Consider the following 72089-nt stretch of genomic DNA (forward strand, 5'->3'; position numbering starts at 1 on the left):
GTTGTGGAAAACATCCAGGAAGCAGTCGCAGCAGACACTCCCAGTTTATCCACGGTCGTGCAGCCTCAAGATTCTCCTTTATGCTTCTTGGGTAAGAGACAAAGGTGTTTTTATTGTCCACATACTAAAAACTCCAAAAAGAATTCAGTTCGTTGCGATAAATGCTTGAAATTTATATGCAAACAACATAGTGTAAAGGCAGTTATGTGTATAAATTGTCAGAATTGATGTATTTTTTACTGACTCCTATAGAAAACAATTATGAATTTTTTAATTTTATGTTTGAATAATAAAAAAATGAGTTTGCCATTATAATTTTACCATACTGACGTGTTTTTGCTATTGGGTCATATTGACCCACAAATTGTTTATGAGGGGTACAATCTCAATTTGTGCAGAAGGGTTAAGATGGTGTCAGTCGCTATGATGAAGCGGTTTGAAGCGTACTCTTCCACTTCATAGAACCAAATCGAACCCTATTTATAACATATCCGCTAAAACCAAGAGAGGCCTGAATCGACGAGGGATTATTCGCATAGAGTTGAGACTTTAAACATACCCGCAGGAAAAAATCTAACGGTATGACATCACCGGTCCAAAACATGAATGTGGATCGATGATTCCACCGGCCCACAAATCAAATTTCAATGAAATGGCAACTGTTGAATATCTTCACGTTGTTCTTTGTCCCAGATGCCCCAATTTTGTTTGTTTATCAGAATCAGATCATCGCTCAATAGAATTTGGATCGAAAACATCGGAACTTCTTGGAACTTCTCACGAGTCCATAGAGCGAAGCAATGTCGCTTGAAAATGTCGAACGGCTTCAATTCTTGCACAAGCTGCATTTTATACGCTTTCAATTTCTCGAATTATACGCGCCAAGTCAAGTCGTTCCATACATCAGTCCGAGTTGCTGCGAACGGCGGCGAATGTACTCTCGGCCACGGCCTTCCTGTACACTCCCAGCTACGGCTTCTATATTTTCTTCACTACGTGCTAGACCGTGGTCTATTCGGTCGAATATTATCCAAGGGTCTCAAGATGGAATCATTTAACACTCATTCCAATTTAAAACCTCAAACTAGATTGGAAACCGAGGAAATGGGACGTGTGTGAAACAAGGAAGAGAATATGAAGGAAACTCTTACATATCTAAATCAAAAGCAAGCCATATAGTTCTATTAATATCTTATCTACTTAAACATTCAATTTGTAAATAAGATCACAATAGGCCTCAAGATCTTTAGTATGTAAATAAGTAAGATAAAATTAAAAACTCTTTAAAAAAAAATCATCATCAGCATCATCTCTTTGGAGACTAAAGAGTACATGGATAGTTTAGTTTATCAAACCACTAGACATTAAAGTTTTCACAATAAAAAAAATTGGTTTCAATAATAAAAACATTTACTTTAAGAGCGAATTACTTTCAAAAATGTTAATTTCAAGTGGCTATTGTTGCTGTGTCGCATAGCGAAGAAATATTTAAGTGAGTGCGACTATTAACACATGGTAAGAGGCAAAACCCACAATCTAAAAGAAAAGAAACAAAAATTAAAAATAAATAATTAAAAGTAAACAAGTAAGGAAGGGCTAAGTTCGGGTGTAACTGAACATTTTATACTCTCGCAATTTATTTATTTAACTTTATTTATATTATATAATACATAATTTGACCCACATATTCGTCATATATATTGTATAAAGTACATTGAAAGTTGGAAACCATAATATTAGGTTAGACGCACCGAGGTCCTCGTGTTCGATATATGGGGCCTTAAAAACCTATGGGCCGATTTCGGCGATTTTTAGAATGGGGCTGCCACACTATAAACATAGTAATTGTGCAAAGTTCTGCACCGATATCTTCACTAGTGCTTACTTTATATATTGTAAAGTAGACGATTCAGATCGACTTCAGAGTTTTGGTATATGGGAAGTAGGCGTGGTTGTGATCCGATTTGGTCTATTTTAACAACATATCATTGGTATGTAAGGAAACTATTACAAACCAAGTTTCATTGAAATCGGTCGAGTAGTTCCTGAGATATGGTTTTTGACCCATAAGTGGGCGACGCCACGCCCATTTTCCATTTTGTAAAAAAATCTGAGTGCAGCTTCCATCTACCATTTCTTATGTGAAATTTAGTGTTTCTGACGTTTTTCTTTAGTGAGTTAACTCACTTTTAGTAATTTTCAACCTAACCTTTGTATGGGAGGTGGGCGTGGTTATTATCCGATTTCTTTCATTTTTGGACTGTATTAGAAAGTGGCTAAAAAAAAGGACTGCAGTTTGGTTTATATAGCTCTATTGGTTTGCGAGATATGTATAAAAAACTTAGTAGGGGGCGGGGCCACGCCCACTTCCCCAAAAAATTACATCCAAATATGCCCCTTCATAGTGCGATCCTTCACACCAAATTTTATGTGAACAAAACTATAATACTCTCTTTAGCAACATTTGTTGCGAGAGTATAAAAAGATAAATTTTAAACACGCAACAATAGGAAAGCAAACTGGTGACAAAGCGACAACCGAACACCGAACGCGTCGAGTCTTTAATGATTTGTGACTTTGCATAAATATTTGAGCTCGAACGCTTGTTTTCATTTTGAAATTTTAATTGTCGATTATTTGGCAAAACTGCAGATCAATTTTACAAGACTCATGATTTTTGGTGACTCCTCTCTTTTTTTATGATTATTTTTCATACCACAACAAAGGTTTCATGGTCAGTTGTTGGGTTGATTGTGAAAGCGCCGAACGACAAGCGCTGCGCTGGCCCACTTTTCGCCAAAACACACAGATTTCGTTTAAAACGCAGCGTGGGTAGTACTAAATACAATAACAACAACAGAAAATACATAATTACAAATTTATGTTAATCGCTTAGTCGATGCTTCTGCTGATTTGGGAATCGGTAGGGCACCATTAGCTGGTTGGGCGAGCGCGTCATACGGCGCCGCTTGTTGTGACCATAAAGATGATTAACTTTCTTCGTTTCGAAGATACGTTTGTATGTTTACACAAATTGGTATGTGACCTTGCCAATGGCGGCAACAAGCCAACTGCAAATGATGAGGCTACAACAATTACAACAACGCTTAAACGACCAGTAAAGCAACGACTATTAACCATGACCGTGAAATTCACTCTTGTACCGTGCATATGTGTGTGTGTACTTGTGCAGCGAAGTCTGCGCTTAAATCTCAATTTGATTAGCCGGAAGTGAGTACTCAAGCGTGGCTCATGTACTTGTTACCCAAAGCAAATACAGAAATATACAAATAAGTATGACTAAATGTATACACTTAAGTCGGATTTTCACATTTAGACGCTAATGAAATTCAACCAATAACGTTTATTGACACCAACGAGAGTGTTCGGTGGCAAATAGCAACCATCAAAGCTTATTAATAACAAATATAAACTCATATTTACAAAATTACGAATGTTTGGTTCATTAAGTACGTGACTACCTAACGGTGTGATGTGTGTTCGAAACCCAACTCGATTTGATTACTAATATTAAATGAAGTAGTCATTATAAAGACCGTTGCTTTACAGTCAGCGTTACACCTAGTCAGACAATACCATCAATGAAACCAACAATCTTTCGAAGACTGCTTGAAACTTCTTGAATCCTCAGAAAAAGTTGGGCCAGATATCTTTCACGATCTAAATTTTATAATAGTGTTAGTAGTGAAGCAATGCCTGGCAGCAAACAATGTAATCAGGTAGCAAATCACAACAAATATTAGTTTAGTAGTGTCAATGACTGCAAAATAAAACATTTTTCTTGATAACTGATTTAAAAGCGCTTACTGTTCAATAATTTAGCATTTAAATATATTTATTGATTTAATAATATTTCCAATTAGCATAATTTTGCCGGTTATTTCTTTTGGTTTTCTACTACAAATATAATCCATTAGTGTTGTCTGAGATACTAAATATAAAATATTATCTATAAGAGACCATCATGTTAAATATAATTATTCTAGTAGTAAAATGAGCTAGTGCTTAATTATATTTCACTGCAGCCGTCACGTCAACGGTATATACATGGAACGAAATATTGCCTCTCACATTTGAACATTTCGAAATGTTTTAGCGCAAAGTGTTAGAAGTAAAGGAGTACACAGTTATATACATAGGGCCTAATCATTGAATCCGCAGCGAATTCGATTTCGATACGATAAAGATTTTCGATACGATAAAGATTTTCGATCGAAAATGTTCATGCAATCATTGATTCCGTCGATAAACTGCTTTACCACAAAGTGAGAACGTAAAACTGTTCTATCGAAATTTATCAACAAATGCGACAAATTTGATAAAGTGTCTGTATTTTTAGCTTTGTTCAAAAGAATTAAAACTGAACTTTAAATATTATGAAATTTCTTCCAAAAAATATTTAATCCGCATGAGGCTCTTTGAGAAAATGCTTTCGCTATCTCGATGGGGCAACTTTATTTCGCTTTTAAACATCTTTAATTTATTTTTGTTAGTTTGTTTTCTCTCTTGTCTCTAAAATAACCATTTAAAATATAATATAATCCGTCATCAATAATTGTTTATATAAAAACTTCCAAATGGTTTACTTCTTTTATATTTCCACAACTCTTTCATCAACGGATAGATTTCATCAAATTTTTGGATTTTGCGGATTCAATGATTTCGTAATTAGCGACATCTATTAGCCGCAATAATTATTTTTTCGAGTCGGTATGTCAGTTGAATGTGATCTTAAATTTTATTTTCGATCCGGTTTCAATGATTCCGACGTAAAATTTTTCGAACAAAACGGATTCAATGATTAGGCCCATAATATTAAAAAGATTTCGGGTTTTACCAAAGATTTCGATTCTGGTTGTTCTTCGATTTAAAATGGTGGACGAGATGAACTCATCGTTTTCTTAACATCATTTTGAAGATACCTGGATACCTAGAACTGGAACTCTGTTAGTTAGTAAGTTAGTGGAATGTTATGTATTCAACAACAATTAGGGGTCATAGAACTAGATCACTTCCAAACTGTTGGCAATGAATCAGTATGAACGAGGGCTTAAAATCCGTATTTTCTAAAATTTTAAAGGTTCATGATTCCTGAAATATTTTTTTGTACTCGACTCAACTGAACACCAGTTCAGTCTTTCTTATTCAGTCTTTCTTATCAAAACATCAAAGAGGTCCTTGTCCGAATCCATTTCATTTACATAGACTCGACTGTGGAGAGATCAGATGACAAAAGTCTATAGTTAGGTAAAATAAGTCGAGTGCAGATTTGGAAATTAATAAAAAACAATCTTATAAAAATACATCGATAATATTTTTCGAAATCGTTTTTGGTAGATTGATCCTTCTACATTGTGTTTCTTATAAAACTGAGATATCATGAGGCAATCTCTAATATCGTGCAACTAAGGATGAAAGTCCATTAAAGAATGATACTCGTAAATCAAGTATTCTTGCAAATATACCTATAGTACTGGGGATCATATATTCGCTTGACCTTTTTAGCAATGAAACAAATAACGCTAAGATTTATATATTTTCCAATAACACCACTAAATATGGTATACCAGCAATGTACTTTCGATTCTAGTTTTGAGGCCATTGATCTACAAATTCCTAGCTTTTAGCATTCTTATATACAGATTTATTACCATTACAAGACAATTTACTTGTTGTTTTCAGAGCCTCTCCAATAGATTTGCTGTTTGTGTTTTTCTTCTTTCTTTTTTTCTTTCTGCTAGTTAAACAATTTTTTGCTTATTAAACTATTAAATCACTTAAGTTCCATCAACATGTAGCCCCAATGATTTCTTATAAAAAAGAAACACAACAACAATACATACAATATATCCACGTATTCACCATAATTGTGCATTTAAACGCCATCACACGCAGTTACATTTAAATTTAAGACACTAACATGCCAACAACAACAACACACTCGTGACATACGGTGAATTATGCGCAATTTGGATTCCGATGGTCAATGTCAGGTGGGTGGTCGGTTTATTTGCTTCAACGCCCAAGACTTAGACATTGTAAGCAATTTCAATGTGTTTTCGTTGTTGTAGTTTGTAGCACATTTGTATGTTGTTTTTGTTCGAATATGTATACGTAAATCGTTTCATGCTATTGTTGTGTAGTGAATATACACTTTTGAGTGTTACCTGCGTAACTGCCAAGTAATTGCGTAGCAAATAAGCGAATTGGAGCAAAACATTTATTTAATTTTTTTCTTTTCTATTTTGTCATGGTGGATTGACCAAAAAAGCTATGTCATATACTTATGTACACATATACATATATAATAAGTGTCAACTAAATTTCGGTTCATGGGTCGAAAATTTAGAAATTTTGCTCTTATATTCACTCATTATCTCGTATTACCTTTATATGTTCGTAAATTCAGAAGAGAGAAGAGCGCTGAAGAAAATATTCTACCATCTCTTAACTTCTAAGAAAAGATCTTAGGGATAAAGATGACTAAACGAATATAAACACGTAGAGAAGGCACACGTAGCAGGATGAATCCATCCCTATAAATCTTGCATAAAATCTCACCCCAAAATACCACAAGAGCGTTTTTAAAAAACATTTCATCAAAATTTTTTTTTTGGTCTCCAAGAGAGCAATGATTTCACAGCCACTCAAAAAAAATCGTTGTTATGGCCTGGGGATCTCACTATGTGTAGCTTATGTTTTTGGGGTTGCTGAATCCGATAATGGGGTTAATTAGATCAGGGTATTGACAGAACCCCAAAAGAACAATATTGCGAACAGCGTTTTTAAAAATTCAACGGTTTCGTTTGGAACTCGCTACGCGCAAGGTCCCGGATTACGAATCCGGTGTCGGGTTTTCAAAATTTAAAATGGCGTATCAAATATAGCGGACGCTTTTATTGAAAAACTCGTTGGAACTGATTGAAAGCCGCTACTCGGGGGTTTTCGGAGTCGCTTCTTGTGATTCTTGTGTTAAAATCTAGATTTTCGGCTACTTTTATTATTTTGAAATGTCGGTCGGATAATGACTCATGCAGGCGGCCATCAAATATTTAACACCTATAAGATATTTAATAGTTGTTGTTGTGATTTCTAGGCATATAATATAAAAATTGGAACTATATTGTTTGAGTATATTGCTCTAACGGTAAAAAAACCTTTAAAATATGTTCGAGGTTTTACTTCACTTATTATTTTTCTTATGCGTAAACAAGTGGTCAAGGATCTCAAAATATTCTTAAGTTAAATGTTGTCGGTCAATTGAGCATTTAACGGGTTGTTTCAGGAAAAGTCAAGCTGGTTTCGAATTAATAAATATCTATCAGTTTAAAAAATATACTAGAAGTTAATGTGACTTAAGACCAAAATGTGAAATCTCACTCTGATTTCATTAATACGGTTTAAGGTTAGTCAGCTCGTGGTTATATGATATCTGTAATCCAAGCGAAAGCTAAAAGTGGTACCAGTAGATGTTTAATGATACCAATCGCAATTTCTTTTAATCAATACATCTATTGCAAGTCTCAAATTTAACAATTTTTTTTATTTTCAAGTATTTATGTATTTATTTACATATATTTCGAAACTTATTTCGTACAACTCCTACAATACGTTATATATGTAACTGTATAAGTAGATATATGTATTTATGTAATTAGGAATATATTAACTTAGTTAATTGGTATTTTATTCGTAGCGTTTTTTTTATTGTGAAATTGCTTTTCGTAAAAGTTGAAATGTATGGCGCATATGCTTTAGCATAGATAAATTTGTATGTATATATATTTTATATTTTTTTGTTCATAAAAAATCCGGACAAAGCATTTCTTAAAACTCAATCCAAACATCGTTTGCTTTCCATCATTTGTAGCTATAAAAAAGACAATTACAAATACATTTTACAATAAGAAATATTTTATAAAAATTATTTTATATTATGCGGATATGAATACATATATATGTTATATATAAATATAGTTAATGTACGTTATTTTATCAAAAGATGTATACGAGAAAAACGAATTAAAAATATTACGTACAAATAGTTCATATTTACGCCAATCACTGCTACAATTTAATTTTATTTTTTTACGATAACACATTTTTATAACTTTTTTCTTATCAAAATATAGTTTTATTACAAATCTTGACGCATAGTTTCAAACCAAGTATTTATACATTTTGGAAATTAATGTTTTTCTCAAAAAACTTCGCCACCACAAATTGCTGCGGGTTGTTGTCAATACAACTTCTTATGGAAAGCAAAAACAAATGTATAATAATAACTGATCAATTATCGAGTAGCCGGTTGTGCGAAGGGTACAAACTGGTTTCTCAATTAAAATTTTAATTGATCAATTAATGTGGCTGTGCGAAAAGGATATTAATCAAAAACAAATTTAACTGAAACGTATAAAAAAATTAAATAAAAAGATTTAAATAAGCTTAATAAAAAAATTATGACTAATTTAAAATTTAAATACAATTAAAAAAAATATGAAAAGTTAAATTTGCATAATTTTATCATATACTTTTATATTTTAGTGGAGCTTTTGAAAAACTTATTAAATTACGAGGGCTGCTATATATATTTCTGGCCTAGGCAACACTAAGTACAAGGTGCAATCTGACATTTCCATTGGAAAGTTTGACATTTTTTAGCATAACATCACTCAGAACGTTTTGTCATTTAATCGTGAATTGTTTTATTTACAGGGAATTAAAAAATTCATCTCGGTCAAAAAATGGAATTAACTCGTGAACATTTTCGTGCGATCATTTTTCACAACTTTCGACGTGGATTATCGCGACAAGTGTGCATCGATGAACTAAAATCTTTGTATGACTATGAAGCACCATCCTATAGCACTGTGAAAAACTGGTACAACGAATTCAATCGTGGCCGACGCTCGCTCAAAGACGAATTCCGTGAAGGTCGTCTAAAAACAGCCGTTGTGCCAGAAAACATCGATGCCGTACGTGAACTGATAATGCAAGACCGTCATGTAACATACCTTCAGATAGAGTCATGCCTATGCATTTCTCCCACCAGCATACATTCGATATGGCATGAACACCTGGCCGTAAAAAAGGTTTGTTCTCGTTTGATCCCGCACAATTTGACAATCGCTCAAAAAAAGTGCTTCGAAAATTGGTTTGAGCGCATGCAAAAGTGTATAAATCTTGATGGAGAATATTTCATTCGTTTTCATTTCATTATTAGGCCAGAAATATATATGCAGCCCTCGTATAATATTGTTAAAACACAAAAAATAAATGCTTTTAATAAAAAAATAAAATAGAAAGTATTAAGTTATTTACTATATTTAGCGCAATCTAAAAAATAAAAGGCTACGCAATAAGTAGTAAAAACCAGCGTTGAATGAACAAAAATACATTTCTTTTATTTTTTAAATAATTTTATTAACGAAAAGTAAATAATTTTCATGCTTAAAAGTAAAACTTAAAACAAACGTTCTACAACAAGAAATAATTAGAGAGTAATAATTGTTGGAAATTTAAAGGTGCTCAATTTTTTAATGAACATAATTATGTTGTTAATCTTAAAGTAATTAATTATATTTTAAATTAATTAAAAACATTTCAATGCAATCTAGCAGCTAAAATATATATTGTAATAAGTGAAGTTCATAAAAATTTCAAAAAAATACAATATCAAATAATAAAATTTGCAATAAATAATTTTTAATCAAGCATAATTTTTTTAAGCAGAAAATAATATTCTTTATAATTTCTAATTTTACAATAAACATGTAAACGTGAATTTCTTAGATTAAAAAAATTACTAGAGCATATGAATTAAAAGCGTTTATATTAATGAGTTTGTTTAATAAATCGAAATTATTGTTTTGTACAGTGCTTAATTTTTTCTTCTAGTTTTAGCCTTAATACACAATTCAATCTTTAATTTCTCTTATATAATAACATAAATATATAAATGTAATACAATTTTTTCAATTCTAAAATTATAAATGATAAATTCTTAGATGTCTAATACTTAATTAAAGAACTGTAATTAATAATTTAATTGCGGTTTTTTATCCAAATTAAATGAACATTGTTGCAATGGAAAAGTGTTTTTTATTTTTTTAATTAAAATTATATAAACGTTAATGTACTGAAAGTGATTTTTTAATTTTTTTAATTAATAAATTTTAACATGTTTGAAACATTCTCATTGTACACTAAAAGAATATACAAACAAAAAATAAAAAAAAATTAATTTAATTTAACTTTATTTTATTTAACAAATAATATATTTATTTTATGTTATCATTAAAGATTTTTGTTTTATATAACTTGTTTTCGCTTCTTCGTTTAGATACAATTTTTTTTTAATTAATTAGCATATTTAACTTGTTTGATTATTTGATATAAACAAATCATTACCTTTAAATAAATTTTAAATTACAATTTCGAAAACAATTTTTTTTATTACAACAAAATAATTGTTTTAATTAATATGTGTTCACTTTAAATAAAAAATTTAATGGTATTTTGTTTTTAAATTATGAAAAATATGGATATTTTGAATTAAACTTAATTTTTTTTTGAATTACTTAATTAAAATATTTAATTTTTTAACAACCAAAAATAATAATTATTAATAATAAATTAGAGTTATGAATTTAAAAAAATAGAATATGTAGATTATGGTTAAATTTTTTAAATTACTTTTTTAATTAAATTTTTTAACAAACAAAATAATTTTAGTTGCATATAAATGAATTTTATAAATTAACAGCCGGTTTCACGAAACACATTTAGGTGAAAAATAATTAATTTCAGTTTCACCTTTTGACTTAATTTTTATTTAAATGGTCACGTTTTGGCATTTAAATATTACTTAAATACTGTCATATGTAACCATGGTTACGCTGTTCTATCAGCTGAATTCCCATTTGTTTACCATTTTGACAAAGAAATACAATTTATTTGTTTACATAAATCAGCTGTTATTCTTACTAACATCCCTGCCTTTTAATTTTTTGGATGCCAAATGTCAATAATGCTAAAACGCAGGAAACTTAAGTGCAAAGTTAAATAAAAATAAAAATTAAAATTAAATGGAACTTAATTTTCAATTAATGTATTTCGTGAAACCGGCTGTAAAAAAAATATAATTAAATATTTTAGTTGAAATAAAATTTATGTTTTTTTATTTCTAATAATTCAATTAAGTTTTGCTCATTGAAACATTTAGAAAAATTAAATTTTTAATAATAAAAATTATAATTTTTATGTATTTCATTTACTCATAATTTGTATTTTTATACATTTTCTTTTCTTTGAAATATTAAAAAAAAAATATTATTAACAAAAATTAAAATTAATTTTCTCATTTCGAAAAAAAATTTAAATTTTTTAGCATATTTATAATTTTGGCATAATTCAGTTCAAAATCCACAATTTTTCATACATTTAACATTTGGCTGATTTACTTGAAACTCTCATAGAAATAACATTTCATTTCTAATTTTCCTTTTCATAAATACATATATTTTGTATATAAAACTTGTTGATCCATTCATTTATTAGATTTATAAATAATAATATTGTTTCTTTAAATTTTTTACGAAATAATTTCAAAATTTAGTATTTGAGGGCCTCATTAAATGAAAAATAAATAATTAATTTTTTTTGTAATTTTCATATATTTTTTACACTGCGCTTACAAACTTGCTTACTTCCTATCATGCCTACTTCCTAACATTTCTTACAATCAAATGTTCAACGTACATATCTCTACCATTTACAAACTACGTTCACATTTTATTCACTACGCTCAATAAAATGTTAAACTTTTAGTTACCAATCAGTACATTTTCTATACAGAAATTAAGAATACAAATTCATTACTTGCTACATATACGATAATCATTTAAAATACTATAGTCATTTACTTGATGAACAACAAAAAGAAAAACGCAATTGCATTTGAACAAAGCTAGAAGCTAAGCTAGACACTAAAATACAATATGCAGCTTAAGCTTAAGAAATATTTGGCATAATTTTAGGAGCAGCAACGGTAGTTCTTCGTATAAAAAGCATTAAGATTAAGGCGAAAATGCATAAAAGTATTTTATTGTTTAAGCAAGAAAAAGAGAGCTCTTAGCGTGAGCAGCATTTGATTTCAAATTTTTTGATATTGTTTGGTTATATTTTCTTTAATTTAGTGCAAAATTATGAAAATTTAGCATGTATCTTTTGCATATACAAAGTTTAATTTCAGTGAGTAACGGGCGTAATAGCAGTAAGTGGTAAGCGCAACAAATCAGCTGTAGAACTATGCATGATGGCATAGAGAAAATGTTTACTTTTTGGATTGTTTTTTGTAAGTATTTTTTATTTTTATTTAAATTTAAATTTAATTTTTTTGAATTTAATAATTTTTTTTATTGCTACCACAAGTTGTCAGTAAAATTTTCTTTTGAGATCACTACAATGCCAACAGTATGCTAATATATATGTGTGTATGTATGCCGAGTGTTTTGCCAACAACATTTGCTCGCCTGCAGCGCTCCCTAAACTCTACTGCTGTATGCTCTTTGCCAACAGCTGTTGTGACGAGTTGCATACTTTAGAGTTAGAAAATGAGTAGTTTCACTACTTATAAATATTTGTTGTATTGTTTTTGTTGTTGTTGATTGATTGAATTTTTTCTTTTCAACTTTTTCGCTACTGCATTTAAAGTTAAGAATTAATCATATGTATGTATGTAAATAGTATAGCTGTAGCATATTTATAACTATTTTAAGTATATATAATTAATTTTTTATATTATATTATATTTTATATATATATTTAAATGTATATGTGTGATTTGATTATTCATAAATAGCGGCAACGCTGTGGTGTATGTGTGTGTGCTTGTATTGTTTTTGCTGTTTTATCACGTTTTGAGAATGAATTGTGGTACGCCAGCAAGTATGCAATGCAAATAAGTCAAATGCCGACCAACAAACAGAAAACCAAAAACAAAAGCATGGCGCATAATAGCAAAGCACTCAAATGATGTGTGTGTGTGTGTGTATGTGTGGATACATGTTAATATATGTATAAGTGCTAGTTGAATTGTGCTTCGCAACATCGAGGTTCGCAACAAGTTGCTGGCGCTTGGCAGCATGTTGCGCGCTACAACAAAATTACGCTACCCCCCCTCCCCATTCACCGCCCACACTTTAGGCTGCGTTTTGACTCTACTGCAACGCTGCTGTTGTTGTCGTTGTTGTTGGTGATTGTAACGGTGATAGAGGTGATTTTACGGCAGGCGACAGCGGTGATGATGGCATTGAGGGTGAGGACGGCGTCGACGATATTGTTGTTGCTGGCGAATCCATGTTATTGCGTATGTGTTGATTCTCCGGATTTGCCATCACCGATTGTATGAACTCCGATGTTTCGAGCTGCAATTGCGCCAGTCGGCGTTGCAACAATTGATTGCGTTTCACCAGTTTGATCGTCTTCAACGCTATCGACAGCAGGCCTTCGGTTTTCTTGATCTCACACATGCTGGAATATGTATCGGAATCGGTGTCCTCCTCTTCATCGCTGCCATAATGTCGCTTGTGATTATTGCTGTTGTTGTTGTTATTGCTGCGCAATTTCGTTGTTGGTGCCAGGAATTGTTTGTCGCTGTTCATAGATGGTGCTGGAAATACTGTTTTAACGGTACAATGAAGCATTTGTCGTGTTGTTTGGCTGCTGTGACCTATGTTGTTGTTGTTGTTGGCGGTGGTAATATCACTGTTATAACGCGCACCACTTGTTATGGAATGTACTTCGCAGTCTTCTTCATCTAGTGTGCCATTATCCAGTTCCATGTGTTCGTCGATAATAGCGCGCACCAATTCCGGTCCCATCGTGGATGAGGAGACGAAATTTTCGGATATTTCATGTACGTCCTCGTCGTCGTCCTCCTCCTCCCCCATATGCAATCGCTGGATGCGCTCGGTGTACGATTCACTGGCGTCGCTTGGGCCGCGTACACGCAGTGTTGATGAATTCCGTGCGCCAGCCACTGGAATTAAAAGAAAGTGGGGTCACCATTAGTTAATGAAAAATGCAATCAATTACATAGAGTGAATGAAGAACTTTGAAATCTATAATATAAAAATGAATCGCAAAATGTGTTGCTAAGCGCACAACTCGAGAACCGCTGAACCGATTTCGCAAATTCTTTGTTTAGAATGTTTTTAGAGGTACCGAGATGGTTCTTATGGAGAGAAAAATTAGAAAATTGCCTAGAAAAGTCTTAAACCCACAATTTTCGTATCACCCATACAAACAATTTGCGTCGTTAGTCTCGAAAATAGTCGAGAAGGGCCAAACCGATCTGGCTAATTTTATTTTTGAAATATTTATGGAAGGCCAGGGAAGGATTAGAAAGTGAGTATGTATCGAAAAATGTGAGGAAGATAACAAGAAGATGATTTTATTTTTTTATTTATTTACTAATTTAATGTATACCTTAGCCACAAAAACGTGTGACCGGGTCTGCTAGTATGAAATAAATATTTGATAATATTTATAATTAAGCATTTAAATATATAAATATCTTAAAAAGGTTTCCGACAAAAGCACATAGCCTTAATTCAGTATAAAACACATATTGAAAATTATAAGACTAAAACTGGATCTTACTTTGCCCAACATTAACACTTTTCTGATCAAATTTTGCAACAAACGTTGCCGGAAGAAGTACCAGATCGATCTATAGTGTTAATACTTTAGGAATGAAAACCTTAAAAGTAATTTAAAAATTAAAGCACAATCTCAGATGGTGTAGTCTCACCCTATCGAAATATAAAATACTTGACTCTGGAAAGGGAAAAAAATTATTTACAATTTGTTCTAGTCGGGAAACGAAAGCTTTTTCGTACCGATCTTTAAGTCTCTAAAAACCGTTGAATATACCAGGAGGACTTCTGAAACCTTGAACCAGATTGTCCCCAAGGCAGTACCTTTCTAGGTTTCCATATTGGGAACCATGGAGTGTGTTCTAAAAATCATACAAACATCCAAACCAGACTTTAACATTTTAAATCGAGTACTGATACTGCTGAATTCAGAAAGGATTACATCTTTTACTACTAGAAGTAGAAGTTCAATTCCATATGACATTATATTTAAGAACAAGTAAGGAAAGGCTAAGTTCGGGTTCAACCGAACATTTTATACTCTCGCAATTTATTGATGTAATTTTATAAAGATAACACAATTCGACCCATATATTCTGAATAAAGTTCAATAGAATAACGAAAATCATCATAAATAGTATATGGGGACTGAGGTAATTCCTGAACCGTTTTCACCACCTAGATATAATATATCGAAAACTATACGCACACTTAATTTTATATTATCTATAATTAGGTATATGGGATCTGGGGGAAGTTATGACTCGATTTTAACCACTTTTGGTACATAGACAAAATGTGATAAGAAAAAAATTCAAATGGAATGAATTACATTAAAATATCTGAGAGATTTACCTATATTTTCGGTGAAAAATTATTCTTAGGCACCGAATTCTTCATGTTTGATATCAGGGACCTTGAAAAGTCATGGTCCGATTTTGACAATTTTTCCACAAGTGATGTCACAGCTCAAATACAGTATTTGTGTAAAGTTTTATTTCGCTATCTTTATCGGTTCCTTATGTATACATTGTAAAGTGAAAGGATCAGAAGGATTTAAAATTGAGTTATATGAGAAGTAGGCGTAGGTGTGAACCGATTTCGCCCAACTTCCACCCGTGTCATCAGGGTGGAAGAATGTGTTATATACCGTATTTCATTAAAATCGATCGAGTAGGTCTTGAGATATGGTTTTTGACCCATAAGTGGGCAACGCCACGCCCATTTTCCATTTTGTAAAAAAATCTGAGTGCAGCTTCCATCTGCCATTTCTTAGGTGAAATTTAGTGTTTCTGACGTTTTTCGTGATTGAGTTAACCCACTTCTAGTTGTTTTCAACGTAATCTTTGTATGGGAGGTGGGCGTGGTTATTATCCGATGTCTTTCATTTTTGGACCGTATAAGGAAATGGCTAAAAGAAACGACTGCAGAAAGTTTGGTTTATATAGTTTTATTGGTTTGCAAGATATATACAAAAAACCTAATTGGGGGAGGGCTCACGCCCACTTTTCCAAAAAAATTACATCCAAATGTGCCCCTCCCTAATGCGATCCTATGTTCCAAATTTTGTTTTCATATCTTTATTTATGGATTAGTTATGACACTGTATAGGTCCCATTTTCGAAAGCAACCTCCTCAGCCAAGGAATATGTGTTCCAAGTTTCATTAATATATCTTAATTTTTACTCAAGTTATCGCTTGCACGGACAGACGGACAGACGGACTTCCGGATTTCAAATCCACTCGTCTTCCTGATCATTTATATATGTATATATAACCCCATATCTAACTCTTTTATTTCTTGGTGACACAAACAACCGTTATGTGAACAAAACTATGATACTTTGTGCAACAGGTTGCGAGAGTATAAAAATAATCAGATGATACTAACAAAGCTTCCCGTTATTTTTTGAACGCACCTCGTATGTCTCCGTGGAATTGGGATATGGTAAAATGTTTTCATTCGAAATGAAACAAGTGAATTCACTTAAACTAATTACAAACACAACGTTCATAACAAATAATTGAAACTGTATCGTTAAAAAACAGAATTGAAACAAAAGCAATAACATATGTATGTATATGACCTACCCAGTGGATCACGTGTCGTCAGCCAACGCCCAGTATTTCACACAGCCACAATTAAAGCACACACTCTTCTACTATATACTATGTATACTATATATATATTTGTATATATCTATATTCAAGTGCATGCGTCATGGCACACGAGTTAATTCCGGAAAATGGGTCACAACACAGTGTAAAATCTTACAGTTACGTGCGATGCTACGAGCGTTGCATTTAATTAGCAATATTGCTGTTGATAATCGGAAACAGGCAGCGCAGTGCACTTTGGAATGTGCATAAAAACAAACAATAACAACAACAGCAGCAAGAACACAATATGTACACAGAATCGCTTGCAAATGGCAAATAAACGAGTAAATAAGCAATAAAATGTGTCAGTCTCATTCGATCGCCGGCAGTATACGCGTCAAAAACGTGACCACACCAGAAGCCACAGCATTCAATGCTGCCCGGTCACTTGAGTAGCAGTTGAGTGCAATGAGGAAGCATAAAGCGTGTAGCGTGGGTTATGGGTTAGCCAGCCAGTGGCCAGCCAACATGTAGCTGTATAAATAAATCTGTGCTTATATATGTAGAGCGCGTGAGTAGCAGTAAAAGGGTTGACCCACTCAGATGATTCATTGTTCTCGCTGCTATCAAGTTTATACTCGTAGCATAAGCAAAGCTATGAGTATATGAGTATATTTATTTCAAGCGATGGTGCGTTGTCTCCTTGCCTTTCAAGTGTTCGCTTTTGTCGCAAGGAAATGAGGTCACTTAAACATGCGTCTATTGAATTATCAACACCTCACCTACTTTTGTTAAATGAATGGAGCCGAGTCAGTTAAGTGTGTGCCTATCACTAAGAAGACCTTTGGTTTGAAACCCACAGAAAGATCAGAGAAAAAATAAGAAATTGACTCCGCCCCAAGGGAAGGATGGAATGGAATTGAATACAAAGGAGAGGGAAGGAAAGGAAAGGATAGGATAGGATAGGATATGATAAGATAGGATAGGATAGGATAGGATAAGAATAGGATAGTATGGGAAAAAATCAGTCGGAGTTTAAATTTAATTTTTTAGAAACTATGAAGAATAACAAGACCCCGTTAAAATGACAACCTGCCATTTATAGTGTTGTTACAAGCGTTTTTGTTTATTTTTTATTTTTTTCCTTAATTTTTACAAAAACTTGACCCCAATTGCCAGAACAACAAAAGCATTTCCATGAATTTTCTTCCAACAGCAGCATGTAATGCTTTGTAATTTATATTTATAAATGTATCTTATATCTTATCACATATGCACAAGCGTGTGCAGTTACTTTTGCTGTTGCGGCATTTTCGATTGCACATTGAAAAGCCGCACGACAGTCGGCTCAAGTCAAGTGGCCTCGTTATGAAAGCCCACAATGAACTACATACAGACAGAGCGAGGTGATTGGTGATTATCAGTAGACCTACGTTCAAGGCATGTGCAAGTGCTCTTCGCAATTCCAGTTAGTTCTACTTAGGTTTAAATTAAAAAAAAAAAACTTAAGTACTAAGTCACAAACCGGTTAACTCTTGCTCGGAATGTGTGACGCATGCACTCTGACTAATTGATTGTATAGCGGAAAATTAATGAAATTTAATAGTGTGGAAAATATACTTATTTGCTAAGGTAGTTGAAGCTTTTAAAATTTTTTGTACTAATTATGTTCAATAAACGCTTTTAAGAAGCAAACAGCTCAGGAACGCCGAACAAATTAGTAAATGTTTTTCTGTTAAAGCTCCCATAAATGCACTATTAAACGTCGATTTTCTTCGAAAAAATCTTTGTTCATCGAAGATCTTTATGCAAAAATATCGTTTAATATTTTCTGAAAATATATTCAAAAACAATATGTTTTTTCAGCGATGTTTCAGAGAAAACATTCAAAAGATCTTTCAGAGCATTTTACTTATTATTAAAAATTGAGAATTATCTTAATGTTTAGTTTTTTTTTAATTAAATGAGACTAAATTTGACACCATGTAAGTGGAAATTAGTTAGCTTGTGAGGTCTATTTAGCGAGTTTAGTTTATATTAGGTTTTGTCAGGTTATATTAAAGTATAGGACGCCTCCCAAAGCCGATATTAGAAAGAGAGAGATCTGACTCTGAACTTATTATTTTTCCAGATAGTCTCATAATTGATGTGTCCCATCCTTTTAAGCTTATACGAGTCTACAATGTAGAAGGAGGATAGAGTCATATGTAGAAGTTCACGTAAGTGAGGAAAGTTTCTGACAGTCATTCACTTGGGAGTGGCCAGGAACGATTCTTTTACATGTGGCTCAACCAGCTCACGACTTCCGGTCTTAGACCAAGTATCCTCTGGGTAGCCAACAGGGTTTGGGACCCATCACATAAAAACACCCCCAATGAAAAAGACAAAACAGCTTTGGATGAGAGACCCCAATTTTTATGTGTGGGTGTGGGTGTGGGTGTGGGACTCGTGGTGGGAGAGAGACTCCGTCGTCGAGTCTTGGCATTCACTCCGGTGGATGAACGTCTAGCCACAATCCACATCAAAGCGAGGTTCTTCAACATATCGCTGATTTGCGCCCACGCCCCGACGGAAGAGAAGGACGAAGTGATCAAAGATACCTTCTATGAGCGCCTAGAACGTACCTATGAGCGCTGCCCCCGCCACGATGTCGAAATCGTGCTTGGCGATTTCAACGCTAGGGTGGGTAAAGAAGGTGTCTTTGGCACAACAGTCGGAAAATTCAACCTCCATGACGAAACATCACCCAACGGTCTGAGGCTGATCGACTTCGCCGGGGCCCGCAATATGGTCGTCTGTAGTACTAGATTCCAGCATAAGAAAATCCATCAAGCTACTTGGCTGTCCCCGGATCGAATCACTCGGAACCAGATCGATCATGTTGTGATAGATGGACGACATGTCTCCAGTGTTTCTGATGTGCGTACGCTTCGTGGTCCCAACATCGACTCGGACCACTATCTTGTAGCAGCTAAAATACGCACCCGCCCCTGTGTAGAAAAGCGCACACGTCAACAAACACAAGGAAGGTTCGACATCGAGAAGCTGCAATCACAACCGACAGCCGAACGATTTTCTACTCGACTTGCACTCCTTACGTACACCTGCAACCGAAACCATTGGTTTTCGGAAAAGTCAAAAAAGCAGCTGGTGTGATGAGGATTGTCGTCTCGCAGTGGAGAGAAAACAGACTGCCTACCTCGCAATGTTGCGATCGACCGCAATACGAGCGGGATGGGAAAGATACCGAAAGCTGAAGAGGGAAGCGAGACGCATTTGCAGACACAAAAAGAAAGAGGCCGAAATGCGTGAGTATGAAGAGCTTGACAAGCTGGCCGACAGGGGTAATGCTCGAAAATTTTACGAAAAGATCCGGCAACTAACTGAAGGTTTCAAGACCGGAGCACACACCTGTAGGACCCCCAGAGGTGATCTAGTTATTGATGACCAGAGTATACTGAGTTTGTGGAGGGAACACTTCTCCAGCCTGCTGAATGGCAGTGAAAGTACAACACCAGGAGATGGTCCACCATGGACCAGATATTCACCATGCACCAAATTTTGGAGAACACCCGTGAAAATAGGATCGACACACACCATCTCTTTGTCGACTTTAAAATGCTTTCGACAGCACGAAAAGGAGCTGCCTTTATGCCGCGATGTCTGAATTTGGTATCCCCGCAAAACTAATACGGCTGTGTAAGCTGACGTTGAGCAACCCCAAAAGCTCCGTCAGGATCGGGATCTTCTTTTTCCAGACTGGATAAGGAAGCGAAGCGTATGGGTCTGGTGGTGAACGAGGACAAGACGAAATATCTCCTGTCGTCAAACAAACAGTCAGCGCATTCGCGTCTTAGCTCCCACGTCACTGTTGACAGTCATAACTTTGAAGTTGTAGATAATTTTGTCTACCTGGGAACCAGCATTAACAGCAATAACAATGTCAGCCTGGAAATCCAACGCAGAATCACTCTTGCCAACAGGTGCTACTATGGACTAAGTAGGCAATTGAAAAGTAAAATCCTCTGTCGACGAACAAAAACCAAACTCTACAAGTCTCTCATCATTCCCGTCCTACTTTACGGTGCAGAAGCGTGGACGATGTCAACATCCGATGAGACGGCACTAGAAGTTTTCGAGAGAAAGGTTTTGCGGAAGATTTATGGTCCCTTAAACATTGGCAACGGCGAATACCGCAGACGATGGAACGATGAGCTGTATGTGTTATTCGACGACATAGACATAGTCCGGCGAATAAAAAAACAGCGGCTACTCTGGCTAGGTCATGTTGTTCGAATGGATGAAAATGCTCCAGCTCTGAAAGTATTCAATGCAGTACCCGCTGGTGGAAGCCGAGGAAGAGGGAGACCTCCACTCCGATGGAAAGACCAGGTGGAGAGGGACCTGGCTTCGCTTGGAATAACCAATTTGGCGCCAGACTGCCAGTAGGAGGGATACGTGGCGCGCTGTTTTGGACTCGGCTATAACCGCATAAGCGATGTCTACGCCAGTCTAGAAGAAGAAGAAGAGTCTACAAAATCTCACCCCTATTCGCCGAAGTTGAACTATCTTTCATTTACATACATTCTCTAAGTTTTAAAAATTTTCCCATAAATTGCCCTCTCTTCGCACACTGTGTCATATACATACAACAATTTTTTTGTTATCTGATATCTGTTGTACAACGCTTGTCGCCGTTGCAGCGTCAGTTTTGTTGTTATTGCAATTATATATTTGTTGATGTTGGCATAAAGCACAGCTGACCTTATGCAATGCCCCATTGCAATGAACGAAGTTAAATACAGTTGATTTCATTGTTACTTATTGACTTTATGGCGTTTCCCTTTCTACCTACACGCATACATACATATGCACAGACATGTAAAATTACACTCGCTCAATTTAGAGCTATTCACGTTCATACATATATGTATGTATATATGATTCAGCGTAGTTATGTGCGTGGGTATATTGTTGTTTTGCTTGCATTGGTGATGCGCATGCAATAAATGTGTATGCAGAAGTATGTGTGTATGTGTCTGTTAACGTGTGCGTGTTTACGTTATTTCCACCCATCATTTGTCATTAATAATTATCGGTAATAAAACTAAAATCGATTTTATACGGTGTAATTGGGACGATGAACAATAATATCTTTCAAGTTGAAGGTCTGGAATTAAAAGTTATGACTTTTGTGGGAAATAAAGTTATTAAAAGCATTCTTATTCGAAAAAGGAACAGTAATAAAACAATATTTTGAAGAAAAAAACTTTTTCAATTATAAAAACATGAAGTATTTACAAATTTTAAAATATTTTAAAATTGAAAAAAAAAAATTAAGAACAAAAATATTTCAAAGCCAAAATATGATGCATACCTGGTAAAATTAAATGTTTAATACCTTTTAAATAAAAAGTGAAAAAATTTAATTAGACTATATTTAAAAAAATTAAAAGTAAATAGAACATAATTTTCATTAATTTATTTTTGTTTAGATTTCAAAAATTAAATCTAAATAATTTGGAATCACATATTTTTCAACATTTGGAAATTTTTATTTTAATTATGTTGGAACTCCTTTCATAAAATAATTAAAATAAATAAAAATGTTACACAAAAATTACGCCAATAATTATTTTAGAAATCAATATGCTCAAAAAATATGTATTAAAAAATTGTATTCAAAATAATTATAAATTAAGAAAATAAATACAATTTTAGACTTGAAAAATAAAATAAATAATTATTAAACAAACTTAATGGAGATTGTATTGAGAAAATATTTATTAAATTATTATTAATACAGTATACTACAAAAGCAAGATTAAATTAGTCATAAAATATTTATTAAAATAATTCAAAATATTTGAATAGAAAAAATTTGAATTTTTTTCTTAAATTCTCAAAATTATTTTTTTTTTTAGTAAATTTAATAAGAGTTAAAACTAAAATTTAATTTTTTTTCTAAATTTTAAATATTTTTCAAATTAAAATTTTTTTATATTAAAATTAAATGGATTTAGAATCAAAAAATAATTTTGCAATTTTTCTTATAAATATTAAAATAATAAAATATTAAAATTGATTTTATGAAAAAATTTATAAGAATTCTTAATAAATGTAAAAAAAAAAATCAAATTATTATTTTATTCACTTCTATCATATAAAAATTATATTAAATATAGTTAATTAATAATTTTAAATTCTAAATATATAAACACTCAACACTTTCATTAACTATTATTATATAATTATATTTACACAAATCACTAACAAAATCGCACATTTTCACACTTCAATTCACTTATTCAACAAATGTGAGCACAAACGGCAAACTAACTAACTGACTGACTGACTCATCACATTCACTTGGCAATGTCGCTACTAACAACAAGTAAACCATTGTTTGTTTGTTTGTATGTGCCTGCAACACATAATCAACGAAGCCTTTGTGAAACCCCACTACACAATACAAGTATTTTGTATATTTCCATTTCTAACTCTTATAAATCTCATACAGTACCTATCCCTTTACACTGCCATGCGACTTAAGCTGCCAATAAAGCGGCCTATTGACTGCGCGCGGCTCGTGTAGCTAAATGTGCCATGAGCAAACTCGTGTTGGCATAAATTAATCGTACAAAAGCTTTATAGCTTGATATTTATAAGTTGCTCTTATTTGCTAACAGGTGAGCAGAATATTTGCGAAACACAGAGACATACTCGCGCACACATATACGCAGTGCAATCGCAAAACAGACTCGAGGGAAAACGCGTTAATTATGCTCGATGTGGCTTAGATTAATTAATGGAACATATGCTTATATACCTATGTATGTATATATAAAGTGCTAATTTATGTAGCTAATAATGCGATTGTGAGACGTTTAAATAATGACTAACGTGATAATATGCAGGCGGATGCATGTGTGAGTTTATGTGGCGAATTTATTATTGGAGTTGCCATATTGTAGATGTTGTGTAATGTATTTTAAGGAAATTCTGAAATTATGGTAGACAAATACTGAGAAAAAAATTAATTTTGGAAAAAAAATTGCGCAAGTAGTTGCCAGATGTTCGGAACAAGTTTGTATAAAAATATCCACTCTTTCACTAAAAACTATATTATATAAAGTACCACAACTTCGCAATCTGGCAACGCACACGCCAAGTCGTCTCTTGAATGCCTAAAAAGGCAGACACGTGGGATCTGTTACGCTATATTTGTCACAGTTAGCACAACTTAGCTGCCAACTAACGGCGAATGCAAGCTGTCAAAGGTTTAATTAGATGATTTTTAATTTCGTTGGAAATTTTTATGTCTGAAAGAAGCTTTAAAACGTTTATTTGACTAAATGCCAAGATATGCAAATGCCTGGAGATTACGAATGCATTTGCTGAAATTATTTTCAAAACATTTCTAGTCATGCTGATGAAAGAAACTTGCTGTACGGCATTTATTATGAAAACTGTGGCTTAAAATAGATATTTCAGTTAAGTAACAGTATTAGTAATGGTATGTTGAAAATTTGTGTATTTGTAGACTAGTCATGCCATTTTATTCAGCTGTCATGAACGCCATATGATTAATGTGTAGCGAATCAAACAAACAAACAACTGGTATAAATACAGTAAACTGGCATAATAAGTAGAGATCAAGATAGAGGAGCGGTTATACCACTTTAGTGTTATCCAAATAAGTTCTTCTTTCGAATTCAATTGTATAATTTTTATTAATTAGCAATTATTTTAAATTTAATTTTAAATATTGTTAAAAAAAATTTCAGATATTATTTTTTATACTCTCGCAACAAATGTTGCAAAAGAGAGTATTATAGTTTTGTTCACATAACGGTTGTTTGTAACACCCAAAACTAAACGAGTTAGATATAGGGTTATATATACCAAAGTGATCAGGGTGAAGAGTGGAGTTCAAATCCGAATGTCTGTCTGTCCGTCCGTCCGTCCGTCCGTCTGTGCAAGCTGTAACTTGAGTAAAAATTAAGATATCTTGATGAAACTTGGCACACTTATTTCTTGGCACCATAGGAAGGTTGCTTTCGAAAATGAGCAAAATCGGACCACTGCCTCGCCCACAAAAAAACCGAAAACACCTAAAGTGCCATAACTAAGCCATAAATAAAGCTATGGAAATTTGGTATGAAGGATCGCACTATGAAAGGGCATATTTGGATGTAATTTTTTTGGGGAAGTAGGCGTGGCCCCGCCCCCTACTAAGTTTTTTGTACATATCTCGCAAACCAATAGAGCTATATAAACCAAACTTTCTGCAGTCGTTTTTTTAGCCACTTCCTAATACAGTCCAAAAATGAAAGAAATCGGATCATAACCACGCCCACCTCCCATACAAAAGTTAGGTTGAAAATTACTAAAAGTGGGTTAACTCATTAACGAAAAACGTCAGAAACACTAAGTTTCACATAAGAAATGGCAGATGAAAGCTGCACTCAGATTTTTTTACAAAATGGAAAATGGGCGTGACGTCGCCCACTTATGGGTCAAAAACCATATCTCAGGAACTACTCGACCGATTTCAATGAAACTTGGTTTGTAATAGTTTCCTTACATCCCAATGATATGTTGTGAAAATAGGCCAAATCGCTTCACCAACACGCCTACTTCCTATATACCAGAACTTTGAAGACAATCTGAATCGTTTACTTTACAATATATAAAGTAAGTACTAGTGAAGATATCGGTGCAGAACTTTGCACAAATACTATGTTAATAGTGTGGCAGCCCCATTCTAAAAATCGCCAAAATCGGACCATAGGTGTTTAAGGCCCCATATATCGAACACGAGGACCTCGGTGCTTCTAACCTAATATTATGGTTTCCAACTTTCAATGGACCTTATACAATATATATGACGAATATGTGGGTCAAATTGTGTATTATATAATATAAATAAAGTTAAATAAATAAATTGCGAGAGTATAAAATGTTCGGTTACACCCGAACTTAGCCCTTCCTTACTTGTTTTTATTTTAACATTAAAATATATTTTTCTTTATAAAAAATTATTATTTGAATCGAATGCACTTTTAATTAATACTTATTTCTTAATTAGAAGTATTTTTTTCTATCTTCAAATTTAATTTAAAAAATGTTTATTTATTTATTATTTTGTTATATAATTTTTGTTTTAAATAAAAAATAAAACAATTATTATATTTTATTATTTATTATGTATAAAATTATTTTTACTATTTTTTTAATAAAAGTTTATTTCGATATTTAAAAAAAAATATAAATTTTAATTTTTTGTAGACTAGTTTCTATTTTTAGTATTTTTTTATTCAAAATATTTTTCTGTCGTAATCAACAGGCATCAGGTTTACTTACATAACCCGAAATTGCAAGAGAAATACATAACTAAATGACAGTAATTGCATTTACGTAATGAATATTTCACAATAAGTTCTATGCATTAGTGCTTTACAACAAAAAAACTAAGAACAACTACGTTGCAGCAAATGTTACGAATGACAGCGAATATGAGCGAACAAAAAAAAAACCGTTACGCTCCGATGACTTGCAGTCGCGTATGACAAATTGAATTTCTCCGCATTTTTCCATTTCATTCTACTTTTATTTTACTTTCTCAAACGTGGGCGCGCACAACACAAGCATGTGTCAGAAAGTTTGCATAAACTCTATGTAGAAAGATAAATATCGAATGGCATTTTAGAATTCTTGAATTTCTTGAAGCGAAGAACGGGGAAAGAATGCTGCTGTTTCTTACTTTCTGCGATGAGATTGCCAGCGTTGAGTTAGTAAAATCAAAATATATTTTCTATGAATGTGTGGGTGTGTGTGCTTTCGCTTATAAATGCAAAAATGCAAAATACACAGCGTGACCATAATAAATGATCGCATCTATATACATTGCAACAACAGCAATTGCCTGACAGCCGTCAAACGAGCAAAAGTTGAGAATTAATGCAAAAAAAAAAACAAAAAAAAATGGAATAACAAACGAACAAACGAAAGCGAAGCTGAATATGAAGGGTGAAACGCCCGGCCACGTGTTCCGTAGCAAGCGCAGTTAAATTTACATTACGCATGCATTTCTCGGGAATGACAGCCGAGGCATACAACAAATGCATTTGTACACAGCAACGCGGAGGCATTGTAAGCTCGCCAAGCCTAACTGACGGCTAGCTCTCAATATTATGTAAATGAACTTGATGTTAACTACTTTTCCACATGCAAACATACGCACACACACACACACATACGTGTATAAGCAAAGCGCGCTTATATAAAATTCATTTCATACGCTCCCATGCCTTTGGCATATGGTGTCGGACGCGTGTCCACGTTACGTATACGCCATGGCAAGCCGCGTGCGGGCACCCCTAACTAATTAGTTGCTTCGTTGCACACGCACACACATACATATTCGTGTTAACATTCTGTCGGGGAACTTACCGTAATTTATAATGCTAGATGTGCCACTGCCATTTGCCGCTCCGCTGCCCGCCGGCGCCAACGTTGACAATAATGCGTTTGCCGCCGCGTTTGGTTGGCGGCGTATTTCCTTGAGATTTGCGCGTATTTGTCGCGGCTTCTTCTCCGAACAGATTGTGGGCGCCATAGTAGCTAAGCTGCAGCTGCGTAATCTAATAATTAAAAAATGTATCTGTCGTTGATACTACAGTGTGTGCAGTCTGAAAAGAGTATTGGAAAGAGAAAAATATTCATGAGATAAGTTGTATATTAAAATTTATATTAAAAATTAATTAAATTAAATGTATTTAAAATATAGTAAGCTCTCCATTCGAATTGAACTATATTACAATTTTGCCAAAGATAAAATAATAAAAAAAATCAGTATTAAATATCAAAATATGTATTTTTTATTTTATTTTATTTTGTTTTATTTTATTTTATTTTATTTTATTTTATTTTATTTTATTTTATTTTATTTTATTTTATTTTATTTTATTTTATTTTATTTTATTTTATTTTATTTTATTTTATTTTATTTTATTTTATTTTATTTTATTTTATTTTATTTTATTTTATTTTATTTTATTTTATTTTATTTTATTTTATTTTATTTTATTTTATTTTATTTTATTTTATTTTATTTTATTTTATTTTATTTTATTTTATTTTATTTTATTTTATTTTATTTTATTTTATTTTATTTTATTTTATTTTATTTTATTTTATTTTATTTTATTTTATTTTATTTTATTTTATTTTATTTTATTTTATTTTATTTTATTTTATTTTATTTTATTTTATTTTATTTTATTTTTAACGCCTTCCTTCCACACTAACAGCACCCACACCAAAACCACAAGCTACACGTGCTTGCTTCTCATGATATCCCGTTTGTATAATGTTAAATTAAAAATTAATAAAATAAACACGCTCGTGAGGAAGATCAAATATCAGCCAGGCAGTGAGTAACGGGTTAGTATAATCCACCACGCACTCATGTTTTGAATTGAATTTCAAACAGTAAGAGTATACATCGAGCGTGAGATTCTCACCGTTCTCTAGTGTTGTCATAATTTTGCTCGTAGGTGGAAAAACTTTATTTCCAGACAAATTAAATTGTGTTACGTGTACTTCTACGAAAGCAATCTGGGAAGACGCCATTTAAAAACATTAAAAAGCATTTAAAAGTATTAAACACGACTCATAAACTCAGAGTTTGGCATCAAAAATCGCCTCAAATCCCGTTATTGGTTTTTTCAAAAAACCCTGATTTCATATTTCTATTACTCAGTTGTGTAGTTTGAGCGTGCGATCTCTGAGTGAAACGTGTTTAGCAGTTGTTTCAGTAACACACCCTCGAGAAAACGTAATTTTCCCATTACAATGGCCGGCCAGGTTATGGCAGTCAACCGACTTGCAAAAATTTCTCATAAAATTTCAGCAGCACGTCCGGAAGCAGCTTGCTAAGTTGTAATGTCGAAACGCACGCGCAAAAAAAAATGAAAAAAAAAATTGTCGGTAAACTTGGGTCAAACAACTAGCAAAGGTATAAGCGCTGAATTAACATTTGTTTTTGTTTTTTGGTGATTTCATTTTCTAACTGCTGGCATGGACAGATATTAGATTATTCACACTCGTGTGCACTTAAGTCGTCGACTTTTCTACAACGAAAAAATAAACACACGCATACCGTGTATGTATGTCTGTCAATTCTCAAAGCCAAAACGACGTAAACATTAAAGGGCAAAAAACAACAACGCACAACAACAATGAATGAAAACAAATCATTGTACACTCAGAAGACAACATCAGTTTCAGAGTAAACGCTTCTATATATATATATATATATATATATATGTACGTATATATACACCTACTTGTATAAGTTCGTAGCATATGTTGAGCAACTTGGCCTACAAAAGGAAAACGAAAACTCTTAAAGTAAATATAAACATACATTCAAACCTATCTAAGTATAAATTGGTATGATGAACGGAAAACGACGGCACGTGTAGCGTCTGCAATTACATATAATAGAATTGAAAATTAAATATTCAACGCGAATGGCGGCTGTCAATGACCAATAAGAGAGGGCGAATATGAAAATTCAAAAATTACGAAAAATGTTAGGAAGCTGCTTCCTGATTTCTGCCATTTTTTTGGAACTTTTGAAATTTGTGAAGAATTTATATTTTTAATTTCCTGTAATTTGAACGAAATTTTCGCTGTTTAAGGCTATGTATGCCGCCTTCGTTTCGCCACCTCTCTGCTCGATATGCTTGAGTGTTGCTCTCTTGTTGAACAATCATAAAATAAAGTAACAACATAGTTATCAAATTGAATTCAATACATGACAGTATGATGGTAGCTCCTTAAAGTGGTATAATTTCTCGCTATTTAATCTTCATTCAATTATGACTGTCCATTTAATTTATACCAGTTCTTATTCGATTCGTCCCTCTCTAAGATTGAGTGAATCGAAGGCATACTTATGCAATCTTGAATTGATCCCACTCATTCGAGAGATCCAGTATTGATGGTTTTCAATTTAATTACTACTAGGTGACATAAGCTGAAAGGGCTAACGCACTTCGCCGGTGGTTTTGAAGGTTTTCGAGCCCCTTATTGAAGTAGATGAAGTTGAATCAAAATTACAAGCTTAATTGTTTGAATAGTTTATTATCCCTTGTAGCAGCTAAATTATTATCGAAGAGCTCAAAGACTTCGAAATTGATTTCAGCTTTGGGATACAATGCAGATTTTGATGCTCTATTATTCCTTTAAGTCCTTCGAAACTCAAATTTACCGAGGTTCCGTTGACGTTATACGAAAGTTTAACACGATATTGATTTCAAAAACAACGGTTAATCGAGCTTTACTATCTATACATGACACGTGGCAAATTGGTTATGATAAGGGGACTTAATGGTCCTTTATCTTGCCAGTTGTGATAAGGCACACATATACACATACATATGAGTAGTTAAGTGCAACGAATTGCCCGAGTAAACACAGGAAATGTTAGCTTAATGAAATGTTCGATTAGCTTTAATTAGTTACGATATGTAACCTTGTCGTTTTATTGTTGTTGCTCATGGCTGTAGTTGCGGTTGTTCTTTGCCATCTGTGGTTTTTACCTACTATTCATCCCTACACTACTTCTCGTTGCTTTAACTAGACCTAAAACGACCTTTAAATTTGAGTTGAGAGTGTACGGCCCCAAGCAGTGATTTCAAATTCCGAAGGTTACGCATAAAATTAGGCGTAAAACCCCAGAAAGTCATTGTGGTATGAAAGTGAACATTTCTGGAGCGCTGGCATATGTTTTATTGAGCGGAATAGCGTAAAGCCAAAAACAACAAAAATGCCTAAAATAATTTCTGGTAGCTAGTCCAACAAAGCGACAAATTATTTGCACACGTGTGTGCGCTCATTACACGCGCTATCAAACAGCCAGTCAGTCAGCCTAGCCATTCTAAGCGGCGTGTGCAGACCCGTTTAGCGGGCCATATGCTTACTGTTATGCCCAAAAAGCACAGCTATGACCAGATAATGGTCCGAGTCTATATTTGGTCCTCGGAGCGTACGCACGTCTAAAACACAGGAGACATGTCTTCCGTCTATCACAACGTGATCGATTTGGTTCCGCGTGTTTCGATCAGGAGACAGCCAAGTAGCTTGATGTATTTTCTTATGCTGGAATCTGGTACTACAGACGACCATATTTCGGGCCCCAGCGAAGTCGATCAGCCTCAGGCCGTTTGGCGATGTTTCGTCATGGAGGCTGAATTTTCCGACTGTTGTGCCAAAGACACCTTCTTTACCCACCCTGGCGTTAAAATCACCAAGCACGACTTTTACATCGTGGCGGGGGCAGCGCTCATAGGTGCGTTCTAGGCGCTCATAGAAAGCATCTTTGGTCACATCGCTTTTTGTCGATTTTAAAGCTGCTTTCGACAGCACGAAAAGGAGCTGCCTTTATGCCGCGATGTCTGAATTTGGTATCCCCGCAAAGCTAATACGGCTGTGTAAGTTGACGTTGAGCAACACCAAAAGCTCCGTCATGATTGGGAAGGACCTCTCCGAGCCGTTCGATACCAAACGAGGTTTCAGACAAGGTGACTCACTATCGTGCGACTTCTTTAACCTGATGCTGGAGAAAATTATAAGAGCTGCAGAACTAAACCGAGAAGGTACAATCTTCTACAAGAGTGTACAGCTCCTGGCGTACGCCGATGATATTGATATCATCGGAAGCAACAACCGCGCCGTTTGTTCTGCTTTTTCCCGCATGGATAAGGAGGCGAAGCGAATGGGTCTGGAGGTGAATGAGGACAAGACGAAATATCTCCTGTCATCAAACAAACAGTCGGCGCATTCGCGTCTTGGCTCCCACGTCACTGTTGACAGTCATAACTTCGAGGTCGTAGATAATTTCGTATACCTGGGAACCAGCATCAACAACACGAACAATGTCAGCCTCGAAATCCAGCGCAGAATAACTCTTGCCAACAGGTGCTACTTTGGACTGAGTAGGCAATTGAACAGTAAAGTCCTCTCTCGACGAACCAAAATCAAGCTCTACAAGTCGCTTATCATTCCCGTCCTGCTCTACGGTGCAGAAGCTTGGACGATGTCAACATCAGATGAGACGAAACTAGGAGTTTTCGAGAGGAAAATTTTGCGCAAGATTTATGGTCCTCAGAACATTGGCAACGGCGAATACCGCAGACGATGGAACGATGAGCTGTACGAGTTATACGACGACATTGACATAGTTCAGCGAATAAAAAGACAGCGGCTACGCTGGCTAGGTCATGTTGTCCGAATGGACGAAAACACTCCAGCCCTGAAAGTGTTCGATGCAGTACCCGCCGGAGGAAGCCGAGGAAGGGGAAGGCCTCCACTCCGTTGGAGGGACCAGGTGGAGAGCGACCTGGTTACACTTGGGATCTCCAACTGGCGCCGAACTGCGAAGGAGAGAGAGAGGTGGCGCACTATCGTCGATTCGGCTATAACCGGCTAAACGGTTGCAACGCCAATCACATACATACATACAAAACGACCTTTAAATTTGAGTTGAGAGTGTACGGCCCCAAGCAGTGATTTCAAATTCCGAAGGTTACGCATAAAATTAGGCGTAAAACCCCAGAAAGTCATTGTGGTATGAAATTGAACATTTCTGGAGCGCTGGCATATGTTTTATTGAGCGGAATAGCGTAAAGCCAAAAACAACAAAAATGCCTAAAATAATTTCTGGTAGCTAGTCCAACAAAGCGACAAATTATTTGCACACGTGTGTGCGCTCATTACACGCGCTATCAAACAGCCAGTCAGTCAGCCTAGCCATTCTAAGCGGCGTGTGCAGACCCGTTTAGCGGGCCATATGCTTACTGTTATGCCCAAAAAGCACAGCTATGTAAATATATATCTGTGTGTGCGTGTGTTTGATTGCTCGTGCACAAGCCCACTTGAAGTTTTATTGATCTCTTTCGATGCGCTTCGTGCATGACGACAACAAAATTTTCACTGTTGTTGTTATTATTATTATTATAATGTGTGATTCTTCTTTCATTTTTCTTGTTTATCTCGGCATTTGGCAATCGCAGACAACGCTAAAAATTTACGTGTGTATAGATAGCTGTAATTGCTGGCTTTAATACATAGCTGCAAGTCTCTATATATTCATTTTTGTGCGCGCGCGAGTTTATTTACGATTTTCTACTCGTTTTTTTTATTTATTTCGTAATTTTGTTTTCATTTTTTGAAATTTTTGATTGTGCTGCAATGGAGGTAACGGGGTTACGCGCGTGTAGCCGTGCAGCGATATGACTGCGTGACGGAAAGCTCGCGGTATTTTGCTTAATTTGCTCGCACACGCCCACTTGAATTTAGCCGACAGCTAGCCAATATCGGTATTTTGCATAGACAGTCGAGAGGCGGCTACTGTTTAGCGTGGTGTTAATTAGAAGGTAGGGACATACATAAATACACATACATATGCACATACTATATCTGGATCCATACATATGTGTTTATGTCTGGTCTAAAACTTTTTGTTGTCAGATTGAGGAATGCTGAACAAAATAAATACGAAATTGCATATTTTTCCGATGCGTAGTTTAAATTCACACATATGTCAATAGTCTAACTCACTCGGAAATTTACCGATTTATTGAAGATGAAAAATAAAATATGGAGTCTCGAAGAAGATTTGCAACTATTTCAGACATTTTTGGTACGAACTCAGTTTATGCTAAGCCCAACATTTTAACCTAATTTCATCAAGTTGTCGCTTATATTATTCGTTAAAAATGTAATCAGGGGAGCTCAAATCACTTTAATGATTATATGATTGTTCTCATGAATTTCCGACACCAAAAAATACCAGGAACCTAATATCTGCTTAAACCTTTTTAAATCAAGAGTGTGAGAGAATACCGTTGCAAGGAATTTGAAAGAGTTTTAGTCCATTTTTGAGTTTCATTTGACTTTGATTTGGAAATTATATGATCAAATGGTGGAGCGCTACATATAGGTAAGGTTAGTCTGGTTGGCCAAAGCCACACATGAACCAGTTTTGGTCCTTTGCCATGCCAGATGTGACGGCAACTCACATAGGTAATGGGAGTAGTCATCATTTGTCGCGAATTTTAGTAGGTTCTGAGGTTTTACTAAGGATACCTCTTCCAGATTCTCGTACTGTGGGGCCACAAAATGTTGGACTTGCCTTGACAGTGCAGGACAAGCGCACAAGAGATGTTCCATTGTTTCTCTTATACCTTGCTTTTGACATTTCCTGCAGTCATCTCGACATATGTTTTACATATGTTTCTACCGAATTAGGTTGTGATTTAATTTTTTAAAATCATAATAGATTTTTTACTAACTATTTTTAGTATAAGTACAAAAAAGTTATTTTCTGGTACTAGGAAAATATGTTGTTCGAAAATATTTTTATAAAACTCTAACAGTTGCTGGAAGCTGATCATTAACATGCAGTGCAGTCAAACCCAAGACGCAAACCGGAGATCGTTTCGGAGACTTATGTAGCTAAACAATTATTAATAACAAACTACGAAAATTATATCAGAAAATGATAATTTCTGCACGAGTATCATAAAAAGCAATGTGTCATAAAGCAAGTGTGCAAACTGCGCCGCTGAGCGTTCTTCGTTTACCAACGGCCGTTTGCTGTTGCTCCAATCTTTTTATCACAACTACACATGCGTGCAAAACACAGACAGCATGCTGTTTGTTTGCTGCCACTGGCACTCAAGTTTGGCAAACTAAATGTTTAGTGGAAATTTCATGCAGCCGCAAACCACTGTTGCCAGGCGCAACTACGCCAACAACGCTGCGCACACATGCAGCTCGCGCAGTCGCCATTAGAAATGCTAATGAATGCACAAAAAGTAAAGCAACGGCGCATGTCTTCGATAAGCTAAACAAATTTGCGAGCAGTAAAGCAATAAAACAATAAAAATAATAAAAACACAACAAACTGGACGGGAAGTCTGTCATGGGCATGAGAACAAACACAGCAACAATCGGAGGAAATGGCAAATCAAAAAAAATTAAAATTCACGTAATTAAAGCGCTGGAGTGGCATGCGCGTGTTTGGTGTTTGGCACATATATATGTATACATATATTCAAATGTATGTGTGTGCGAGCTAGCGTGTGTTAGAGTGTGCTTTTGTGTGCCGTTGTGTCCAAACGCCCACCACACCTATTGAACTGAACTACTGCTTAACATACAGCGCTGCCAGACGGTGCTACAACAACGATGACACTACAACAACAAAAAAGCAACGCGTTTCCTGCGAACTTGGCCGACCCAATCGTGAAGTCGTCGCCGCTCAGCCGGTCACTGACGTAGCGCTCTATTATACATATATATATATATATATATGTGTGTTGCGGTCAGCCTACAAAGAGTATGCGTAAAGCGCGTGTGTACAATAATTTCGAAAATAAAGTATGGCAGACAAATATACTTATATACATATTTCACTGGAATTGCTGCAGGCAAATGTGGTGCCAGCGTTCATATACGGTAGCTGCGAATATTTATTTGCCCTCACTTTTCGAGAAAAAAGTGCTAATTTCATTATCTAAGCACATGCGCGTGTTAATGCCACTATTCATGCACACGCGCCTACTCATACAGACACTTTAAAGGGTATTTCAATTGCAGAAACTTCATGTTGCCAGCCTATTGGCGGTCATTCTGTTTTCATGCGGCGCCTCGCTAACCCATTGTTGTTGTTTTCGCTTTATTCGTACATTAATGGCAAATGCCGTGAAAAGTTAAGCGATTAAGTTCGCACGTCCAAATGATAAAATTTTATTGACGAAATGCGCGCCCCTGATGGCACCTACCGTGGCGATTGTGACCGTAGTTTGATGACCAAGCAGAATATGATGACCGAATAATTAAGCAAAATAACAGCCGATTACTCAGAAGCTTTGCTTGGAGCTCGAAGTTATGACTTCATACTTGAGCTTTCGGCAAATTCCACGTAACAAGCTTAAAGCTAGTACTTGAATCTTTAAAATAATAGTTAGTACCATTTGAAAATTGATGATGAAATACTAAAGAGCGGTTCAATTAGTCAATAGTAACGCATTAGACCAATGACCCCATTGCAAAGTTACTAACTGAAGTTTACGTAGAACCCGTACAGTTCGCAGGAGTTCTTGGACTTGGAACCGTTTTATCGAACTATAAAACAAAAGCTCGAGCTTCCGACGATTATTTGACTCTACGCGAACTGACACAATTCTTATTTCGCCGACTTCGAATATATTTGAACTCGGGAAGTTCGCTAGCCGTTAATGATATCACAAATAACTGCTTTACCCTCATATAGCTGCTGAATGTTATCATCTCAGAACTTCAGGCTGTAGTGGTTAGACGAATCTGTCCAATCAGCACCATAGAAACCAACGTTCCCATATCCGCATTTGGCCAAACAAAACAAAAGTCTTGGGCTCTTTCAACACAATACCTATGCGACCCAACGGAGAACCCATTACACGAAACTTTTAAGTGAGTAATAGTAGGTTTGCTATTATGGCGGCGCTTTGTTAATATTCAAACACATTCAATTAACGGCATACACATACCCGTATCTGTACATACACACAGAAATATTGCCGCACGTGCAATCATATTATCAGCGCTTATTTAATTTCATTCAAGTACGTCATTATTCGTAATAGGCCCGTGCACAATATTCATAAGCGGAGGTCGTTTTTGTTTTGTACTCGGTGAAGTTAAGTTCTTCCACTTCATTGAATGTGCTCAAGTAGATTCGCTTAGCGGTATCTCAACTGGTCAGAAGTGCTATTTGTAGAAAAGGAGGCCAAGGTATTCCGTTTTTCAAACTGCTGAACAACGTGCAGAAGCTGATTACAGAATTGACGAGAAGCGGTTGATAGTCAATGTCAACTTGTTGCAAAATCAATAAGAGTCTATTTGAACTTATAGACGGAATTCGTTCTTAGTACTATCAACTTAGTGATACCAGACCAGTTCTCTATAAAGCAACTTTATTGAGACTGATTTTGTATACCCAGTAGTTACCTAGACAGTAAACCGCGAGTTCATATACGCAATAACAAACTCCGAAGTTAGCGGCTGATCAAACAAAGAAATGGAACATTTGATAAATGGAGTTGAACATCTTTACCTAACTTACCGCAAATGGTGCTGAAATATAAAATAGTGAAGAATTTTCAAGCTACTTGGCTGTCCCCGGATCGAATCACTCGCAACCAGATCGATCATGTTGTGATAGATGGACGACATGTCTCCATTGTTTTTGATGTGCGTACGCTTCGTGGTCCCAACATCGACTGGGACCACTATCTTGTAGCAGCTAAGATACGCACTCGCCTCTGTGTAGAAAAGCGCACACGTCAACAAACACAAGGAAGGTTCGACATCGAGAAGCTGCAATCACAACCGACAGCCGAACGATATTCTACTCGACTTGCACTCCTGCTCTCTGAGAGCACTCATCAGCATCTCGGTATAAGGGAGCTGTGGGACGGCATATCAAACTCCTTACGAGCAGCTGCAACCGAAACCATTGGTTTTCGGAAAAGTCAAAAAAACAGCTGGTATGATGAGGATTGTCGTCTCACAATGGAGAGAAAACAGACTGCCTACCTCGCAATGTTGCGATCGACCGCAAAACGAGCGGGATGGGAAAGATACCGAGAGCTGAAGAGGGAAGCGAGACGCATTTGCAGACAAAAAAAGAAAGAGGCCGAAATGCGTGAGTATGAAGAGCTTGACAAGCTGGCCGACAGGGGTAATGCTCGAAAATTTTACGAAAAGATCCGGCGACTAACTGAAGGTTTCAAGACCGGAGCACACTCCTGTAGGACCCCCAGAGGTGATCTAGTTATTGATGACCAGAGTATACTGAGTTTGTGGAGGGAACACTTCTCCAGCCTGCTGAATGGCAGTGAAAGTACAACACCAGGAGATGGCGAACCCGATTCCCCAATCGACGACGATGGAGCAGATGTTCCATTGCCCGACCGTGGCGAAGAGCTGATAAGGTGCTTGCATCAGCTTCTTTGTAGAATATGGTCGGAAGAAAGCATGCCTGACGATTGGAATCTCAGTGTACTCTGCCCAATACACAAAAAGGGAGACCCCACAATTTGCGCCAATTACCGTGGGATAAGCCTCCTCAACATCGCGTATAAGGTTCTGTCGAGCGTATTGTGTGAAAGACTAAAGCCCACCGTCAACAAACTGATTGGACCTTATCAGTGTGGCTTTAGACCTGGAAAATCAACAACAGACCAGATATTCACCATGCGAGAATTCTCCAAATTTTGGAGAAGACCCGTGAAAATAGGATCGACACACACCATCTCTTTGTCGACTTTAAAGCTGCTTTCGACAGCACGAAAAGGAGCTACCTTTATTCCGCGATGTCTGAATTTGGTATCTCCACAAAACTAATACGGCTGTGTAAGCTGACGTTGAGCAACACCAAAAGCTCCGTCAGGATCGGGAAGGACCTCTCCGAGTTGTTCGATACCAGACGAGGTTTCAGATAAGGTGACTCACTCTCGTGTGATTTCTTTAACCTGATGTTGGAGAAAATAATACGAGCTGCAGAGCTAAATAGAGAAGGTACAATCTTCTATAAGAGTGTACAGCTACTGGCGTAAGCCGATGATATCGATATCATTGGAAACAACACCCGCGCCGTTAGTTCTGCGTTTTCCAGACTAGATAAAGAAGCGAAGCGTATGGGTCTGGTGGTGACCGAGGACAAGACGAAATATCTCCTGTCGTCAAACAAACAGTCAGCGCATTCGCGTCTTGGCTCCCACGTCACTGTTGACAGTCATAACTTTGAAATTGTAGATAATTTCGTCTAACTGGGAACCAGCATTAACAGCAGCGGCTAGGTCATGTTGTTCGAATGGATGAAAGTGCTCCAGCTCTGAAAGTATTCGATGCACTACCCGCTGGTGGAAGCCGAGGAAGAGGGAGACCTCCACTCCGATGGAAGGACCAGGTGGAGAGGGACCTGGCTTCGCTTGGTATAACCAATTGGCGCCAACCTGCCAGAAGGAGGGATACGTCCGCTGTTTTGGACTCGGCTATAACCGCGTAAGCGGTGTCTACGCCAGTCAAGAAGAAGAAGAAGAATTTTAGTTCTTATACCCGGAAACCGAGTATCCTCAGTTCCTACGAATTAATCAGAAAACGAGCTTGTACATTATTTTTCTTAGGTCAAGTTGATCCTCTTAGTTTTGATTACTACAGAAACTGCAAAAATATGAAATAGTGAAGAACTGTCAAGCAAAACTGGTTCCTCGGAAGTTACTTTTATATAAGAGATAGTCGGGCGAAGAGTATCCAAACTCTTGATTTTCACAAAAACTATTGAGACATTTATGAAGACCATAACTGTAATCGTTGTACCGATCAGCATTGATCAAACGAAGACTTCAGTCACCTGCTACTTGTAGAATATCGATGAACTGTTTTAGTCAAAGAACCGAAAGTTATACAACAATATTGCTTCAGTGCGGTTCGTTTCAATAGAAAGGGTTTGCTGACCTTTACGGACCTTTTCATTGACATTAAACACCTTGGCAACACGAACTGAATCGGAGCTCACGTATACCCCTTATCGCATCAATTCTAGCACAAAACAGGCACAACAAAATGTATCAAACAGCGTACACTGCCGACTGCCTGCTTTGACAGCTGTCAGTCGCTGTGATTGTTATTTAAATTACAAGTCTGTGGAACTGTTGTTCTACGTCTATGGAACAGCAACTATCATCATATACGCTTAGAAGGTTTTAGAAGACAAAGAAACATGACTCTTTAGTCTACCCTTGGCGCCACAAGCAAGTGATTATATGTGTCTGTATGTATGTATAACTATACATATAATGTGATGTGCATAACTTTGTATGCATTTAATTCACGCCGCTGACAATTGACAACACAAACACACACATACAAACAAACATGTGTGTACATACATATGTAAAAAGCGATGGGCAATTAGGTCATCCTGATGACACGTGTGTATCGTTAATGGCATACACAACATTGTTGCCTTCGACTCATTGTTCAATGCTACAACAACATGTATGTGCGTATGCGAGTGTCTGTGTGTGCGTGTGTATTCATTTAGACAATGGTGGACCTGCTGTTTACGTCGGTGTTTCTAGTTGTTTCCATTTCTCGTTAGCAATTTGTTATTGCCACCAAAGTCACAAAGCGTATCCTCAACATATCACATTCAGCTAATGAACCACATGTCGACACTCTGTCACCTCTAAATACACCACACCCACACAAACAGTGACTTACACATACATACACGCAAAAACAGATTCTCTCACACACCCAGATACAAACGTAATTGCTGAATGTGCATGTCACTGCGTGTCGCTTAGGTTGGGTTAAGGCAAAGGCGATTGCTCCACAGGGATAAACGGATAAATTTAGGCGCAAACACTGTAAACGGAAATAAGAAGGAAATGGAATAGTGTAAAAGTGGAGCTGGATAATTTAACTATAATGATATTGAATGAGTAAAGTAAACTTGTAGGTTGCTCACAGTTCGAGAAAGAGTGATGGAAGTTTTATCTACAATTTAGAAGTATACATTTAGGCATTCAAGCCTTAATCTATCAAAGTAGTCTTTACTTCAGCCAGTACCTTGATTAGACAAAAAATATATTTTTGATAAGATCGAGACGAATCAGACTATTGTAGTTTTTTAGACCATAACAACAACACTTTAAACTTTCTTTGTGACTATTTTCTTCGAGAAAACTGTGCCAAGTAAGTTGTACGAGGTTTGAAGGTAAATCTTGAAATAATATAAATTTGAAAAAATCTCACCGGTTTCCAAAGGACGGCAATATGACTTCGAGTGAATTTCTGTCGGATAGAGCTTTTTGTTTTAGAGCTTTAAGACACTCCTGAGGCATCTCAATGTATTATATAACAGTAATTTCATGCGTATTTTTATACTCTGCACAGACAGGGTATATTAAGTTTGTCACGATATATATAAATGATCAGTATGTTATTGTTCCTAGAAATAATTTAATCTCCGAAAAAATTGTTCAGATCGGTTCACTATAGCATATAGCTGCCATACAAACTGAACGATCGGAATCAATGGCTTGTATGGAATATTTTCGCATTTGACGTGGTATCTTCACGAAATTTGACATGGATTACTGCTTACGGTAATAATATAATCTCCGAGGAAATTGTTCAGATCGGTTAACTATATAACCTTAATGTTTCTAGCAAAAAACCCGGCTAAAAAGTATTAGTAAATTGTTTTCTTTTTTTACTTACTTTTTCTTACGTCTTTAGATTTGCTTAAACACATAGTTACTAAAAGAAATGTACCTGTGAAGGGTATATTAGCTTCGGTACAGCCGAAGTTAACGTTTTTTCTTGTTTTTAAAGCAAACCGTTCAGGTCAAAGCAATTTAATCCGTTCTCATAATAGTTTGCAAACCGGAACCTGAACCGAAACTACTTGTAAAAAGTGTCATGCTATAAAAACAAAAACCAATTGGTATTAATTACACCCAAAAAGAAACTGAAAACTATCTTTCTACTCCACGTACAACAACTACAAACAATTTTGAATGTTATGAACTGAAATCTATGCCTCTAGTCTCAAATTAATGATAATAAAGCCATGTGGGGTCTATTTAATATTATTTTTGCTGATTATCTTTAGCTTTTGGTATCTACTAACATGTGTATAATCGCCTTTGTCCTATGGGACACATTTCCTCTCTACTATTATTATATTTATTATTACTATTATAATTATTAAGTTATTACATGCCAGCGATTATTATCGATGATAATAGCGTTATACGTAATTTAATTAAATTAATTACAGGCAAAAAGCAATATACAAAATGGAAACAAAGATAATGCACATATATAGATACATATGTATATGTATATGAATATGAATGTGGTTGATTACTTGCACACGCAAGTGGTGGGACACACGCGCCGCATGTTAAGTATTTAAGCCCATGAGACATACATATAAACTTATATTTCCATTTAATTATGTGTTGATAACAGTAGTTATCAATATAAAAACATTTATTATTTGCTATTTGCAACCTAAAATTAAATAAAAGCGTAAAAGTTATTGAAGTCAAATGTAAATTTTTTCAAACTTTCATCATATTTTCGATTAATTATCGACCTTTATTCACCTATGTATTTGAGAAAATTTCTTTTTTATTAGAAGCTTGTTATATTTCAAAACTATTCCATAAGAATCGGTCTAGACTGATGCAGAAAAATCTGAAATACAATAAAGTTTTGACATTACCGATAAAAAATGGACATAATCGATTTACGACAACTCCTACTTCCCACATAACTCAATTTTCAATTCCATCTGATTCCTTCAATTTAAAATATATACATCGCGAACCAATGAAGATAGCGGAATAAAACTTTACACAAATATTGTATTTGAGGTGTAGCACCATCTGTGGAAAAATTGTCGAGGTCGGACTATAACTTTTCAAGGTCCCTAATATCGAACATGAAGTACTCAGTGCATAAAGGTAATTTATCTCCGAAAATATGGTTAAATCTCTCAGATATCTCAATTTAATTCAGAGGGAGTCTTTTTCTTCTAATAGTATGTCTATATACCAAAAATGGTTAAAATCGGGTCATAACTTTCTCTAGCTTCCGTATACCTAATCATAGGTTTTTCAAAAATATGGTGGGCTTTATTCCGCATATTCAGAGAAATATCTTAGCCAAATTAAATCTTGGATATAGTGTATCTTTGTGGTGAAAATGAGTGAAATCGGTTCAGGAATTACCTCAGCCCTCATATACTATTTATTATGAATTTTGTTATTCTATTGGACTTTATGCCGAATATTTGCATCAATAAATTGCTAGAGTATAAAATGTTTAATTGCACCCGAACTTAGCCTTTCCTTACTTGTTAAAATTATTTAATCATAAATTTTAACGCAAATTTCATATAAATTTTTTGTTGTTATGCTATTTTTACGCACACAAATGTTGTTATCGATTCATACAACTTGTACTCATGGACAATTAACACTTAATGATTTAATTTTATGTAGGAATATATATGTTTGTATGTATATATGTGTGTACAAACATATATATGTGTCACACTCAGCACTAGCCTACTTTTCACACAATCTTTGCATATGTACAAATCTACAAAACTTCACAACACATCCCATTTATTATAGATTAGACTATTTGCTGATAGCAAATATTTATAAAAAGTATGTCAAAGCATTCAAAAAAAATTCTCCAAACTAACTTAAATTAGCACACAAGCGTGGCGGTGTGATTACCTAGAATCTGACACTACCGGCGAGGATAGAACTTTTAACACATACCCACTAAGCATATATGTACATATGTATGTATGTATGACTATATGTAAAGCTAAGGTCATACAGAAACTAATACCAAACACATGTTTGTCTGGATGTATTAACTTTATGTCATTTGCACGTGTCAATGTTTCCGTTCAGCTCTATTTTCCTACATGCGCTTGTATTATAGTTGTTATTGCTGTTGTTGTTCTCTTTTATGCTTTTATTTTATATTCGTTCGTTTGTGTCATTCAAATTCCACGCGCGCCGATATTTTACGCTTTCCTGCGTAAAATTTACACACTAAATTATTGAAACAACAGCAACAACATCAGCTAAAACATAAGCAAAACAACATATTACGTTGTGTTGGTTGTTATTATTGTTGTCGTTGAATATTGTCATTGATATGGAATGGTTGCGCGTGTAGCTGCGCGTTCACGATTATGACCAAATACTTGGTCATACATACATACTTTATTGCGTTTGTGTGGGTACGCGTGTGCATACATGTACATATATATAAATAAATATGTATGTTAATGGGCCTGTGTGTGTGCGAGAGCGGCAAGCGCGCGTGTAGCACTCTTTTATGTGGTCATACATATCAACGCTGCTTATTATTTATTTTAGTGTTTTTTTGTTGTTATTTTTAGCTTTTTTTGTTGCTTTTGTTTTTGGCTTTAGTTGTTACTGTTTGCCGCTCGTGTTGTATTGTTTATGTTTGTATGCTTATTGGTGTGTTGTTATTTTGCATTTTTGGTTTGCTGCAATTGTTATCTTTGTTGCTTAAGCATGGCGTTTTGATAGATATTTTAAAAAAATAGCGGAAAAAAAATTAATTAATGTTTTTTGTGGTTTGCTGCCAGCTACTTGTTTTTATATATTTTTTATTCCAATTTTTCATTTTTATTTAATTTTTTTATTTTTTATTTTTATTTTTAATTTTATTATTATTTTCTCTCTCTCTCTCTTTGTTGGTTTTTTGCAGTTTTCTTGTGTTTTGTTTTGATTATATGCATTTGTCTGTGTCTTTTATTATATATTTTTTCAGCCTTTTGTATTCTCCGTAAATATTGCTATTGCTAATCTCGCACAAATCATTAAAAATCAATTTTAAAAGCTTATGTTTTCTGGGCAATGGCGTTGCGTTTTTACGTCTGCAATAAATTCGGTCATAACAAAAATATGTAAAGAATATGCATGATTTTAATTTTTTTCTGACTTCAGCTGAACATTTTTAAAAAATTTAAACTGTTTGATGAGTAATATTATGATTTGTTTTTTTTTTTTTGTTTAAAAAAATTATTTTATAATTTTATTTTATTTCATTTCATTTCATTTCATTGTATTTTATTTTATTTAAAAGAAATATTAAACAATTTGGCTGACTACTTTCCTGTCCGATAATACAACTATACTTGCAAATCAGTTATAAAATCTAAATTCTAATTAAAATGTAGCCATTTATAAATCACTACTCTGTGTCAATAACACGCATGTTAGCACATAAACAATAATATTGAGTCATCCAAATTGAAATGCTGCTTAGGCTAAGCACATAGTACAGCATAAAGCAGGGCGGCAGAAACACCAAAAAAGTATAAAAACAAAAAGAAATTAAGTTTATATAATATAAATGTTTAATTTGAATAAAAAATCTTTCTCAACAAATCACCAAACATGCAAAAATTTAACTGCATGGTGGCAAATAAGGCATGTATGACATGGATAAATAAATTGAATTTAACGCATGTCCGAATGAATTGGAGTCATTAGCGTAGACCTGTCATTTGAACAGTCGTGTTTAGTGGGGAAAATTAATTGCGGGTGGCATTTATATGCAATATGCAATGTACACATTGACGCACCTATTCACCGGCATGAAGCGCATGTCATTTAGCTTAAAATAGCTAAATGTAGAGGCGTCTTGGCTATGGCAAACCTCCTTGAGCGCAATTAGATGACGCATGTGGTGCGCTAAACGCATCAAGGCGCCGCTACAAAATGTTAACACAGCGGTGTTTATTCACTTAGCACAATTTATAGTAATTGCATTACATTGCTTCTTTTGTACATAAACAAGGATATTCTTCTTCATAGAATATAAATGTTCTTGGGGTGGTAATCAAACGTCAAGCGATGCAATCTTTTTCTTTGATTATGTGATCTGCTAATCAAAATATACAAAACAAAAGCATGTTTACATTTATGCATGTGAATTTTTTTCACCACATGGGTGGATTTCTCTTTTCTATTAATTTATACCAAAAAAATTAGCATTTTTGGAATTTTTTTAACCACCGATGTGGTGATTTTTTTTAACTTTTTAAAACTAAATAGTATCATCGAAATTCAATGGTATGAATTTGAATTTTCGGTTTCTTTCAGTTTCGTAAATATCCACCATGGGTGTGGTGAATTTTTCCATAAATGTTTTTTTTTAATCCAATGGTATGATCGAAATTATATGTATGGTATGAATTTGTATTTCCTGGTACAAATTTTCAATTTCGTAGATATGCACCATTTCACCATAGGTATGGTGAATTTTAATATAACTAATTTTGAACACAATATCATCATGGAAATTCTGCAGTATGAATTTGAAATTCCTGGTACAGAAATTCACTTTCGTATACACCATAACTGTGGTGAACTTTATAACGCTTCCTCGTTTTTAAGTTCAATTATTAAATATGTAGTCCCAAAAAGAGTTCTTAACTAATAACAATAATTCTAATGTTATAAAATATTTTTTTAAACTTTTTTTATAAACAATTGTACTTAATTTCGAAATATCTGGTATTTTCAAAGCTAGAGTAGCTTTTAGTAACAATTGATATAATTTAAAATCGTTGTTCGTAAATTCTGGTTACTTGGATAAAATTTATTGTAATCAAAAACAAAAAGCTTCTTAAATTCCCACATTTTATATATAATACAGTGTGGCTATATATCCACAACATTACTAGTTGTCAGTAGCTAAAATATGAGTGTGAAAAAAACCCCAGAAACAGCAATAACAAGTTGCTAAATACAAACAGAAAAGTGTTGATAATAAATATTTGATTAAATTTGCTTACACGTGTTGCCGCTTTTGGCCATAATCGTACACATGCACAACAACAACAATATAAACTATTAAAACGCGCACTCGTTACTCATAGTCATCGATGACGCGCTACACACATGTGTATGTGTGTCTGAAAGTAAGCCTACGCGTATACTTATTTAATGGCGCTGTGTCGTTACGCGCTCAGTGACGCACAGCAAGCGCGTACACGTACATATGAGCTCCTGAAACGCGCCGCTTATTACTTTCGCCCGTCGCTTTGCGCGGCGCGTGTGTGAATCACACAACCATTCAGCAGATATATATCTATCTATCTACCACTTCTTTTATTATTATTATTTTTATACCAGCATACCTGTGCGCGCTAATGCTATTGCTTATTTGGTTGTTGGCGGCTCTTCGAAAGAGTGAAAACAAAAACAATAACAAAAGAAAATACAAAAATAAAAGTAAACAAAAATTGATTAGCGCGTTCACCTCAATGGCTTTTGTTTGTTTATATGTATGTGAGCATGTGTGTTTGTTTTTGTTGGTATTTGGCATAACTGCATGCATTTATGTACATATGTTCATATATATGTCTACACGCGCGTATCTATATACATATGTACATAAATTAATAAAAATTTCGGCGTGTGAATGTCTTATATGTAGAGGAGTATACATAAACCGCACGCGCTCCATGCATATTCACATATGGAGTGATATACATACAGATACACATATATACATATATATCTATACATATACTCCTATGTATAGAATGACTTTACACGCGCACTCCTCAATCATCATTGCCAGCGCTGTCATGCCGTTGTAGTGTTGCCGTTTAACAAAGTAGGGCGTAGCAGTTTTCTGCGAAAATTGAGTGGAGTCATCCGTGTTAAGCGCATACGAGGCGATAACACAACGCACAACTAAGCAGCGAACCTTCATGTATTCATACATACCTACACGTAAATAAATATACATATATATGTACATATGTAGATGTAAGAGATTAACGGCAGAAATGTTGGCACGTTTCGATAATATGAAGTGACATGTGAAAAGAGCTTGGAGTTTCTGGGTTGATGAAACTTAAATGAACTATGAATATGTCTGCTCTACACATATCTAACTACATCTACCAACCTACAAACAGTTGTTCATGCTCTCATAATTATTGTTTTTTTTGCCAAGAGTTAGACGAGTTCGAGCTCAATTAAAAGTAGAAAAATAATTTCCGGAAATTCAACTTCATTATTCTTGTGAAATTTATGTTTTTTTTTTGTAAATATGCCACTATCTGCAACGTATTTTCACTCACTAAAACCTTCAGGCTGCTGTCGTGATTTTAATTGTTAGTGCACACCACTTAATCTCTCTTCTGTTATTTCTAAGTTCATTGTCAGTCTACTAACAAAATATTTGTCTACCTTCGACTTTTCCTAAAAGGCGACTTTAAACCTGTAGAAGTCAGCTTTTATCGGTTTAAAATCGTGGTACACACCTCAAAACAATTCCAAATTCTTCTACCTTTGATCGCTCTTCAGCAGGTAATAATCAAGAACCGTTTCAATCTTTGGCCTACAAAAGCTTTGCCAAAAAGCACAAAGCTGTTCGGAGCAAGCTTTAAGCTAATTCAGCGCACAAACTATAAATAGTCATAAATATTGAACTGTCATTTTAATGAGAGTCTTGTGAATACCCTTATCATTTGGCGCGATAATTATGCTTGTAATACTACGTGATATAAAAAAATGCTTATGAATACGCTTGAGTACCACGAATGATAAGCTATCTCCCCAAATTGGTTAGTTCCAGTTTTTGTTAGTTTTCTGGAATTTGGTTGAACCAATTTTATTTTTTTATTGTTTTTATTGTGTCGGTGTCTTTGTTAACTGCTCATGCCGGCTACGTGCCGTCGGCACAGCTGATACAATGCGTAGAATTGTTGGAATATCATTTTTTGTTTCTTGATTTCGTGCGAATGATAGGAAAACTACTGGTAATTAAATGTGCGTAAGCATATTTAGATTTAATCTGTGCAAATTATATTTGCATTTAGTGCCGTTAGACATTCTGGTGGGTTGTGGGCGTGTGTATATACATATGTATGTAAGTATGTGCATAGGTATTTAGAATTAGTAGCGATAACATAAAATAAGTGCTTCATTGGGTTAATCATTTTATTTGTTCATTATTTTTTTATTTCATTATTATTGACTTTATATAATTAATTCATTATTGTTTATTTTTTTAATTTTTGAGTTTTTTGTTTTATTATTATTCTATTTAATTGAGTTATAATATTATATTTTTTAATTAATTTATTATAATTCTCTATATGTCTAATCAACTATTTCTTTCTTTTTCGCTTTTTATAACCTGTCATGACTAAATAAATTTTTGTAGTTTTATTGTAGTATTCAATATTATTTAAGTTTTTATTAATACATTTTTATTAAATTCTTTTTTTTATTATTTAATTGCTTATTTTATACAGTTTTTATTATTGTTTAGTTTCCTATTGTTTTATTAGGTATCATATAATTACTTATTATTGTATTATTTCCCAACTATTTTACTTGAAAATTTAATTGATATTTTTTATTAATTGATAATTTGATAATTGATAAATTGATAATTACTTTTCGATCATTTTTTTTTTAATTTTTTTAATATTCCAATATATAATCAATTTTTAAAATATTTAAATTTGTTCATTATATTATTAGTTAAATATTCATTATTTTATTTTATTTCATTATTTTTATTTAACAAACTTACTTAATTTTTATGTTTTTATTTTTTGTATTATTTACGGCATTTTGAAAGTTCAATTTTTTTATTAAATGTTTTCTGCCTAAATTTTTATTTCTTGTTTTTTATATTCATTGATTTTTTTTTTTTTTGATATTTATCATATTTTATTTTGTATTTTATATTTTGGCTAATATTATTACTATAGTTATAATAATTACTTCTTTCTTTATATATTTTGTTATCATTATTTTTTACAACTTTCTACTTTGATTTACTTTATTAAATGATTTTTTTTTAAATCATTTGTATTATATTACTTTTTCCTTATTAAATCTATTTATATTATGTATATGCATATGTTATATGTGTATATATTTTCGTCTATTGATAATCACTTTTGCGCCAATTTATTTAAATACAAACATATCTAAAAATAGACTTAATAGCGTAGATTTATGTTAATTTTAATTTTATGTTGTATGTGATTCATTGTTGGGACGCAATAGATTAATTATAATCTCTAATAGATGTATGTATGCTTTTCGCATATCAACATTGACCGACAAATTTCTATTCTACTAATGATGACAAAGCAATTTTCTCGTATATATGTGTACATACATACATCCCCAGTTATTTATATCTCAAATTACCCCATAATGATTCCAATTTTAGACAAATAGTAATGTCTTGCTTCTTATCTTTCAAGGTCTAGTTTATAGAAAATGAGTAACTTTCTTTAACATACTGCCATTAACTAAATTAATTGACTGTAGCGCCAACAAGTGCCTACCACAAATGCATGCCTATAATCATATCTCCTACGGAAATTACTCAGGTCATATTGCACGAGGATTTCGGATTTTCCTACGGTATGTTTGCTTTCTAACGAAATTGAAAATAAAAGTTCATCTAGGAGTTGTCATTTATAGGTATAAAATATTAAGTAGGTAATTGCGATTGCCGCATATTTTTAATACATAAATATAAACATTATTTTTATTATTTTTAACGGGCTATCAAAAAAATAATTTCCTTACTGACAGACAATATTTAATCATTTTATTTCTCTATTAAATGACACCCTGTTTTAGAACAAATAAGTCATAGAACCATACATATTCTACACATTCAGTGACTAACCAACCTATTTCAAAATTTTAACTGTTTAAACTGACTCTAACTAGTTTTGAAAAGTAAATATTCAAACTAAAAATATTTGCACATATGCCAAAGTTGAAATTGCCACGAGTAGAAATTTGTTGTATTTGTAAACAAATTAAATAAAACCCAAGGTACATATATGCATGTGTTATTAATATGTAACATATCTGTAGATTGAGTAAAATAATAATCAATCTTCCCTAATTCAATGCTCTCACATATGTACATACAATTGCATATTGAGGCGCGAACACGCTGAGCACTTTTAGCTTCACGCTGAGCGCATTGCGACATCGCCATTAACTGTTGTAACTCTGTCACAACAGCGTGTCACCACACGCTGCTGCATATTTTATGACTGTATATATGTACATATGTATGAAGAAATATTATATTTTTATGTTTCGTAAGCGAAAAGTCAATCCATGAACTGCACCACCCATTGGGTATAATGGCCATGAACACAAGTGACAATTGACAGTGTTTATCTAAGATGTGTGAGTGTAAAAAATTTTGCAATACAAAAATATTCATTAATTTATAAATAAATAAAAGCACATAATAATTAAACATGTTAATTAAAAAAGTTTAAATTAAAAAAAATGTTTAAAGCGCTTTAGTTGAACAAATATATTTTAAATTACATTTATTAAAATTTTTTCTAAATTTTTTATTTTATTTTATTTTACTTTATTTTATTTTATTTTATTTTATTTTATTTTATTTTATTTTATTTTATTTTATTTTATTTTATTTTATTTTATTTTATTTTATTTTATTTTATTTTATTTTATTTTATTTTATTTTATTTTATTTTATTTTATTTTATTTTATTTTATTTTATTTTATTTTATTTTATTTTATTTTATTTTATTTTATTTTATTTTATTTTATTTTATTTTATTTTATTTTATTTTATTTTATTTTATTTTATTTTATTTTATTTTATTTTATTTTATTTTATTTTATTTTATTTTATTTTATTTTATTTTATTTTATTTTATTTTATTTTATTTTATTTTATTTTATTTTATTTTATTTTATTTTATTTTATTTTATTTTATTTTATTTTATCGCGTACTCACTATACCACTGAGTAGTCATAAAGGAACAAAGGAATTGCGCATGCAACTTTAAGCCGTTTAAGTGGCAAAAAAATAGTACTTCACCAAAGGCGTTCGCCAATATATACATAAATATGTAATATGAGTGCAAATGATTCTTTTGTGTGCAAGTAACCCCTTGGCTCATATACAATGTCAGTGGCATTGACTGTTGTTATGTTATATACAAGTAAACGCATATTGCATATGCCCCAGCTCAGTAGAAAAAGAGTTCAAATTTCAAATATTAGGAACCACTTCTGACATAAAACAATCTTCCTGAAATTCACCTCAATTACACTACTTTATTGCTCTCGAAGCGGATGCGCATGCACATAATAGCGGTATTTTAATAACCGTTTGTCAAATTTTAGATTTCCGGGTTTCTGTTAATTTTATTTTTAGTTTTTTTGTTTTTACATTCCTTTAACTCCGTTTAAAAACTCGAGTATATTTCCGGGAATCCATCTGCTGTGTAAAATTCTGAAAATTATCTTAAATATTTGTATGTAGAATTATGTCATGAAGTGTGTTAAGCTTGCAAACGTTCGAGTGTGTTATTCATATAACTTTATTCACATTTATGTAGATTTATATTTATTTGCGTTAAATATTTGTTTGTTTTTACATTGTTTTACTTTATTGATTTACATTGTTTATACTTTCAGGGAAGATTTGGCATTACATACACATATGTATGTATGTGGATCTGTCTGTATTTGTTTTTTGATATTTGCGAGTAAACGATAAATAAACGAAATGCCGTTTATTTAGCATAAATATTTACACAATCACAATAAACAGTCAACAAAATATTTAAGCGTTAAATTGTATAATGTATTTGTTTTGTCAGTGATATTTCTCTAATTTTTGTTGAATGCACTTGAAAATACCTTTGAGAAATAACAAAAGTAAACAAAGATTTCATATTAACCGTTTATTAGTACTTTGGAGTAAATAATCTTATTTTTAATCAATGATTGCTGAATGCCATTGAAAACACTTTTGAGAAGCAACAAATGTCATTTAGTTGAATGAATTAACAATCAGACAACTTGAGTCCGATTTTTATGGACACCTTTTTCTGTTATGTTCACTATTATCCTATAGCCAAGACACATACATACCTGTCAAATCAGATATACTTGTCATATTAACTATTTTTCGCGCAGTTGCCATGACTTTGAATTGAAAATCAAAACCTCAATTTTTATGATTCATATACATATGTGTCTACTTACACCCACACTTACAGCTTTTCTTCTAACTTCTTCCCCAAAACTTAGCACATTTTTCCCACTTACTTCAAGTAAAATATACAAAATTACAACACATTTCGCCAAAAAAATAACAAATTAACTGTAAATCCAGGTTTCCTCAATTTCGCACTCATTTCCTATTTTGCATACGAAATTTATGCAGAGCCAGAGGGAACCGAAAAACCGACACACTTTACCTTTCCCATTTACAAACCAAAATTCCTACACCAACCATCACATACATAATACCATCTATAAAATATTTCCTTTAACTTTTACACACTTTCTTTGCCTAGAGATATCATTAAACCACCCGAACCCACACCCACGCACACCATTGCTTGGGTGGAATGCGCTCCGATGCGACTGTGAAATAACAATTTAGGACAGACACGCTTACGCTGCCGGGATAGCAGACAAGAAATATGTACACAAAAAGAAAGCAGAAAAAAGAGAAAATAACAAGAAGGATATACCCTAGAGGTCGACCGGTCAAAGGCGCGTGTGCCCGTCGGCATATTTGCGTGTGTAAAAATTTTACAATTCTCTCTATTAACATTCTACATAATATTAGTCGACGAGCCGTAACTGTAGTGGCATTCGGTAGGACAGTGTTTAAGTTGCGCAGAAATTGTGATCAACACGAAATCTGTGAAATTTTCGAGAAACGTGACAAACACAGGAGTTTGCGAAAGCAACTCTGCCTATTTATTGGTAATAAAATGAAAGTTGGAACTGGATTTTATTTGGGGTGATTTGAGTACACACATTTTGGTTACCATGGGTAAGTTTTAAAAGTATTACCCACTATTTTAGTTGCATAAATTCAAATAGCACGCAGAAATTCTTGAGCATTTCATAAATATATTTTAAGTACCGTTAGGCGTTGTTAATTTGTTGTTGTTTATGCGATTTTCTTTAGAGAAATCCATTTTCTATGGACCAAAAATAACTGTAGCATAATTATCTATTTTTAATTCCTTTTAAGGACACTGTATGTGTGTGCTAAGCATGAGAAGAACGTGTAAATCGTTAGCACGTACACTGTCAGGCATAAATACATGTACATATGTATTTGCCACACCGCCAATTGGCGTTTGTATTCAAAATCAATGCCAGCAGCCGGCAGAAGGATATCCTTGTGCGCACACCTATATATATATATTTTTTTACATAACTATATATGAAGAATATGTATTTGTATTTATTGTATGTATATTGTATATGTGCACGCTTATTTTGAGCATTGAACAGCGCGCATTCACACGCTTATACTATTCGACCTAAATTCGTCCTTGACAATGTAAAGCCGACTGCGACGACTGTATGCAACAGCAAAGCTGGACTATATACATACATATGTACGTAGCTACATATAAATGATATATACATATGTATGTATGTATCTAAAATAGGGAAGAGTAGCGAAAAGGAATAAGAGAATAAAATGTATAATCCCAACAAAATGGCTGCTGCATTTAACTTGGATGCATATATTGGTAGTATATGCATATAAATATAAAAGTATTGTAGGAATGTTTGTATGTATGTCTGCATGTGGCAGACAGTGCAAACAAAGCGACGGCAAAACATAAAATGTATGCGATCAAAGGAAACAAAAATGCCAATGGAAGGCGAAAATCCCAATTTCACTGTAGTAGTTGTTGTTTTAGTTGTTGCATGCATACGTATTGCAATTGCTGCTGCATGAGTGAGACAATCACACAAAATATATATACATATATATAAATATATAATATACAACGTACAAAGCCTTTGTAGGCGTTTTGCATTTTTACTTTTGTTTGCCGTTCGCAGCTTGAATACGCCGCTGAAAGAAAACAGACAAAAGCCAACGTCAAAACAGAAATGAAAATTACAACAATAACAACTAGTAAAATGTTTGCGACATCAGAGCGCGTCGTTGCTGCCGCATTGTTGTGCTTTGTTTGTTGTCGCACACACACACACACAGAAACACTCATACACTTGCACACATACGAATAAGAATTTTTAAATGCATACTTTGGGGATTTACATGAGTGTGTAAAATTAATATGTCTCTGTGTATGTGTGCGCAAAATGGCCCTGACAGCCGCGGCACGTGTCGGCAGTTTCCGCCCCACCACCGTCTGGTCTAACGCCAGACATTTATTACTTTTTCAATACTATTTGTGGGATTTATTGCTTTGTGTTGTGTTGCTGCAAAGGTTAAAATACTTACAGCGTTATTTTGAAAGTTTGGTTGGTGTGTGTGTGTATATATCTCCGGTGTTTGCTGCATGCAACGCTCCGCCACAAATTTTATTTTCGCTTTTAATGCTGTATTTTGCACTTCCTGCAATTTTTATTTTTCACAAAATTTTCTTGCTCCTTCTTTTTTCTTATTGCTGACACGCCAAATGCTTTATTAGTGAATGGCTATTTTTAAACACGGAATTACACCACAATTTTGGCTTACACTTTTCGGCTTTCCACCTTTTTGCAACCAAAAAAAAATATTTTTTTTTTGCTCTTTTTTTTGCCAAAACTTGTTTTGCTCTACACTGTAGGGTCGTGTACGTTCACTGTGGTAAATTCTGCAAAATTTCGCAGCAGTAGACACACGAGACGCTAAGCGATTATTTTATCACTATTTTCGTTTCAACTGAACCAAGGTTCTGTAATTTGCATATATGTACATATATGTATTTTCTATATAGATTTCAATACTGCCTCTTTTTTTGGCGCTGATAAATTTTATATCTATGCACCTTCTTGTCATAAATTAGTAAAGCTTCTCAAATTAAGCACGTCCGCGTCCAAAATACACGCTTTTTCTTTTATTTTTATACACGCGTGTGTATGTATGTGTGGGTGTATGTGTGATTTAGTGTTTGCTCGCACGCGCGTGCCTTCCGTTTACACTCTCTGCTTCTTGTTTGGCCTTTTGTTTATGGTCGCTAAAATTGTGACTTTTCGTTTTATTAGAATTTGCATCGGCGATACCGTTTAAGCAAAGACGCCCGTCTAAAACAATGTGTGATGTACGATTAAGCTGACGCGAGTGTGGTGTAGCCGTGAGAAGCGTACGCTTTTGTATTGGCCGTGTTGATTTCCATTGGCTGCCAAGTGGTGAAATCAGTGTTGCCTACGCGACATTTAAAAAATGGCCGATTTTGAGCTTTTGGTAGAAAAAAATTTCATAAACGAATTTCCATTTCGCGGAAACGTCAGTGTAGCGACGATGAGAGGGAGACCGATAGAGAGAAATGAGAAAATGAGCATAAAAATCATGAATAAATTACCTCCGAAATTGTAGCCCAGCAGAACCATCCGTAAATAAACTGAAGCTTTTTCTAAACTTAGTTTATGTTGAACATGTCGTCCTTTCGTCTTCTTTTTTGACTCAAGCACCCTGTTATAGTTAATTATATTGATTAGTGAACACTCGATTTGCTGCCTTAGAGTAAAATGTTGTAAGAACTAACACTGTCATATATTTTTGCCGACAGTAACAGAAGCCAGTGACTTGGATTCTACTAAAAATCAATATTATCGTTTAGATATAGTTAAAGAATTAAATAAATATTAAATAAATATGAAATTGCTTCAAAAATCAATCTCAATGCAAATTGTTCGAATATTATTCAAAATCAGATCATCAACTACTACACAATCACCCTCAAAATTCGTTTACGATGTTCAACCACAAACTGCAACAAAATCCGTTCGCATCAAAATCAGAAGTATAAAAATAATTTCTCTTTACGAAAAACATTTTCCGCCTCTTAAACGCTCTTAACAATAAAACCTTATATAAAACTCCATACCCTTCTTCCGAAAAGCTCTCATTTATATCACCACAAATAACATAAAATCAAATAAGCGTAGAGTAGACTCAAGACTTAATTGCTCTGCGGAACTCAAAGAAAATTATCCGCAAAATAGTACTCAAAAGTAGATATTATTACTATTAATATTCATCTATCTACATCGAACCTTACAGACCATTGCCTGGTTATGAAATATATACTACAGTTCAGACCTGGCGATTTTTGGAGCCAAACCTATTGGGAATGTTTTCGTAACACACATATTACTAAGCAAATTGTATAGGGAACACATAGCAATCTCACCTGCTCAAACGTACCAGATCGTCGAGATCTTCTGCGTCCTTCCAAAGCTTAATAATTACAGGCAATAAGACTAAGGTGTCTGCTGTTGCAGTTCTTCAGAGTAAAAAAATTATTAAAATTAAATTGGGGATAAAATAAAATATCCCCCAAAGCTTATTAGTATTAGTTCAAGCGAGCAACATTGCTATGTTGTGTATATTAAACTCACCACGGACGTTGAGAGCACGCAAACAAGCTAGTGAATATGGAGTGAGAGTAACGCAAGTATTTCCGCTAAGATTCTCTCACAAAGCATCCAGCGTGCTTACATACATTTACATATATTTACGACGCGCTACCAAATGACAACACCCCCCACACTCCCAGCGAAACAAAGTGTTGTACTCTCGCAGTGCACCGTTTCCGAAACAAGCCACCCCGACTGCGGTGTATATGGTGTTAATGTGCGAGCGCAACACGAGTCTGAATGTTTGTATGTATGTATGTATATATGTTTGCATAACACGCTTTTGATATCTTGCTGTTTTATTCTAGTGGCTTGTGAGCCCCCTTTTCGCAATACCAGCGCACACACACACACATATACACTGTCACATAATTTGGTAGAAGTGTAATGTCCGTTTTGCTGCACGTGTAAACCATTTCACCAACCGCACCTACACCTTGACCTTAAAGCGTCGACTTCTCTACACGCACACACCTCTACACTGGTAAGTTTGTAGGCGTGTGTGTGTGTGACTCAGTATTTCTTGTTGTTGTTGTGTGCGAGTTTTAATGTGAATCGCGAAATATTTATGCATGTTGGTGCACACGAGCGTTTACAATAAGCGCAAATATCAACGCAGACAAGCACACACATACATATACACACTCGCTAGCGGGTTTACAGTGTGTTTTATGAATGAATTAAATTGTTGGTGAATATAACTTTTTATTGCCGTTATTTGTATGTGCGAGCAATTAATTTAATTTTAGTTAAGGTTTAACGTAATTATACGTTTGTAAATAAAATTAAAAGTAAAATAAAAACAACAAAGCAATAAAAACAAACAAAAACAATTACATTGTTAAAAAAGACGCCACATTGAATGAAGTTATTTGTTGGCTTGATTGCATTTATTAGGTAACTTCGGGTGATGATTTCGTTCGTTGAAGCAGGTATCTTTCGGTAATTTATAAATTGTTGTGAATTAAATTAATTATTTTTCAGCAGCTAATCTAAATAATTTTAAGATCATTTCTGAGCCGGTTGAGTAATTGACTGTCGCTGGGTGAATTCTGAAAAAATCAATCCCAATTTTGAAAAATAATTACTGTTTCTGACAGTCAAGTCCAAGCCTCTAGTGAGTTTCTTACAAAAATAATTAAACTTAAAAATCTACTAGCATCTCAAAGATTGTTGAATCTCCCACGTGTAAAAGAAAACCTCAAGATTTGTAAAATAAAGTTTTGTTTTTGTGTTTATGCTTCTTTCGCAAAGGGGCTATACCAGTGTAACCTATGAAAAATTTGGCGATTTTCGTGTATTTTTTTTAAAGAAAGTACTCAATCGATTGTTTCGAAGTTTTTTTGTAGGTTAGGTTAGGTTAGGTTGTAAGGCTGTTTCCCACAGGGAGGCACACGTAGACTTTAAAATATAGTCCTTTGAGAATCCTGAATCCCCCTACAATCGCAATTAGGAGTCGACAAAGCGCCCTGAACCTACCACAAATCTGCAGAGATTTTTAACTTCTATATTAGCTATTTCGCGAGCATGCTCGGAAAAGTGAGATCCAAGAAATCTCTTTCTTGATTTCGCAAAGGCGGGACATTCCTGAAGAAAGTGATGAGACGATTCCACCTCGTGCTCCTCCAGGCAGCTGCTACAGCTAACATCCGTTAAGATTTTTAAGTTTACATCATGGATCCCGATAGAACAGTGGCCAGTAAGAACCCCTACGACTAAGGAGAGGAAAGGCTTGCTGAGGGAAAAAAAGCTTCGCTCGACCTACAAAGCTACATATTAAGTAAGGTATATTTTCAGCTACATTTCAATTTTTTACCAAAATATTAAAAAATAATGGTTTTATATGCTACCTTCAAAGGTGCCAGAAAAAAATGTTCCCTAACTGCTGACATGATTCGGCCGAATGAGTTGATGAAACAAAAAAATTTTAAAAGGATATTAAAGTTCAATTATTTCCTATACAATGACCTACGATTTTTGAAAAATATTAAAGATTAACAAAATGGCGTAGTTCTGAAGAAAAAGGTAAAAAATGGCCTTTTTTAAATGCCAAACTGACAATTTTCAACCAATCAAAAAGATCAAGAATACTCAATTTAAATTTAAAGTCGCTCGGCCAATGTATCGTTGAGTTATGATGTCAGCAATTTTGAGAAATGTCGTCTCGAGAAAAACGCGTTTTAAGTTTCGACTATAGCTGCTTATACCTGCAGCTCTTTGGAACACTACCATTCAAAAACTATTCAAAATACGATCTTACCGCTTTCACATGATATTTTTGAAAGTATAAACTATCGAATAAGGAAAAAATAAAAAAATAGATTTTTTGAAAATGTCACACTGGTATAGCTCCTTAACAATTTTTATACTCTCTTATTGCTAAAGAGAGTATTATAGTTTTGTTCACATAACGGTCGTTTGTAACACCCAAAACTACACGAGTTAGATATAGGATTATATACACCAAAGTGATCAGGGTGAAGAGTGGAGTTCAAATCCGAATGTCTGTCTGTCCGTCCGTCCGTCTGTGCAAGCTGTAACTTGAGTAAAAATTAAGATATCTTGATGAAACTTGGCACACTTATTTCTTATTTCTTGGAAGGTTGCTATCGAGCAAATTCGTTGTTGAGCAAAATCGGACCACTGCCACGCCCGCAAAATGGCGAAAATCGAAAACACATAAAGTGTCATAACTAAGCCATAAATAAAGCTATGGAAATAAAATTTGGTATGAAGGATCGCACTATGAAGGGGCATATTTGGATGTAATTGTTTTTGAAAAGTGGGCGTGACCCCGCCCCCAAATAGGTTTTTTGTATATAACTCGCAAACCAATAAAGCTATATAAACCAAACTTTCTGCAGTCGTTTCTTTTAGCAATTTCCTTATACAGTCTAAAAATGAAAAAAATCGGATAATAACCACGTCCACCACCCATACAAAGGTTAGGTTGAAAATCACTAAAAGTGGGTTAATTCACTAACGAAAAACGTCAGAAACACTAAAATTCACATAAGAAATGGCAGATGGAAGCTGCACTCAGATTTTTTTACAAAAATGAAAATGGACGTGGCGTCGCCTACTATGGGTCAAAAACGATATCTCAGGACTCGACCGATTTCAATGAAACTTGGTTTGTAATAGTTACCTTACATCCCAATGATATGTTGTGAAAATAGGCCAAATCGCTTCACAACCACGCCTACTTCCTATATACCAGAACTTTGAAGACGATCTGAATTGTTTACTTTACAATATATAAAGTAAGCACTAGTGAAGATATAGATAGATGCAGAACTTTGCACAAATACTATGTTTATAGAGTGGCAGCCCAATTCAAAAAATCGCCGAAATCGGACCATAGGTTTTTAAGGCCCCATATATCGAACACGAGGACCTCGGTGCTTCTAACCTAATATTATGGTTTCCAACTTTCAATGGACCTTATACAATATATATGACGAATATGTGGGTCAAATTGTGTGTTATATAAAATAAATAAAGTTAAATAAATAAATTGCGAGAGTATAAAATGTTCGGTTACACCCGAACTTAGCCCTTCCTTACTTGTTAGTTATATATTTTTTTTAATTTCAATACATTTTCAATGTAAAAAATATATTTTATTTTTCTTCAAGTAAACTCCATAAACGAACCACTGTTGTTTGATGAGACATCGCCATTAAAAGTCGAATACACCTTTTTACTTGGCTTATTGGCCTATTGTGGTCATATGTATACAAACAAAATATATATGTACATGCATTTACACATATACACATGTTTGAAACACTACAAATGTGTTCATGGTGCTGACCACATTTAATTTCTTTGTACACCAGCACACATCAACCCCCTTTCAATTCGTGCATGTAAAGAGGAATGAAGTAAGCCCAATGTCAAAGGCTAAATAACGAAATTCCAAAGTCGACGAGTCTAAATATAGTGCGCAAAAGCTTGAGTAAATGTGTGCGTGTGTGTGTGTGGCAATGAAGCATGCAACTTGCAACAGCGCGCACAATGTGTGCCAGAAAATGGTGACTGCAACACGATACACAACATGTGGCCGTTGTACAAGCACCAGCGGAGAAGCCAACATGTGGACAAACAAGAAGAACTCGGGCTTTCACGCAAATCTGATTAAATTGATGGCTAACACATTTTGGCACAACAGTCGGAAAATTCAGCCTCCATGACGAAACATCGCCAAACGGCCTGAGGCTGATCGACTTCGCTGGGGCCCGAAATATGGTTGTCTGTAGTACCAGATTCCAGCATAAAAAAATTCATCAAGCAACGTGGCTGTCCCCTGATCGAAACACGCGCAATCAAATCGATCACGTTGTGATAGACGGAAGACATGTCTCCAGTGTTTTAGACGTGCGTACGCTCCGAGGACCAAACATTGACTCGGACCATTATCTAGTAGCAGCAAAGATACGCACTCGCCTCTGTGCAGCAAAGAACGCCCGTCAACAAACACAAGGAAGGTTCGACGTCGAAAAGCTGCAATCACAACCGACAGCCGAACGATTTTCTACTCGACTTGCACTCCTGCTCTCTGAGAGCACTCATCAGCATCTCGATATAAGGGAGCTGTGGAACGGCATCTCAAACTCATTGCATACCGCTGCAGCCGAAACAATTGGTCTCCGGCAACGCCAAAAAACCAGTTGGTACGATGAGAATTGTCGTTCCGCAGTGGAGAGAAAACAGACTGCCTACCTCGCAACGTTGCGATCGACCACAACACGTTCGGGGTGGGATAGATATCGAGAACTGAAGAGGGAAGCGAGACGCATTTGCAGACGTAAAAAGAAAGAGGCCGAAATGCGTGAGTATGAAAAGCTTGAAAAGCTGGCCGACATGGGTAATGCTCGAAAATTTTATGAAAAGATGAGGCGATTAACAGAAGGTTTCAAGACCGGAGCATTATCATGTAGGGACCGAGAAGGTAATCTGGTAACGGATGTCCAGAGCACACTGGGATTATGGAGGGAACACTTCTCCGACCTGCTCAATGGCAGTGAAAGTACAACACCAGGAGATGGCGAACCCGATTCCCCAATCGATGACGATGGAATAGATGTTCCATTACCCGACCATGAAGAAATTCGAATAGCAATTACCCGCTTGAAGAACAACAAAGCGGCGGGGGCTGATGGATTACCGGCCGAGCTATTCAAATACGGCGGCGAAGAACTGATAAGGTGCATGCATCAGCTTCTTTGTAGAATATGGTCGGAAGAAAGCATGCCTGACGATTGGAATCTTAGTGTGCTCTGCCCAATCCATAAGAAGGGAGACCCCACAATCTGCGCCAACTACCGTGGTATAAGTCTCCTCAATATCGCATATAAGGTTTTGTCGAGCGTATTGTGTGAACGACTAAAGCCCACCGTCAACGAACTGATTGGACCTTATCAGTGTGGCTTTAGACCTGGAAAATCTACAATGGACCAGATATTCACCATGCGCCAAATCTTGGAAAAGACCCGAGAGAGAAGAATCGATACCCACCATCTTTTTATCGATTTTAAAGCTGCCTTCGATAGCACGAAAAGGAGCTGCCTTTATGCCGCGATGTCTGAATTTGGTATCCCTGCAAAACTAATACGGCTATGTAAGCTGACGTTGAGCAACACCAAAAGCTCCGTCAGGATCGGGAAGGACCTCTCCGAGCCGTTCGATACCAAACGAGGCTTCAGACAGGGTGACTCACTATCGTGCGACTTCTTCAATCTATTGCTGGAAAAAATAATACGAGCTGCAGAACTAAATAGAGAGGGTACAATCTTCTACAAGAGTGTACAGCTCCTGGCGTATGCCGATGATATTGATATCATCGGAAGCAACAACCGCGCCGTTTGTTCTGCGTTTTCCAGACTAGATAAAGAAGCGAAGCGTATGGGTCTGGTGGTGAATGAGGACAAGACGAAATATCTCCTGTCATCAAACAAACAGTCAGCGCACTCGCGTCTTGGCTCCCACGTCACTGTTGACAGTCATAACTTTGAAGTTGTAGATAATTTCGTTTATCTGGGAACCAGCATTAACAACACCAACAATGTCAGCCTTGAAATCCAACGCAGAATCACTCTTGCCAACAGGTGCTACTTTGGACTGAGTAGGCAATTGAAAAGTAAAGTCCTCTCTCGACGAACCAAAATCAAACTCTATAAGTCGCTCATTATTCCCGTCCTGATGTATGGCGCTGAAGCGTGGACGATGACAACATCCGATGAGACGACTCTTGGGGTTTTCGAGAGAAAGGTTTTGCGCAAGATTTATGGTCCTCTAAACATTGGCAACGGCGAATACCGCAGACGATGGAACGATGAGCTGTACGATTTATACGACGACATTGACATAGTTCAGCGAATAAAAAGACAGCGGCTACGCTGGCTAGGTCATGTTGTACGGATGGAAGAAAACACTCCAGCTCTGAAAGTATTCGATGCAGTACCCGCTGGAGGAAGCCGCGGAAGAGGACGACCTCCACTCCGGTGGAAAGACCAAGTGCAAAGTGACCTGGCTTCACTTGGTGTTTCCAGTTGGCGCCAAAAAGCAAAAAGGAGGAATGAGTGGCGCGCTCTGGTGGATTCGGCTATAATCGCTTAAAGCGGTTCCTACGCCAAATATATATATATATATAACACATAACTAAATTAATTATATGAAATGAATTTCACTTAACTTGGGCGAGTATATAATTTGTTATTATTTATATGGAAAGAACCAACGCGTTTAACATAGTCCAACTATTGGGCGGAACTGTGCTGGAAGTATAGCTTAAAATAATTGTTATGCAATGTAGTAAACTAGGTTTTGTAAAATAAAGAATATAAAAATATAAGGAATGACTGCACGTCGTAACAATATACCCACTACCGAATCACGTATTTCGGACACTCCAAAACGCTAATGTGAAACTTTAAATGCGTTTTTCTCAAAATTATGATTTTTGAACTGATGACAACTGTAACTCGAAAACCTCTCAGTAGATTTTATTGAAGAATACAGCTTTTAGAATACATAATAATCCTGGGTCTGATCGAAGCTTTTTTTTCAAAAATTTTAATTTGTAATACTAATTAACTGTTAATTTTTTTCCCGAAAGTATAGAAAAAAATTTTCTGGGGCAACCAAAAAAAATGCTTCGATCAGGCCCACTATTATCTATTTATAAAACTAATTTTTCTTATCCGATTGATTTTAGATGAATATCCAAGAACTTATGATTGTCACTGCAAGGTCCGTTTTTTTTGGAACTGGGTCAATACAACAAGCTGTAACTTAGGAAATTATTTTTTTTTTTAATTTTCGTGACTTCAAGTCCAAACATTGTGTAATACTACATTATTACTTTTGTAAAATAACATGATTTAATAGCAAAAGAATACTGAATATTCTCATTTTTTCGTGTCTCTGACTACCCCTAACCCCTTAATCATGTGAAAACCGAATAAACAAAGACCGCTTTCATGAATAGATTAAAATGACTTGAAATGTGTAACATATTTTGGTAAGCTAGTTTTCGGCTTTTCCGGTATATTATGTTCTACGTATCTAAATCCTCGTTCGCTGTACCTCACTATCTCCAATATGGATGTTTCTGAATTACATATGTACCGTCGACTCTCGTTAATTCGAAACTCGAGGGACTCTTGAAATATTACGAATTATCGAGTGTTTGAAATATCAAATGGTTCGAAATTTTTGAGAGAAAATAAACAAAACTTTAAAAATTATTAAGTGTTGGTTAATTTTTATTTATTAATATAAAAATGACAAGAATTAAGAGGTACATTCGTGTACATACATGTATCAAATTATGATCTTGCTTCCTTAACTGACACCTCTGCCAAAGGTTCCGATGTATCGCCCTCATCTTCATCGTTATTTTGCGTATCTGTCGCAGATAAAATTTCGCCATCGATTAGTGAACCTGAGACAGCAACATTTTCATCCACTTGAACAAAATCAGAAAAACTCACACCGCAATCGTCAAACATTTATACTTTCTAGGGCTCATAACTAACGCTAACTTTTAATCTGCATACCAACGAAAGAGTAACAGTAACTGGATAACTAAACAAACCAATTCGTGAGAACTGTGTGCGTCAAATAGTCAAACTAATCATAACAAAAACAAAGGCCCGTAATCTTATTACAAGTTTGAACTTGTCGGAAAATGTACTTACAATCTTTCCGCCTCTTCTCTCTGCAACTTTGAATTGTCGAGTGCTGGATGCTGATGAGCTCGAATTAACGCTTCGTTTTGTTAAATAGCAATGACTTTTTCGTTCGAATTACCAAGTGTATGAAAATGTATTGATTTAGTTCGAAATATAAAGAGATTTTGTAGGGAACTCGTGATAACTTTGAATTATAGAGAGGTTCGAATTATCGCAGGTTTGAATTAACGAGAGTCGACTGTATATATTTTTCAGATCTTACTTAGTCTCCTGCAAAATATTCCGGATAACTTTACTAAGAGATAGTAGTATTTACGACTTGGTCTTCTGCATAAAAAAATAACAGAAATTCATTAATATTAGGTTGGCAAATATCTCCCTTCCGCTTTTTTGGTGCGAAGAACTCGGACAGCCACTTTTCACAAGTCTCTTATGAGTTCAACTTTACACCACCAATGGCGTTCGCCATGAACAGGAACAGGTGGTAATTAATTGGCGCTATATCCTGTGTTTTAGACGTGCGTACGCTCCGAGGACCAAATATAGACTCGGACCATTATCTGGTCGCAGCGAAGATACGCACCCGCCTCTGTGCAGCAAAGAATGTCCGTCAACAAACACAAGGAAGGTTCGACGTCGAAAAGCTGCAATCGCAACAGACAGCCGAACGATTTTCTACTCGACTTGCACTCCTGCTCTCTGAGAGCACTCATCAGCATCTCGGTATAAGGGAACTGTGGAACGGCATCTCAAACTCACTGCGTACCGCTGCAGCCGAAACAATTGGTTTTCGGCAACGACAAAAAACAAGCTGGTACGATGAGGAGTGCCTTCTCGCAGCGGAGAGAAAACAGACTGCCTACCTCGCAACGTTGCAAACGACCACAACACGTGCGGGATGGGATAGATACCGAGAGCTGAAGAGGGAAGCGAGACGCATCTGCAGACAAAAAAAGAAAGAGGCCGAAATGCGTGAGTACGAAGAGCTTGAAAAGCTGGCCGACATGGGTAATGCTCGAAAATTTTATGAAGAAATGAAGCGACTTAACGAAGGTTTCAAGACCGGAGCATCCTTATGTAGAGACCAAGGTGGTTATCTGGTAACCGATGTCCAGGGCATACTGGGATTATGGAGGGAACACTTCTCCGACCTGCTGAATGGCAGTGAGAGTACAACACCAGGAGATGGCGAACCCGATCCCCCAATCGATGACGATGGAACAGATGTTCCATTACCCGACCATGAAGAAATTCGAATAGCAATTACCCGCTTGAAGAACAACAAAGCAGCGGGGGCCGATAGATTACCGGCAGAACTATTCAAATACGGCGGCGAAGAACTGATAAGGTGCATGCATCAGCTTCTTTGAAGAATATGGTCGGAAGAAAGCATGCCTGACGATTGGAATCTCAGTGTGCTCTGCCCAATCCATAAAAAGGGAGATCCCACAATGTGCGCCAATTACCGTGGGATCAGCCTCCTAAATATCGCATACAAGGTTCTATCGAGCGTACTGTGTGAAAGACTAAAGCCCACCGTCAATAAACTGATTGGACCTTATCAGTGTGGCTTTAGACCTGGAAAATCGACAACTGACCAGATATTCACCATGCGCCAAATTTTGGAGAAGACCCGTGAAAAGAGGATCGACACACACCACCTTTTTGTCGATTTTAAAGCTGCTTTCGACAGCACGAAAAGGAGCTGCCTTTACGCCGCGATGTCTGAATTTGGTATCCCCGCAAAACTAATACGGCTGTGTAAATTGACGCTGAGCAACACCAAAAGCTCCGTCATGATTGGGAAGGACCTCTCCGAGCCGTTCGATACCAAACGAGGTTTCAGACAAGGTGACTCACTATCGTGCGACTTCTTTAACCTGATGCTGGAAAAAATTATAAGAGCTGCAGAGCTAAACCGAGAAGGTACAATCTTCTACAAGAGTGTACAGCCCCTGGCGTACGCCGATGATATTGATATCATCGGAAGCAACAACCGCGCCGTTTGTTCTGCTTTTTCCCGCATGGATAAGGAGGCGAAGCGAATGGGTCTGGAGGTGAATGAGGACAAGACGAAATATCTCCTGTCATCAAGCAAACAGTCGGCACATTCGCGTCTTGGCTCCCACGTCACTGTTGACAGTCATAACTTCGAGGTCGTAGATAATTTCGTATACCTGGGAACCAGCATCAACAACACGAACAATGTCAGCCTCGAAATCCAGCGCAGAATAACTCTTGCCAACAGGTGCTACTTTGGACTGAGTAGGCAATTGAACAGTAAAGTCCTCTCTCGACGAACCAAAATCAAGCTCTACAAGTCGCTTATCATTCCCGTCCTGCTCTACGGTGCATAAGCTTGGACGATGTCAACATCAGATGAGACGACACTAGGAGTTTTCGAGAGGAAAATTTTGCGCAAGATTTATGGTCCTCAGAACATTGGCAACGGCGAATACCGCAGACGATGGAACGATGAGCTGTACGAGTTATACGACGACATTAACATAGTTCAGCGAATAAAAAGACAGCGGCTACGCTGGCTAGGTCATGTTGTCCGAATGGACGAAAACACTCCAGTACTGAAAGTGTTCGATGCAGTACCCGCCGGAGGAAGCCGAGCAAGGGGAAGGCCTCCACTCAGTTGGAGGGACCAGATGGAGAGCGACCTGGTTAAACTTGGGATCTCCAACTGGCGCCGAACTGCGAAGGAGAGAGAGAGGTGGCGCACTATCGTCGATTCGGCTATAACCGGCTAAACGGTTGCAACGCCAATCACATACATACATATCCGGGCTATATGGGGGATGTGATAAAACCTCCCATCCGAGCTACCGTAGCTTCTGACGGGTTACAAGGAAGTGTGGAAGTGTGGTCTGGCGTTGTCCTAGTGGAACACTATACCCTTCCTGTAGGACAATTCTGGACGCTTCTGGTCGATCGCCTGCTTCAAGCGGTCCAGTTGTTAGCAGTAGATGTTAGAATTAAGCGTCTGGCCATATGGGAGCAGCTCATAGTGGATGATTCCCTTCCAATTTCACCAAACACACAGCAAAACCTTCATGGCCGTCAGTCCCAGCTTGGCCACTGTTTGGGACGATTCACCGGCCGATCAATCACGACAGTTTTCGCTTGATATTGCCGTATGTGATCCATTTTTCGTCGCCAGTCACCATCCGCTTCAAAAACGGATCGAGTTCGTTCCGTTTCAGCAGCATATCGCAGGCGTTAATTCGGTCCAGAAGGTTTGTTTGCTTCAAATCATGCGGCACTCAAACATTAAGCTTTTTTCTTTATCCAGCCTTCTGCAGATGTTTTAAAAGGGTTTGGTGACTAACTCCCATCTCCTAGGCGATAATCGGTATTCGTCGTCACAGGTCTTCCGCCGGCAGGCTTATCCATGGTGTCGTTTTCACCCGCTCTAAATCGACGAAACCATTCCTACGCAGTTCGAAGTGATAGAGTACCATCCCACCATTAATCTCACGGAACGTTTTTTTAGCGGATTTGCATTTAACGAAGGAAAACTTTAAAATAGCGCGAGTTTCGGCGTTAGTGAACTCCATGTTTACACGTCTATAACTGTTGAACGCAATATCCAAACTAATCATACATAGCGCCGTTTTGTAGGTTACATATATCAAGACCTTTCAAAGATGTATAGTATAGTCTGAATTTCGCACGACTACTTCATTGTTTCACGAAGTGGCTTAGTAAGTGTTGAACATCAGCCTACCATAGCCCGAGCGAATTTCAATCTAGGCTCATCGACCACATTTATTAAGGCTAATCATTACGATTTGAGAACTTTTCCTTTTTTCGGGTGCTTCTTGTCGGCACAGCACTCATGATCAATCATATCCACAAATCAGCGTCACAGACATTACTCCTCAAATTATTTGAACTTCTAACAACGAAAGCATCAATCTAGTGGGCCATTAAGTAAAGTCACTCGCCCAAACGAAGTACGGTAGGCATTTAAGAAGCGAATACCATAGAGTGGAAATTTTATAAATAGCAATAATATGGATTTAAGTAATAGTAGAAAATTGGCCACTGAGGCGAGACAACATTTAACACATTTACGAATTTACCGCTGTGAACGCTGAGTTGCTAAGGAGACACCGAGAGAGAGTCGCTTGCTATAGGTGCCGGACGCCATACGCCAAACGCCAAATACCCGCTATGCATGCTGTGAATCGAAAAAAAAATAATAAAATAATAAAAAAAAAAAACACGAGCAAGCTAAATAATGGCCGGCGAAAAAACCAGTCAGAAAAGGTATTTCATGTGCACACCGAATTATGCATGGCGAATAAAAAAAATAAAAAAGCCATCGCAGACAGTTGTTGGCGCGTTTTCATCCAATGCTATACTATGTTAAGTGTACGATTGAGACGACTTTTTATACATCACATTACCAGGTGTGTGTGTGTGTGTTTGGGCTGTTCTTGTTTCAGTGGCGTACAAAACAAAGTAAACAAACATACAGACACATTTCAACACAGATCACTTTATTATAAATCTCTGATTGTTGTTGTTGTTGTCGTACTACACTATTTGCTGATTTTCTTTAATTTGTTGTAAATACAAGCAAACACGCATACCTCTGCACTTGGCACTATTTGCGTCCATCTATGTATATGTATGTATGTATGTTTGCCTAAATTGGCAGCACGTGTAGCGATCACAAAGCAACGAACGCACAACAATCGCATCTACAAAACCAAACAAAAACAAAATTGCATCAAACGCCATAAAATATACCAAATCCAAACCAAAAAGAGAATTAAATAATACGAACAAAGGAAAGCTATAAAGGCATTATTGTTGTTCGTTGTCTACAAAGCTCCAACACACATATGTACATATATAGAGGCATACCAGCCATCCGACGTTGATCTTGAATACAAACATAGCAGATCTGAAGAGCGTGTGAAAAATGACAGAGGCAAAACTAATGTGAGACGAAATATTTGGTGTGTTGTAAAAAAACAAGAAAGAAAGGCCCAGCAGGAAATATGGAAGGTTAAGCTTAACCGATATTACTGTGAGCTGAGACCCCAAATATATAGAGTGGATACAACAAAGATTGAGATAACTAAAACAAGTAAGGAAAGGCTAAGTTCGGGTGCAACCGAACATTTTATAGCACAATTCGACCCATATATTCGGCATAAAATTCAATAGAATAACGAAAATCATCATAAATAGTATATGGGGACTGAGGTAATTCCTAAACCGATTTCACTCGTTTTCAACACCAAGATACAATATATCAAAAACTATACGGTCACTTAATTTAATAATATTACTTATAATTAGGTATGTGGGATCTGGGGGAAGTTATGACCCGATTTTAACCATTTTTGGTACAGAGACAAACAGTTATAAGAAAAAATTCAGAGGGAATGAATTACATTAAAATATCTGAGAGATTTACCTATATTTGCGGTGAAAAATTACCCTTAGGCACTGAGTTCTTCATGTTCTATATCAGGGGCCTTGAAAAGTCATGGTCCGATTTTGACAATTTTTCCACAACTGATGTCACAGCTCAAATACAATATTTGTGTAAAGTTTTATTTCGCTATCTTCATTTGTTGCTAATGTATATATGTATTATAAAGTGAACGAATCAGAAGAATTCAAAATTGAGTTATATGGGAAGTAGGCGTAGTTGTGAACCGATTTCGCCCATATTCTACCCGTGTCATGAGGGTGTCAAGAAAGTGTTATATACCGAATTTCATTGAAATCGGTCGAGAAGTTCTTGAGATATGGTTTTTGACCCATAAGTGGGCGACGCCACGCCCATTTTCCATTTTGTAAAAAAAATCTCAGTGCAGCTTCTTTCTGCCATTTCTTATGTTCTTATGTTCTTTGGTGTTTCTGACGTTTCTCGTTAGTGAGTTAACTCACTTTTAGTCATTTTCAACCTAACCTTTGAATGGGAGGTGGGCGTGGTTATTATCCGATTTCATTTATGGACTGTATAAGAAAATGGCTAAAAAAACGTTTGCAGAAAGTTTGGTTTATATAGCTTTATTGGTTTGCAAGATATATACAAAAAACCTATTTGGGGGAGGAGTCACTCCCACTTTTCCAAAAAAATTACATCCAAATGTCCCCCTCCCTAATGCGATCCTATTTTCCAAATTTTATTTTCATAACTTAATTTATGGCTTAGTTATGACACTGTATAGGTTTTCGGTTTTCGCCATTTAGTGGGCGTGACAGTGGATTTTGCCCATCTTCGAAAGCAACCTCCTTAGGGTGCCAAGGAATATTTGTTCCAAGTTTCATTAAGATATCTTAATTTTTACTCAAGTTATCGCTTGCACGGACAGACGGACGGTTTGATGTCTGATTTCAACTCCACTCATTTCAACTCTTACTCTTTTATTTCTTGGTGACAGAAACAACCGTTATGTGAACAAAACTATAATACTCTGTGCAACATGTTGCGAGAGTATAAAAATATATTGAACTTTGCTCCCCAAAGCGTTTCTTTAGAGATTTAGAATTTCCTAAAGGGATAGCTGTCAAATCAGATGTCATAGTTATTTTTTTTAAATTCGACAATTATTTCTTTGAAATATGGCAATTATTATACTATCGAATTTTCTTCAGCGATGAGACACATTTCCAGTTTTATAAGTATTTAAATTATTATATTTTCAATGCGAAAACACTAGAAGAAACCATCCAGAATCATTTGGATCCATAAGTGGACAATGTCTGATGTAGTCTGCCTGTTAAAGACCCTTTGGTCCATACTTTTTAACATTGATTAGATACTTTTTTTTTTATACAGATCATATGATTTGACTCTGTAAGACTACATTCTTCTAAAAAAAATGAAGAACTTTTGTAAAAACAAGCGATTTATTTATCGACATAACCTCCTTTTAGCAACACCAAAAGTTCCGTCAGGATCGGGAAGATCATCTCCGAGCCGTTCGACACCACACGAGGTTTCAGATAAGGTGACTCACGGTCACC

General features: G+C 35.4%; 1 protein-coding gene across 1 annotated transcript; it reads right to left on the reverse strand.

The window, feature by feature from the left end:
• Nucleotides 1-10847: 10847 nt before the first annotated feature.
• LOC105219549 (probable basic-leucine zipper transcription factor C) lies at nt 10848-55616 on the reverse strand. The gene is made up of 3 exons (XM_011195769.3): nt 54767-55616; nt 27237-27475; nt 10848-14062 (listed from the first exon to the last, which is right to left on the reverse strand). The coding sequence occupies exons 2-3, from the start codon at nt 27400-27402 to the stop codon at nt 13242-13244; spliced, it is 987 nt and encodes a 328-aa protein (XP_011194071.2). The 5' UTR covers nt 27403-27475; nt 54767-55616; the 3' UTR covers nt 10848-13241.
• Nucleotides 55617-72089: the final 16473 nt, after the last annotated feature.

This window comes from Zeugodacus cucurbitae, chromosome 2 (assembly GCF_028554725.1).
Source record: "Zeugodacus cucurbitae isolate PBARC_wt_2022May chromosome 2, idZeuCucr1.2, whole genome shotgun sequence".
NCBI classification, from domain to species: domain Eukaryota; kingdom Metazoa; phylum Arthropoda; class Insecta; order Diptera; family Tephritidae; genus Zeugodacus; species Zeugodacus cucurbitae.

Excerpts from the sequence above, each read along its gene's own strand:
- LOC105219549 (XM_011195769.3), bottom strand. The coding sequence starts at position 27,402 with ATGGCGCCCACAATCTGTTCGGAGAAGAAGCCGCGACAAATACGCGCA. Across the intron at positions 14,063-27,236 it reads ATCTAGCATTATAAATTACG|TGGCTGGCGCACGGAATTCA; the intron begins GTAAGTTCCCCG and ends TTTTAATTCCAG.